Here is a 72,089-nt window from a genome sequence, read left to right as displayed (position 1 = left end):
GGTATGGTCATTATGAATACACTGTGATGCCGTTCGGTGTGTCTAATGCTCCAGGTGTGTTTATGGAATATATGAATCGTATATTTCATCCGTACCTTGATAATTTTGTTGTGGTGTTCATAGATGATATACTGATATATTCTAAGACGGAAGAAGAGCATGCAGGACATTTGAGAATTGCTTTGCAGGTGTTAAGAGAAAAGAAATTATATGCAAAGTTATCTAAATGTGAGTTCTGGTTGAAGGAAGTGAGTTTCCTTGGCCATGTGATTTCGAGTGGTGGGATTTCTGTTGATCCTGCTAAAGTTGTTGCCGTATTACAGTGGGAGACTCCGAAGTCTGCTACTGAGATACGCAGTTTTCTGGGGTTAGCTGGTTATTATCGCAGATTTATTGAGGGCTTCTCTAAGTTGGCATTGCCATTGACGCAGTTGACTAAGAAGGGTCAAGTGTATGTGTGGGATACAGCTTGTGAAGCGAGTTTTGTGGAGTTGAAGAGGCGGTTGACCAGTGCTCCAGTGTTGATCTTGCCTAATCCTGGTGAGTCCTTCGTTGTCTATTGTGATGCTTCTTTGATGGGTCTTGGTGGTGTTTTGATGCAGAATGGTAAAGTTGTAGCTTATGCTTCTAGACAGTTGAAAGTTCATGAGAGGAATTATCCTACGCATGATCTAGAACTTGCAGCTGTTGTATTTGTGTTGAAAATGTGGAGGCATTATCTGTATGGTTCCAGATTCGAAGTGTTCAGTGATCACAAGAGTCTGAAGTATCTGTTTGATCAGAAGGAGTTAAATATGAGGCAGAGAAGGTGGTTAGAATTACTGAAGGATTTTGACTTTGAATTGAGTTATCATCCCGGTAAGGCTAATGTAGTTGCAGATGCGCTGAGTAGAAAGTCTCTACATATGTCTATGATGATGGTTCGGGAGCTTGAGTTAATTGAACAGTTCCGTGATATGAGTTTGGGTTGTGAAGTTTCCGCTGATAGTGTAAAGTTGGGTATGCTGAAGTTGACTAGTGGAATTCTGGAAGATATTCGGAATGGTCAGCAAGTTGATGTCGCTCTAGTTGATCATATTACTATGGTTAACCAGGGTAATGGTGGTAATTTTGAGATTGATGAGAATGACATCCTGCGATTTAAAGGTAGAGTTTGTGTTCCTGAGGTGTCTGAATTGAAAAAGAGTATTCTTGAAGAGGGCCACAGGAGTGGATTGAGTATCCATCCAGGTGCAACTAAAATGTATCAAGATTTGAAGAAGTTGTTTTGGTGGGCTGGTATGAAAAGAGATGTTGCTAAGTTTGTGTATGCCTGTTTGACTTGTCAGAAGTCAAAGATTGAACATCAGAAACCGGCAGGTATGATGCAACCTTTGAAGATTCCTGAATGGAAGTGGGATAGCATTTCCATGGATTTTGTGACGGGATTGCCGAGGACGGTGAAAGGTAATGATTCTATTTGGGTGATTGTGGATCGGTTGACTAAGTCGGCGCATTTCTTGCCGATGAAGATTAATCACTCTTTAGAGAAGTTGGCAGAGTTGTATATCGAGGAGATAGTGAGGCTGCATGGTATTCCATCCAGTATTGTGTCTGATAGAGATCCCAGATTTACTTCTAGATTTTGGGAAAGTTTGCAGAAAGCGTTGGGAACTAAGTTGAGGTTGAGTTCAGCTTATCATCCTCAGACTGATGGTCAGACTGAAAGAACTATCCAATCCTTGGAGGATTTGTTGAGAGCTTATGTGTTGGAGCAGAGTGGTTCTTGGGATAGTTATTTGCCGTTGGTGGAGTTTACTTATAATAATAGTTTTCATGCTAGTATCGGTATGGCTCCATATGAAGCATTGTATGGTAGGAGGTGTAGAACTCCATTGTGTTGGTATGAATCAGGTGAGAGTGTTGTACTCGGACCTGAGATTGTGCAGCAGACGACTGAAAGGGTTAAGATGATTCAGGAGAAAATGAAGATTTCTCAGAGTCGTCAGAAGAGTTATCATGATAATAGGAGAAAGGCACTTGAGTTCCAAGAGGGAGATCATGTGTTCTTGAGAGTTACTCCGACGACAGGTGTGGGTAGAGCTTTAAAGTCTAAAAAGCTTACTCCGAGGTTTGTGGGTCCGTATCAGATTTTGAAGAGGGTTGGGGAAGTGGCGTATCGGATAGCTTTACCGCCGTCGCTTTCTAATCTGCATGATATGTTTCATGTATCTCAGTTGAGAAAATATATTGCGGATCCTTCGCATGTTGTTCAGTTGGATGATATCCAGGTGAGGGATAATTTGACCGTTGAGGTGTTGCCAATTCGGATAGATGACCGAGAAGAGAAGACCCTGAGAGGTAAGAAGATTGCTCTAGTGAAAGTTGTTTGGGGAGGTCCAGCTGGTGAGAGCTTGACTTGGGAGCGTGAAGATCAGATGAAGGAGTCGTATCCGGCTCTATTTACTTGAGGTATGTTTTCGAGGACGAAAACTCTTTTAGTGGGGGAGAGTTGTAACACCCCGATTAAAATAAGAGAATTATTTAATTGAGTTAATATTATTTTATTAATTTAATTAAATAAAGTTGAATTATTGGATTATTTTTATTATTATTATAGATGTTATTTATTTAATAATAATTAAATAAATAAAATAAATGGAATATGAAGAGTGGAAGGGTAAAAGTGGAAATTGGATAAAAGAGGCCAAAGTGAGGACTCAGGTTGTTTTCACGTGTTTTGCCTCAGAGTCAGAGAAAGGGGGGAGAAACGCTGAAGAGAAAGAGAAGGAAGAGGAAAAGGCCAAAGATTGCTCAGAGCTTCCTTCAATCCAAAGAGGTAAGGGGTCTGAACCTTATTAAACAATAATCTGCTGAAAATGGTGAAATATTGGATGAACGAAATTGGGATTTTAATCGAAGGAATTCGTAGAAATTATATGCAATGATGTTAGGATTTGTGAAATCGAATAGGGGACTATTTGTATTAGATGATATGAGTGATTTTGTGTGAAATTTGGACTGTGGAAGGATAAATTTGGATAGATCTCGTAGCAGAGAAAGCCATTGCAGATCTGGAATTCTGGTTTCTGGTCATACGCGTATGGCACTAGGCAATACGCGTATGAGATTGCTGGTACGCGTATGGCACTAGGCAATACGCGTATGGATGAGGAAGATGATGTTTTGAACGTGTTTTGGTCTCTGTTGGTACGCGTATGGGAATGTGATACGCGTAGCATACGCGTATGGACATGGGCAATACGCGTATGGAGTGGTCAGGCGTGGGTAATACGCGTATGGGCATAGGCAATACGCGTATGGGCAGACTTGTGGTCTTTCCTGGGCTGTTGTTGTGCAGTTTTGGTTGTTTAGGCTGAGCGAGGTAACTTAGCTGATGCATGGTATATGAGGGATCATTTCCCGTTGCTTTGAGTGGTATAGATATTAGTAGGGTGTGATAATACTGTGTTTGATTATGTGGCATGATGTGATATGCTTTTGTGATAGAATGTGTTAATGATGATGATAACATGACTATATGATGCTGTTGTTGCTATGTTGATTATGATGCATGCTTGGTGTGCATGCATTCATGAAAGGCCGATGCCTAGTGATGAACGGACTGAGTTCCAATGATGTTGTTGACTCCGGGCTGTTGAGAGGCTTGGTTCCTTGCGGGGAACTCGGATTCTATGGTGATGAATCTGGGAGTGGTGATCCTGTAGTTGGTCACAAAATGGGTATACCGAGTCGTGTTGAGTCATGCATGGGTGTGTGCATTGCATTTGATATGTTGTTTTGTTGATGTTCGTGAATATGTTGATTATGATGATTATGATGAACTGTGTTGGCATATGTGAAATATATTTATGTTTATATTTCTGTCGTTATATTATTATTTAATAATGTAATTCTCACCCCTTCTGCATGTGTTTATGTTCATCTATGATGAGCAATGTGCAGATAAAGAGGAGTAGCTATTGTTGAGGTTTGAAGAATAAGTGTAGAGTTATTCTACAGAGTCGAGTCAAATGCTCTGGTCATGTGACACCGGGGTTATGGGATTCGATAGATAATTGATTATTATTTACGTTGTTTATGATGACTAACATGTTGAGATGTTTTGTTGAGATAATGTTGAACCATTATTATGAATTGTTATATGATGAATGATAATATTAATGTTGTTGTCCGCTGCGAAGTTTTAATAAAATAAATAATATGTTTTATGTTGTGATGCGATAATTGTTATGTTGTAAGAAATGTAAACTCTTCTACATGTTATACTCTGATAATCTATTTAAATATGTCGTTTGGGTAGAAGGGTGTTACAGTTACCTCGTCTGTGAAACTGGGATATGACTTCTTTTTCAATCAGGTAAAATGAGTTTTTTAGTGATAATAATAGTTGAAGTGATGATTATTGATCGATACTTGATGTAATGATTAAATATTTATACTATTCATACTATTCATAATTTATACTTTATATTTGAGTTTATTTTTGTAGTGATAATATTTATGATTTATGCTATTTATTTGTATTACATAAAATTTAAAAATATGTTTGATGAATAATCTATAAATATTTTTGTAAACCGTCTTTAGATTTTGAGATTTGTCATAATTCTATTGAACATGAAATCTAACTCATCTAAATTTTGAATAAATGAAAGGATAAAAAAACTTAAACTCTACACTTAAAATCACTAATAGGAATAAAGTTTAGTAAAATTTTTAGAATTGAAGTGGAAGAAAATTTAATACTTTCTCCGTTTCTTTTTAAGTGTTATTTTTTAATTTTTTACACATACCATAAAAGCAAATCATTATGGTTACTTTTCAAACAATAATTCTTCTTTTACCTATAATACCGTTAATTATTTATTATATTTATTTTACTTTTTCTCTCTCTATAATAATTATGTAGGGGTAATTTTGGCAAAAATGCAATTAATATTATCTTAAACTTTATAAGTGACAATTAAAAAGAAACAAATTATTTTAAAAAAAGTGACACTCAACAAAGGAACGGAGGGGGTATAATCAATATTTTTCTTAAAATATTAATAATTTTATAAATCCATTAAAAAGCGGTTAAAATTTTCATAACCAAATTTGATGGTTTAATGTGTATACCATCAAGTAATTGACGTACCTCAATCAAACCCAATCTCATAACTATATAGCTTCACCCTTTCCAAAATTCTCCCCTTAATATTCTTTCCCCCACTTATCTTCATTTGCATATAATTCACCATCATTATATTCGTACTTATAGGGAATACGTATCTTTAAGAAAGTGGGCCCCTGTAGGCCCACATCAATGCCTTGTTATAACGGGTCCATCATGTCTGCTAACCCGTTACCAGCTGGATATGGCCCACTTTCTTCCATCTATTCTAACCAATCATTGCTATCACCGCTTACCACGTGGCAACTTTTTACTCCAACTTTCACCTTCTCAAATCACACGCCCCGGTCATCTTAACATTCTTCTATAGTCTTTTCGCGTCCAAAAGCCGTTATTCCCGCCACCTTACGCTTCTTACGTTTCAACTGCAACTTTGAGGTTAAATCAATTTTCATTATATTACTTATTTAATTTTCACTTTTTTTTTGTTGATAATATTCTAGAATTATTTAATTACTTATTTTCAGACAAAAAAAAATTGAACTAAATATAAGAAAGAGCCAAAATTGTAACTTTAGAAAATTAATTATTATTTTTCTTTAAAAAAATGATCAATTTAAGAAAAGGAAAGGAGTGGGAGAAAGGTCACCTTCCTATGTTTTGCTTCAAAATTCCACATTCACACATGCATGTTTATCTACAAATTCTCAATAAATCCATTTTAAATTCCCATTATACCCTCATCATTTCACCTATATTCCATTACCTACCACAAACAAGTCTTGTTCCACACCTCACATGTACATGTGTGTATATATACAAATGATGCATATATGCATTGACTCATATTTTTCTTCATGGAAATTCTCAACATAACATAAACAACCTTTTAAATATTGGTTTTTGTTCTTCCCAGAATACTAAAGGTAATAACATCTCATTTCATTTAATGTCTTGTTTTTGTTATTAATATTATGTTTTGGTTTCAGTTTCAGTCACACCCTTATGTGTTTGTTGAATGTTCTCAATGAGTTTCTTTTCTTACTCATGCATTTTTTATTCAATCAAATTCTGTCTTCATTGTTTTTTTTTCTTTCAACGAGTTTGATCATTGTTTTAAATTGTGGTTGGTAGTATAAACGATGTTAAAGTCTATGCAAGATATGATAATTGCAATTTCGACCGTGTCGGTTGCAGTCTTCTGCAGTATAATTGTTAGCAGCAATCCCGGCCATGATTTAAAACTATGAGTTTGATCACTGACTACAGTTGAATGTCAGAAGAAAAGTTTTTGTGTTATGTTGTTTTATTGATGTGTTGTAAGAGGAAAGAGAATCTATGAAGAAGCAATGCTAAGCAATCAAACCAGGTGGAATATTTTTAGTTGCTTTTTTTTTTTGGTTGCTGTGATGAGTTATAAAGTTTGATTCATTTCTCTTTTACTTTTTGTTATCTTTTATGTTTCTTCTTATAGAATTTTAAGCTTTTTTATTTTTATTTTTATTGAATTGAAATTAAATTTTCATAACACCATTAAAGTTATGAATGGTTTGACTTTGGTGTTTGAGGCCTGTTTTTGTAGAGTGAAAAATTGGCTCTTGATTTTGTTATTGGAAATTGAGACCCCAAAAAAATATTGATAGACTGTTTGAGAGAGTTTATGAAAACAACTCATAATATGTCCATAAGCCACTTTCAGCTTATTTCAATAAGTTCTTCAAGGTATAGCTTATGAATCAAACTTATAGTTTATAAGAAAATAGTTTAATTTTATTGAATATTTTTTTATAGAAATAGTTTATACATAAACGCTTATGTTGTAAGTATTTAATTAATTTTTTTTATATAAACAGGTCTTAAATGTATAGAGTATTCTGATTCTTTTCTTCTATGTTTGGTACTTGGTTTCCACTTTAGAAGAATTTCTTTGTGAAAATTGGCTCTGGATATTGTTACTGAAAGTTGAGACCTTAATCAAACATTAAATGTCTAGTGTATTATGATTTTTTTTTTCTGTTCTTGCCATTTCAATTGACTTTTTGAACTTATCTACTGAAATAAGAAATTGCAAAACTGTTTCAGAGAGCTTATAGAAACAGGTTATGATCACATTCATAAGTTGTTTTTGACACATTCTCATTAAGTCTCCAAGATAACTTACTTCTAGAATATATGAAAATTTGTTATAGAAATTCCAAACAAGGCCTTGGATGAATTTCAAACTTGTTTTTCTGATTATTTCTTTGATAAATTTTAGGTGATTATAGTGTTGTACTCAATACCTGCAACGGCTATTGAAGATATAAACATGAATAATGCAACAGAAGAAGCTAGTGAAAGTTACACACCTCATAAGGATACCTATACTCAACAAGCATCACCAAGGAGTACACTAAGTCCAAGAAGTACTCAAAGCGATTCAATTGATTTAGCTATTGATGGTGTTGTGGATACTTCAATTGAACAATTGTATACCAATGTTTACGAAATGAGAAGCTCTGATCAATCACCTTCAAGGGCTAGTTTTTACTCATATGGCGAAGAGTCGAGGATTGATTCCGAGTTGGGTCATCTTGTCGGAGATGCTGTTGACTTGGAGATTACGAAAGAGGTTGTAACAGAAAACAAAGAGGATTCCCTTTCCAATGTCAATGCTATTGAGAAAGTTATTGTTTCATCAAGCACAGGGATCGGTGAAGGATCGGCTAAGGCATCTGCGAAAAGTCGAAGTTTGCATAATAGGAATGAGAAGGGGACTAGAAAAGGAAATGGATTTTACAATATGATGAGGAAGCATAGGAGGCTTGGTTTGAAAGACGGTGTTGTTGACGAGTTAGATAATCCAGATCTCGGACCGTTCTTATTGAAGATAACGAGAGATATGATATCTTCGGGTGAGAATCCAAACAAGGCTCTTGGTTTTGCTCATAGAGCTCTGAAATCATTTGAGATATGTAATTCAGATGGTAAACCAAGTTTGGAAATGGTGATGTGTCTTCATGTTTTGGCAACAATTTATTGTAATTTAGGACAATACAACGAGGCTATACCGATTCTCGAGCGTTCGATTGATGTTCCTGTTTTAGAGGATGGTCAAGATCATGCACTTGCTAAATTTGCAGGGTGTATGCAGTTAGGTGATACTTATGCAATGATGGGAAATATTGAGAATTCTCTACTGTTTTATACAGCAGGACTTGAAATTCAAGGGCAGGTCCTAGGGGAAACCGATCCTCGATTCGGTGAGACGTGTCGGTATGTAGCTGAAGCACATGTTCAAGCACTGCAATTTGATGAGGCTAGGAAGCTATGTCAAATGGCTCTTGATATTCACAAGGGAAACGGTTTGCCTGCTTCGTTTGAAGAAGCAGCCGATCGGAGACTAATGGGACTAATCTGTGACTCAAAAGGTGATTATGAAAGTGCTCTAGAGCATTATGTTTTGGCAAGTATGGTCATGGCGGAAAATCGCCAGGAACTAGATGTTGCGTCTGTTGATTGCAGCATAGGCGATGCTTATTTGTCATTGGCACGATATGATGAAGCGGTTTTTTCTTATCAGAAAGCGCTAACTGTTTTCAAATCAACCAAAGGAGAGAATCACCCAACAGTTGCCTCTGTTTTTGTAAGGTTAGCGGATTTATACAACAAAATAGGAAAGTTCAAGGAATCTAAAACTTATTGCGAAAACGCACTTCGAATTTTCGGGAAGAAAAATCCAGGAATTCCTCTAGAAGAGATTGCTAATGGTTTGATAGATGTTGCTGCAATTTATCAATCTATGAATGATTTGGAAAAAGGATTGAAGTTACTCAAAAAAGCATTGAAAATATATAACAATGTTCCTGGTCAACAAAGTACTACTGCTGGAATTGAGGCACAAATGGGAGTTATGTATTACATGTTAGGGAATTATTCTGATTCTTATAACATTTTTAAAAGTTCGGTTACGAAATTTCGCGCAAGCGGGGAGAAAAAATCTGCATTGTTTGGAATTGCATTGAATCAAATGGGTCTTGCTTGTGTCCAAAGGTATGCTATAAATGAAGCTGCAGATTTGTTTGAAGAGGCTAGAACTATATTGGAAAAAGAGTATGGCCCTTATCATCAAGATACATTAGGAGTCTATAGCAATCTTGCAGGCACCTATGATGCAATGGGAAGGTAACATGTTCATTGACCCTTAAACATTCAGGTTTATGAAGTACTATAATTTTTAGGTTTTAGTTGCTAATATTTCTTGTTAACTTTAATGATTTGCAGAGTGGATGATGCCATTGAAATGCTGGAATATGTAGTTGGCATGAGAGAAGAGAAGCTTGGAACAGCAAACCCTGATGTCGACGATGAGAAACGTAGGTTGGCCGAGTTGTTAAAAGAAGCAGGAAGAGCAAGAAACCGAAGGTCGAAAAGATCACTGGAAACACTTCTTGATTCAAACTCTCAGGTTATGAAAAACAATGGCATTAAGGTCCTATGAAGTTGAGGCTGTATATAAAAAAAACAATAACAAAGTGTGAATTGTTTCCACTTTCAATAATTTTTCCTTGTTTAAGATTGTTCACAAAAGTTACTTTCTATGTCTATTTACTCTATAGTGTACATGAAATTTCTATATATATATATATATTCATACTATTCTTTGTATAATTGAATGTATAAAAAATGGTTGAAATACATTTACAATTTTCTAAGTAAATATATGAATGTTATAACATCACTTTCTCTGCTAGTGCTTAGAAAATTCAGTTGCTTCTAACTACATTTGAGATGTAAGCATTTTGTTATATAGTTAGGGATGTTATAAACATGACAAGCATGAATATGACACTTAATCTCTTTCTCTTTCTATGCTTACATTGTAATGCAAGATTAAAAGTGAAAAGTTATTAAGAAGTACTAATCACCAAAACATAGATATATCCTTTTCCTTATCCATGTCTTCTACTTTTTTCCTTTTCCATGCAAACTAGTACATCTAGTAGTTGTATTGTAGAAAAAGAGGATCCAATGTTGAGGAAGATCAAAGCACTTCAATAAAAAGGGGGCACCCCCTCCAACCATTCTGATCATCTCATTCACCTTGCCTTATGGAAAAAAAAAACTTTGCTTTACCATTTGGTTATTACTATTCTTTTAATTGCTATTTTACTTTTATTCTTCTGTAAATTTTCAGAAGCTAATAAGTTGTGAATTTGGTGAGGTTTACAAGGTAAGAAGTTTACATAGAAATTATACCAATTGTTGTATATTATTTCTATATTCATATTCTTCTTTGAATAATTGAATATATAAATGGTTGAAATACAATTTTCTAAGTAAATAAAGATATGTTGAAACTTCACTTTCTCTGTTTGGTGCTTGGAAAGTTCTGTTGATTCTAAACACTTTGAGATGTAACCATTTGTTTATGAAGATGACAAGCAAGAATATGACAATTAATAACTCTCCTTTTTTTATGCTTACATTGTATGGCTAAATAAAAAGTAAACATCTTGCGAACAAATCAAGGAGTTTTTTTAAATTTTTATTTATTTATTATAGTACGCATCTTGACTAGCCTTTGGATTTAGATAATTATGATTATGATATCATTATCAAATTAAAGTTAAATGTTAGGAGTATAACAGAACACATATGAATTTAATTTTCGGCATCAACTAGCTCCCTCGGGAAAAGGAGTTTATGGTATAGTTTTAAATTATAGATGTAATTATAATCGTTAGAAGTTGTAATTCATTATTGCCTAGAAAGTGTAGAAAGTTATTATTCAATTCTGTCGAAATAGTTAGTCGAAATAGTAGAAATTAGTTGTATTTTAAATAGTCGAATGCATCACATAGTTGTTGTGTCAGCTAAAATATAACTTTGTATATTTTGGGTTTAGGTTGTATGTCTTAGGCCTTGGTTGTCTATATATAGGCATATCTTTGTAGTTTTCATATAAGAACTTCATTTCGTAAACATTTATGTTTTACTTAATAATATTCTCTCTTTTTTCTCTTCTTCTCCTTCTTCTTAAACCTTAATTGTTCCATCAGTTCCAACAAAGTGGTATCAACGAGTTCGGTTGCGATTCAGAGAGACTCTGTAATGACAAACAGAAACACAACATCAACACAATTTCCAGCGAATCTACCAGTTTTCAAAGGGGAGAACTACGAGAGGTGGGTTGCGCAGATGAAAGCCATCTTCAGATTTCAAGATATGGCTAAAATCGTGAAAGATGGAGTACCTAAATAACGAAGAAAGAAAGATGGAAACGCTATGTTATTAATCCATCAATGTGTGGATCCTAATGTGTTTGAGAAGATCATTGAAGAAGAAACATCAAAATGAGTGTGGGAGAAGTTAAAGAACTTGTACGGTGGAGATGAAAAGTTGAAGAGGGGAAGTTACAAACGCTAAGAAAGCAATTTGAAATGACTCAAATGAAAGAAGATGAGTCAGTTTCAGAATTATTTACGTGTATAGTATTGACAATAAACCAGATGAAGGCGAATGGTGAACAAATCAGTGATTTGTAAAAGATTGAAAAAGTGTTGAGATCTCTGACTGAAAACTTTGATTACATTATCGTGTCCATTGAAGAGTGCAAGAACCTAGCTGAGATGAAACTGGAAGAATTTCAAGCTTCATTGGAGGCTCATAAGATGAGTCTGAAGTAGAGGAACTAAGAGAGGGAGAAAATGGATGAACAGACAATGCAAGCAAGGTTCACCAAGAAATCTAGAAAGAAAAGGCAAAGCCGAGAAAGAATCTTGCTAATGATGAGAAGTCGAGCAAGAACTCAAAGAATCACTCTGATTCAATCAAGAAAGTCATGGACAACAAGTATTGGGGGAGAAAGTTGACATGAAGGAGGTGCAGTGTTACAACTGTTAAGGATTTTGTCATTATGCTCGAGATTGTAGAAGAAAGAAAGAATTTAGAGCAAAAGACGATGACAAAGTGCAATATGCACATGCTGGAGAAAACAACTTTGATGATATGCTACTCATGGCAAATACTCAGTCAAATAATGAACAAACCAGTATGTGGTATTTGGATTTCAGATACATTAACCACATGACTGGAAATAAAAACTGGTTTACCAAGTTAGATGAATCAGTCAAGAAGGTGATCAATTTTGTAGATAGAAGGCATGTTACACCAGAGTGAAAAGGAAACATAGATGTGATGAGAAGGAATGGTCGAAGAGCCAACATTAATGATGTATTGTATTTACCTTTAATGACAAGTAACTTGGTAAGTATATGTCAATTACTTGACAAAGGATATAACATGAAGTTGGAAGAAAATCTGATGAAGGTGTACAATGGTGAATGAAGGATGATCCTGAAGGCACCATTGGCAGATAACAAAACATTCAAGATTAAGATCAACATGGTTGATCATCAGTGTCTTGCTTCAACTATTGTCAAAGGCAAGAACTGACTATGGCATCACATGTATGTACACCTAAACTTCAGAGGTCTAGGTATGCTTAACCAGAAGAAGATGGTGTACGGCTTACCTCAAGGGAAAAAACCAAGTTAAGTACGTGACAAATGCTGCAAAGCAAAGCATGCTAGGAAGGAATTCAAGCATGACTTGCCTATGAAGTTGAGAGAAAAGCTAGAGCTTGTTCACTCTAACGTGTGTGAGCCTTTTGATGTAAGGTCGAATGGAGGTAACTATTATTTCCTAACCTTCATAGATGAATTCACTAGATATATATGAATTTACTTTATTGAAAGAAATAATGGGATATTCACACAGTTCAAGAAGTTAAGTTTCATGCCGAGAAACAAAGTAGATGCAAGTTAAAGAATCTGAGAACTGATGGCTGTGGTGAATACACCTCTAGAGAGTTTGCAAGATTTTGCATTGATAGAGGTATAAAGCATGAGGTCATTGCACCATATACACCTCAACATAATGGTATAGCTGAGAGAAGAAATAGAAGTATACTAAACATGACTATCAGCATGTTGAAAGCTAAATAAGTGCCAAAGAGATTTTAGGGTGAAGTAGCTTTGACAACAGTAAACATTCTAAACAAATGTAGAACAAGAAGATAGTAGAGAAGACACTTTATGAGGCTTGGACAAGACAAAATCCAAATGTTAGTCATCTTAGAGTCTTTAGATCAATATGCTTCAAGCATGTACCTGAACAATTGAGGAAGAAACTAAGTTATCAAAGTCAGGCTATGGTACTCATAGGTTATCATTTGACTGGTGCATACAAAGTATATTCACCAAATGATGATAAACTAGTGATTAGTCAAGATGTTCTAGTGGATGAAAGAAAATGGTGAGATTGAAGTCAAGGGTCGGTTCGACAGGAGCAAGAAACAGTCACAATTATGCTTGATAAAGACCAATAGACTGAAGTCACAACCAATCGAAACGAAGAACCACCTGAGCAGAATGTTAAGAGATCGACTAGAGAAAGAAATGAGTCGACAAGGCTAACTGGATATGAGAGATTTCGAGATCAAGCAGTCAATGCAGATGGTAACTTAATAGAAGAAGTAATGATGATGGTTGAATCAGAACCAATCAATTTGGACCAAGTCATGAATGATTTGAATTGGTTAGCATCCATGCAATAAGAACTCGGGGCAATCGAGAATAACAAAACATGAGAAATTGTTGAAAAAGCAATCAAGAAGCCAATTTATGTGAGTGAGTATAAGGCCAAAGGGTGAGATTGCTAAGCACAAAGCAAGAATGGTGGCAAAAGGCTTTCTACAAAAACCTGGTATTGATTTCGATAAAGTTTATGCACCTATGGCAAGTATGGAAACCTATAAGAATTATTGTGTCAACTACATCATACAAAGGATGGAAGTTGCATTAACTAAATGTAAATTCAGTATTTTTGAATGGACCTTTGGAAGAAGAAGTCTATGTTAGTCAACCACCAGATGCCGTGGCGTAAAAAATACTCGAGCGTAACAAACGCCTGAAATAAAAATACAGTCACCATCAAAGTTTATTTATTCCAAAAGGAAATGAAAATTATTAATAAAACCCTAAAAAAAAAGAAAATGGTCGTCGCAACCAAATTCGGGTTCGGGAGTCGGTTATGCGAGGGGAAGCTATTAACACCTCTCACATATGTTGTACTCAACATTAACCACTTAGTTAGTTTTGAGAATAAGTATTAGCGTATGTTATTTTTTTTTCTAGTTATTAAAAGTTTGAGAGGAAAAAGAAAAAGACTAAAAATAATTTTTTTATTAGGGTGCTTGACAATATTGTGAGTCTTGCTCCTACGTATCCTCAGGGGCGATGAGAAATTCAAAGCTACATAGTTTTTTACAAGAAAAATATATTTTTGGATTTTTTATTATAGTGTTTGACGAGACGTTGAATCTCGCTCCTACATATCCTCTGGTGCGATGAGGAATTCAAAGTTACATAGTTCTTGGCAAGAAAAGATTGTTCATTAGTTGATTTTAATGAACTATGTTTAGGTCATATTCTAGCGGTTAAACATTGCTTGTATGCTCGCGTATATGAGGCTTAAGCATTTATTTGTATCGTGGTAGAATGGGTCATGTTTGATCACATTTTAGTGGTTAAAAGTTGCTTGTATGCTCGTGCACGAGAGACTTAGGCATTTTTTTATATTGCGTTAGAATGGATAAAACATAGTTCGTTTGTGAAAGGTTTGCAGGTTGCGCTAGGGCGGAAAATATAAGTTTGATTGGTTGCATTATTTTTAGGTGGAAGACAAATACTTGAGCGGGAAAGCTAATTACGGCTTGTACCCAAGTATTTGAGACTAGGATTGGATATTACGTCCAACTAATCCTTTTTAATCCATTTTTGATTGTGAAAGGTTTGAAACACGTTCAATGGATTTTAAGCGGAAAAGAGATACTCGAGCGGGCAAGCTATTACGGCTTGTATCCAAGTATTTGAGACTATGATTGAATATTACGTCCAATTAATCCTTTTTAACCCAAGTTAATTGCAAAAAAGACTTAAAGCGCTTTTGATTAAGTTTAAGCGGAAGACAAATACTCGAGCGGACAAGCTATTATGACTTGTACCCAAATATTCGAGACTAGGATTGAATATTACGTTCAACTAGTCCTTTTTAATTCATTTTATTATGAAAAATATTTGAAGTTAATTAAGTTAAAAATGGTTTTTGTTCGACTGAAAAGGACATGGAGTTGATCAAATGTTTGATTTGGGTTGGTTTGAAATTAATTTGATTATGAAATGGTTTTGAATATGATGAAGGAGCGATGAAATGTTTTTTGATTTAATTGTGAAAGGATTTCGAAAATTAACATGATGTTGATCAAGTGTTTTAGATTTTGAAAGATTGATTTTATTGGCCTTTTATTTTTACTTTGATTTTTGGCAAACTAAATAATTAATAAAAATGAAAATAAATAAAATAAATAAATAAATAACAAAGAAAAATATAAGGGGTGCATGTTGAAATGAGGGAGTTCGTAAAAAAACAAACACATCGGTTTAAGGCCCATGGACTAAAAATAATAAAAGAAAAAAATGCAAGTAAGGGGGTATAAGCAACTAAAGCGTGGTGTATAAAAAAGTAGAATGGGTTGAAGGTCAAAAAAGAAAAATCAGAGGAGGGGTGTGTGATGGAAGCCAATGTGATAAGTGGAAAGGGCCCGACCCAAGTTTTTCACTAAAATAAAACCATAAATGGAAACAAGAGATGAGGGGAGAGGCGCCGATTTTGAAGATTCTTCTCCCCTCTCATTTTCGTCTTCCATGTTTCTCCTAACCATGGTCATTCCTCTCTTTCTTCAATCCCCTACAACAAACTAAATCTACACATCCTATCTCCCTCATTCTCAGTTTGACCCTCATAACAACAACATACATCCCAAATCTCTCTCAGTTCTAAGTTTTCAAACCAAAAACAAAAATGATTCAATTCAGAGTATGTTTGCCTAAGGATTAAATTAGCTTTCTCAAATTCTTTGTTTCTTCCCACATCAAGTGAAGCTTTTTGAACAACTTAGGAACACATAAAAAAACCCTAAAAACTAACGTGATATTGTTTGAGTGAATTGGAATAAATTAGTCAATATAAATATGGGGAAACATCATAGTCACGTGCAGAAGAGTAAGTCGAGTGAGAAAATCATGAAAAGCGGCAAGAAATGTACCAAAATGAAATCTGGAATTTCCAGATTCCGGTAAGTTTCCGATAGGTGTATGAACTTTCCGGCAGACACAACAACTTTCCAGCGACGTCAAGCCTATGGTTTGAAGGGTTAGATTGCTACATATCTCTTATATTTATACATTTTCAAAGTAAGATATATTACACTATCTCAATTAACATTCTAATTAAGGGCAGACGTACCCATATCAAGGTCGACTAGGGAATTGCCTAAACAAATCCTTGTGTATGTGAGTCCATCTTCTGTTAAATTCTGTTATGAGTGTTTTGTATGATGTCAAAACTAGGATTATTTAGCATTTATGTACATTGGATGATATTATCATATTCTCTATGTGCATTTCAACATTAGGAAGCATACAAGTCTTTGGAAACATCTTTGAAAAGGTCTCATGCATTAAACATGCATGAAAAATCAAGTTTCATAAAAATATTGCAGGACAGGTCGACACATACCAAGACAGTTCGACCTATAGTGAAAGTTTTCAGACTATAGGTCGACGCATCTGTGCCATAGGTCGGCACATATATTGCAGTATTAAAGCTTGTAGCTTCTGTTTCATGTGTTGACTCCACAGGTCGACACGTAGGAGGCACATGACATTGATAGGTCGACACATGAACTTCAACAAGTTGACCTATGCCTTGTACAAGCCATCACATAACTTCAACAAGTCGACCTATACAATGATTCTTTTACATATTTTCATATTTTCTCAAAGTTCATTGCATTCCTTTTTGCTCTTATTCACCCATGCATATATATACTTCATACATGCATCCTTCTCTAGCAAGATTTCTAGAGTGAGTAAAACCTACATGAAACCAGGATTTCAAAGCATATCATCATTGTCAATTCAATATATGCATACACACAATTAAACTACACATAATCAATTTTTGATTGGGTGTCATCTAAATTAGGATTAATAACATCCAATTAGGTCTACTGTACCGAGAATATTGGGTTGAGATCTTTGAAGGATTCAAATCAGAAAACTGAGGTGGGGTTTTCCTTCAATATCTTTATGGTTTGAAGGTTTTGTACAAGATTGTGAAATTCGGATCCGGTTGAGTGAACGCCTTGGGACTAGGTGTGTCGTGCAAGGGACTAACGTGAAACGGTGGATCGTGTTGACAAATCTTGGGTTCAACAAGTGTGCGCTAGATATTAATTCAGTCGGGTGAAAGCCTTGAGACATAAAGGTCATGCAAGGAAGTAGCAACAACAGGTGAATTGAAGCGGCATTGTTGGTGTCTTGATCAATCTTTGATCAAGGTTTTTGGAGGTGTTAGACTCAAGAACAAACTTAGGGCTTGTGGAATTTTTAGGACAGACGTACCCATAGCGAAGTCGATTGGGTAACTACCTAAACAAATCCTTGTGTGCTCTCTCTCTCTCTCTCTCTCTCTCTCTTTCTCTCTCTCTCTAAAATTCTGGTGTAGTCAGAATTCAGATGTTCTACTCCACGTCATGACATCTGATCTAACATTGTAACTAATACAGCAAGATAGTTATTAACCACTGTACTAATATGCACAAGTTCACAGATGTCACAACATCTCATTCTATGTCACCCTAGAATGTATGAACAACTGGTTCTGTGCATCAGGAAGAAAGACTCAAACAGAAATCAAACCTAGCACTCACTTCTGTTGTTTTCTTCCACAGTTACCAGCATGATGTCTTACTGTTGTTTGAGGACATCATCTGTTACATTGTTCCAGTGTGTATATCTTTTACTTGTATTTCCTGAATTAAAGGTTGAACACGGTAATCTAATTTCCACTTATTAGATTGCTAACAACTAGGCTATTTGTTAGGTTCATTAATTGTAGGTTGGTAGTTGGTTTCCTGGTTTTTCTCTAAGCTATTGAATCCCTGAAGAATAGCCTGAGAAAAATACTGAACCAGAAAAACCAATCATCCTACACTTTAGCACCTGCTGTTGGGAGTGAATGTCACAACATTCAGTTCGACATCCAGAACATATGCTGAGTCTGTTATGTTCCTGGACACGTGTTGTGCTAAGTTTGCAATACTGTAAAAGACCAACTAGTCTCTACTTCAGTGTCAGCCTTCAGTATCAACTGTCAGAACATCCAGTTTGACAGTTTCACTAGGATCCTTCAGCCAGGTCTGTTATCCTTAAAGAGAACATACTTAAATAAATACTGAACTAAAGTTAACTTACTTATCATTCAGTATGCACTGTCCCTGATGAATGTTACAGCTTTCTGATTGACATTCAAACAGAAGGCTATATGCCAGGTCAGTTATCATCTTGATAAGCTGACTGGAATACCTGCTGAGTTATGGCAGTAATAAACACATGCAGAAGGAAAACAAACACAGGAAATTGTTAACCCAGTTCAGTCCAACATGACCTACATCTGGGGGCTACCAAGCCAGGAAGAAGATCCACTATTAGCAGTATTAATTCAGAGTTAAACTCACCCGTTTACAACTTTTCACTTAATCCCTACCCAATGCAATCTATACCTAGGAACTCCTAGATAGAAACCTCCAGTTTCCATTCCTATCACTACAAGTACAATGTAATGTTAACACACCTTGAATTTGCTTCACAGCTTCATTCAAGAAATAAATCACTCTAGCCTACAGGCTTTGAGTTACAAAACTCTCAGCTTTTACCACTGAGAAACATATGGTAACCTTCCCACAGATTGGGAGGTTTACTTCACACACACCCCTAAATTTTCATTCTAGGAGGCTTACAAATACTAGGTTACAATCAGCTATTTATAACCTAATCACCCAACTGGATTTGGGCCTTGAGAAATCGCAGCAGACTTGTTCTTTGCTGTTACAACTTCAGCAGAAAAATTCTGCTACAAACAAGGTCTTCAATCCTAGAATCTCTCCATATATATCTCCATATTTTGAGCCTATATATCTTCTGATTGAGTCTTCAAGACCTCCACATGGGAGTTAGGATATTCACCAGATATCCTTGCTGATCCCAGAATATATACTGAATTAATTAATTCAGTTTTCTACACATGTGCGATGTCACAGACCTAATGTCGTGACATCGTACATGACATGTTGGTCCAGATGTTGAATTTCTTCAACCCAACATATTAAAACAACATAGATGATTACATTATTTGTTTTCTAAAATTAATGCCAATCCTAAGGAATCAACACTCTCTCTCTCTCTCTCTCTCTCTCTCTCTCTCTCTCTCTCTCTCTCTCTCTCTCTCTCTCTCTCTCTCTCTATATATATATATATATATATATATATATATATATATATATATATATATATATATATATATATATATATATATATATATATATATATATATATATACATATTTGTTTTTTTGATTCGCAAATTATCGATTGCTTTGATCACCCGATCAACATAGTTTAGATCATAATTTTGATTATATTTTGAATCTTGTGTTTGTTGTATTGATCACTAACCATTTTTTTCTTATTGGATTTCTTAGAACAACAAACACCATATAAAATTCAAAACTTTGTTTTTCGCACACCAAGTGTTCGACAAATTGTTTGACTTAGTTTTTTGTGTGTGGATATATTGGAGATAGACTTTTTACTATTGTAGAGTATTCAATTAGTTGTGCTTAATTATTGTTGATTGACTTGTGGATTATTATCATAACATTGACATCTTTATGCATATTTGAGATATTCAATAGTAGGTTCGGTTAGACGATTTTTGATCCGGGAAATATTTGAAACTTGCTTCCTTGCCATAAATTTTTCTAAGTCAAATTTTTGGATAAATTTATAACTTTGGATATATCCCCCCAGTTAGATCTAGGCCTATCGCCTAAAAAGTGGTATCACGAGCTCCGGTTGTTTTCGGTCTTAATAGTTGCTTATTAGATAATTGCTATCGAACCTAAATGAGTGTATGATAGAGCACCTATTTTTACCGGGAAAATTATGGCTATTGGAAAGATTGTATGCGTATCCATGTCAACCCTGTTGACAAAGGTGTATGGGATGCAATCATTAATGGTCCAAATTAAATTACTATGACCAATGATGAAGGTGTCACCATATCAAAACCGAAAAGTCAATGGAATGATAATGATAGGAAGTTGTGGTATCATGATTGGAAAACACAAAATATTCCCATATCCGCATTAGGTGTTGATGAGTATTATCATGTTTCTCATTATGAAACCGCCAAAGCTACGTGGGACGCATTAGAAGTTGCCAATGGGGGAACTAATGAGGTCAAACAAGCTAGAATCAACACATTAAACCAAGAGTTTGAACTCTTTCGTATGAAGCACGGTGAAACCATTTCCGACATGCAAAAGAGATTTACACATATTATTAATAGATCGAATGCTCTAGGTAATCTTGTATCCAATGTTATTGCTACTAACAAGGTCTTAAGATGTCTTAATAGGGAATGACAACCAAAGGTCACCGTGATTAAAAAGGTAAATGATCTTAAAGCACTTGATCTCACTACCTTGTTTTGAAAATTGGAAGAACATGAGCAAAAACTAACTTGTTTGGAGAAACATGAAGAAAGAGAAAGGTAAAGCCAAGGAAGAGGTGAAAAATTCCATTTCTCTAAAGACTTCTAGTTTCAAGTCCTCAAAGAATGAGCCTAGTGAGTGTGAAGAAATGGATGACAAGAACTTTGATGATGATGTTGGGCTATTTGTCAATAGATACCAAAGGTATATTCGGAAGAATAAAGTCAAACACTCTGAAGGAAACTTAGCCAAATTTAGAAGGGATTCCAAGTCCTCAGAAGATGGTGAAAATAGAAAAGTTAAATTTAGAAGCTCTTGTTATAATTGTGGTGAAATAAAGTTGGAAGCAATTAAGCTATCCATGCTAGATGTTCAAAAGGACAATATTGAGGATGAAAAGTTTTTCCTAGAATAGGTTGTGATTCTTGTCATTATTGGCAAGAAGAAATAAATGCTCTTCGAGTCAAATTAGACAATACTTTACAACCTAATAGTGCATTTGCTATTGATCCTTCTAAGTATTAAAGGTCTTTGAATCATTCATACAAAAATCATAAAATCTCAAAAAGTATTTGAATGGTAAAAGCATATATCATCGTAATCTATCTTGTCATTATTGTTGCAAAAAGGGCCATACAATTGAAAAGTGTAAATTTAGGAGGATGATAGTTCCTAAATGAGTCTCTCAATGGTTGCCTAAATGCAACCTTGATTTCACTCACTTCCAAGGACCCAATTAATATTGGGTACCTATTTCCTTTGTTTAATTCTACAGGTTGAATGTCTTCAATCTACCAAAAAGATGTGGTATCTTGATAGTGGATGTTCAAGGCATATGATGGGTGACATATCACTTTTCATTGACTTCGTGCCAAAGAAAAAGGGTTTCGTAACTTATGGAGATAACAACATAAGAGATATTCTTGGGAAAGATAGTGTAGGTAATTCCTCATCTACTACTGTCTCTGATGTAATGCTTGTTGATGGCCTTAAACACAACCTTCTTAGCATTAGCCAACTTTTGACAAAGGTTTTAAAGTCACTTTCACTAATACTTGTTGTTTATTTGAGCATAATGAGAAAAAGGAATGTTCGCTTAAGGGATTGAGATTCAATAATACTTATATGCTAAATTTAGATGATGTATCCTTAGTTGGTACTAAGTACCTTGCTACCATGAGTGAAAACTCTTGGTTGTGGCATAGGTGCTTAGCTCATATTAACTTTGACTTACTAAAAAAATTAACCTCAAAGGATCTAGTAATTGGTCTTCCTAAAATGAAGTTCACAAAAGACCACCTATGTGAATCATGTCAAATGGGGAAGCAAACGAAAGCCTCTTTTAAATTGAAAAATGTAGTTTCAACATCTAGACCTTTTGAACTTCTTCATATGGACCTTTTTGGTCTTTCTAGAACCAAAAGCTTAGGTGGAAACTATTATGGCTTTGTTATAGTTGATGATTAATCTAGATTTTTTTGGGTTATGTTTTTGTCTAGTAAGAATGAGACCTACTCGACTTTCAAACAATTTGCTAGATTGTTCCAAAATAAAATGAACTTAAAAATTGTTTCCATCCGAAGTGATCACGAAAGAGAGTTTGAAAATCTACTCTTTGAAAAGTATTATGAAAACATGGTATTGAGCATAACTTCTCAGCTCTTAGAACTTCACCACAAAATGGGGTTGTGGAGCGTAAAAATTGAGTTTTAGAGGAGTTAGCAAGGGCGATGCTTAATGAAGGTAATTTACAAAAGTACTTCTAGGCCGATGCTATTGGAATGACGTGTTATGTTTTGAATAGGATTTTGATATGTCCCATTCTAAACAAAACCCCCTATGAATTACTTAGAGGTATAAAAACTAATGTCTTTCACCTTCATGTCTTTGGATGTAAATGCTTTATTTTAAACAATGGAAAGGACAATCTAGGTAAATTTGATGCTAAAGCCGATGAGGGTGTCTTTCTCGAATAGTCACAATATAGTAAGGCATATATGGTCTATAACAAGAGGCTACTTATTGTTGAGGAGTCCGTTCATGTATCTTTTGATGATTCTTTTCCAAAAAAAGTTGGGAAAGGTATGTATTTTCATGATATAGGTGTGTCTCTGCACAACATTCTCAAGAAAGCCGAAAAGGGATTGATCAACCTCAAACGGATAAAAATGAGAAAGTAGAAGATGATGATCAAGAGGAAATGGAGGAGAGTCTGACTGCAGTGGATAACCTTCCTTTGACTTGGAGAACATCCAAAGATCACCCAATTGATAATATTCTTGGAGATATCACGAGAGGCATGACAACACGCTCTAAGATAAGTAACTTTTGTTATCACTTTACTTTTGTGTCACAGGTTGAGCCTAAAAATGCTAAAGATGCATTACTTGATGAGCATTGGCTCATGGAAATGCAAGATGAGCTAAATCAATTTAAAAGGAATGATGTTTGGGACCTTGTACCGCGTCCAAAACATCACCAAGTAATAGGAACAAGATGCATTTTTAGAAACAAGCTTGACGAAGATGGAGTGATAATTCGAAATAAGGCCCGAGTTTTCTAATATTATGTAGGGAGAGTTTGAAATGAGCCTCATGGGAGAGTTAAATTACTTCCTAGGTCTTCAAATCAAACAACTTAATAAAGGCACATTTGTTTTTCAAACCAAGTATTGCAAGGACTTGCTAAAGATATTTGGCATGGTTGATGCAAAGTCAATTGACACTCCGATCTCTACAAACGGTAACTTGGAAAGAAACGAAAATGGTAACGATGTGGAAGTAAAGAAATATAGAGGTATGATCGATTCTCCTCTATATCTCATTGCATCCAGGTCAGATATAATGTTTAGTGTCTGTGTGTGTGTGTCTGATATCAATCGGCTCATAAGGAATCCCATCTACAAGCCTTGAAACGTATTTTTAGGTACCTTCGTGGTACTTCAAATTATGGGCTCTGGTATTCCAAGGGAAGTGATTTTTGATTGGTTGGTTACACCAATTCCAATTTTACCGGTTGCAAATTGGATAGGAAAAGTACTAGTGGAACTTGTCACATATTCTCAAATCCCTTAGTTAGTTGGCATAACAAGAAACATGTTTTGGCTGCGTTGTCAGCCGCCAAGGCGGAATATGTAGCGACCGGTAGTTGTTGTTCTCCAATTTTGTGGCTTAAACAACAATTACTTAATTTTTATATAAAAATAAGTCGTATTCCAATTATGTATGAAAACACTAGTGCCATTAACCTAACTAAGAACGAAGTGCTACATTCTCGTACTAAGCATGTTGAGATTCTTCATCATTTCCTACACGGTCATGTTGAGAAAGGTGACGCCATTTTTAAGCATGTTGATAGTAAAAATCAACTTCCTGATATTTTTACAAAACCACTTGCGATGGACCTTTCTTTAACATTCGACGGGAATTAGGTATTATTGACATCTCAACACTTGCCTAAATGTTATGTTAATGTACTTTGAATATACCTTGTCCATCTTACCTTCCTTAAAAGGCATACTTCATAAGAGTGCATTCCTCATAATTTCACAAGCAAGGTACTATCATTTCATTTTCCATTTTTTTTATGTAAGATTTTCCTTTCGCATGTTATTTATGGTCCATATAATTATGTTCTTGACGTATTAGATACTTCATGTATGTTCACTTCCAAAATTTCCAATTGATGCATGTCAATTTATATGCATATAGTGACTTTAGACTATCTTCATTTTCCGTAAAATAAAGTGACTGGTGCGTTGGTTTGTTATCTATTTCTCTCATGAATTGTGATTAAATATGTTAGATCTTTAGCAATATTCTTGATTGTGTGTCATTGTTATGTTTTTGTCCCTATTTTTGGTTCGTGTGGTGGTACTTTGTTTATCGCCTTGCTTGAGCACATGCATGTGCAACATTTCAGGAGTACCAAAGGCACATGTCACGTAATCGTGTCGCTTTTGTAGCATGTCAAGTATTTTGTGATCACTTTCTATCCTTCATTATTCATGCTTGTGTTTTGTTTATTTTTAAGCACTTGATGTAGCAATTATATTCTATTCTTGCCTTCTTTGCTTTTATTTATGTTTAGGCATTCTTATTCAATATGAAAATCATTCTCTATGAATGCTATCATATTGTTTCTCTTATCTTTGCATTTATCCTCTGTGTGTTTTATATTCGTTTATGCGTGCTTTAACATTTGCTTCATTTCTTTTTGATGTTGTCAAAAGGGGAGAAGAAGCAAGATGAAGTTTAGTAATGCATATATTAAGGGTGAGAAGTTATTCATTACTTACGCGTCGTCTCAAGTTTTTCCATCATCAAAAATGGGGAATATGTGAATGCATCTTCCGTTAAGTTCTGTTAGGAGTGTTTTGTATGATGTCAAAACTAGGATTCTTTAGCGTTTATATATATTGGACGATATTCTCCTATTCTCTATGTGCATTTCAGCATTAGAAAACATACAAGTCTTTGGAAACATATTTGAAAAGGTCCCATGCATTAAACATGCATGAAAAATATTGCAGGATAGGTCGACAATTCCAAGACAGGTCGATCTATAGTGAAAGTTTTCAGACTATAGATCCACACGTTCGTGCCATAGGTCGGCACATATACTGCAGTATTAAAGCTTGTAGCTTCTGTTTCATGTGCTGATTTCACATGTCGACACATAGAAGGCACATGACATTGATAGGTCGACACATGACCTTCAACAGGTTGACCTATGCCTCGTTCAGGTTGACACATCACTTCAACAGGTTGATATACAATGATGCTTTGCATATTTTCATATTTTCTCAAAGTTCATTGCATTCCTTTTTCTCTCATTCACCCATGTGTATATATACTTCATACATGCATCATTCTCTAGCAAGGTTTCTAGAGTGAGTAAAACCTACATGAATCCAAGATTTCAAAGCATCTCATCATATTCAATTCAATCTATGCATACACACAATCAAACTACACATAATCATTTTTTGATTGGGTGCCATCTAGATTAGGATTGATAACATCCAATTAGGTTTATTGTACCGAGAATATTGGGTTGAGATCTTTTTGGGATTCAAGTCAAAAAATTGAAGTGGGGTTTTCCTTCAAGATATTTAGGGTTTGAAGGTTTTCGACAAGATTGTGAAATTTGGATTCGATTGAGTGAAAACCTTGGGACTAGGCGTGTCGTTCAAGGGAGTAACGTGAAATGGTGGATCATGTTGACAAATCTTGGGTTCAACAAGTGTGCACTTGGGATTAATTCAGCCGGGTGAAAGCCTTGAGACAAGGAGGTCGTGCAAGGAAGTAGCAACAAACAAATCTTGGGTTCAACAAGTGTGTGCTTGAGATTAATTCAGCCGGGTGAAAGCCTTAAGACAAGGAGGTTGTGCAAGGAAGTAGCAACAACAGGTGAATTGAAGCGACATTGTTGGTGTCTTGATCAATCTTTGATCAAGGATTTTGGAGGTGTTAGAGTCAAGAAAAAACTTAGGGTTTGTGAGATTTGATCTCTCATCTCTTGTATACATACATTTACAAAGTAAGATTTATTATAATAATATCTCAATTTGAATTCGAATTGAGGGCAAACGTACCCATAACAAGGTCGATTGGGAAGCTGCCTAAACAAATCCTTATGTACTCTCTCTATCTCTTTTATTTTTTTCGATTCTCAAATTGTTGATTGCTTTGATCATTGAATCAACATAGTTTGGATCATAATTTTGATTACATTTTGAATCTTGTGTTTATTATATTGATCACTAACCATTTGGTTGTGATTGGATTTCTTAGAACAACAAACACCATATAAAATTCCAATCTTTATTTTTCACACACCAAATGTTCGACAAAGTGTTTGACTTAGTTTTGTGTGTGTGGATATCATTGGAGATAGACTTTTACTATTGTAGAGTATTCAATTAGTTGTGCTTAATTGTTGTTGATTGACTCGTGGATTATTGTCATAACATTGACACCTTTATGCATATCCGGACTATTCAATAGTAGGTTCGGTTAGACGATTTTTGATCCGGGAAATATTTGAAACTTGCTTTCGCGCCATAAACAACACAAGGGAATTATTAACTCAGTTCAGTGCAACATCACCTGCATCTAGGGGCTTCCAACCCAAGAAAGGAAATCTATACTCAATAGTATTAGTACAATTAGTCTTAAATGAACAAATCTTGTTCAATACCTATTTCCTAATACTACATATGTCTTTCTATTTAGGACTCCCCTTAAATATTAAAATCCCTCTCACTTTCTTTCAATCACTACCCTAGTGATTAATGCTTTCAAAACATTACAGAAGTTAAATTACAACCCAACTAAATAATCCACCTCTATGATATTCAATTTAGGCTTCTTTAGAGGTTTACAACAAATAACAATAAAAAGACTCAAAGAGAAATAACCCTAGCACACTAGATCTTCAATGCTTGTGTTAAATATATTCAAAGGTAATGATGAGTCTCTTTAAATAGCAATCCATCTTCTGGGATTTTTCCAATGAGCATTAGATTTGAGAACAACCAAATTTGATTTTCTTTAAAAGCATCCCCCAAAAGATTTGATTTGATCTTAGTTCAATATTAAATCTTCATTTAAATTGATTTTGTCTTAATAAATATTTTAGTGAATCTTACTAAATAACATATTTCTAAAAGATACAACACATAGATGAAAAATGTCCTTGGAACCAAATTAAAAACACGCTGGCAAATTTACTCACTGAATTTGTCTTCTAGGCTGAGGACAAATGTTGCACACATGTTGGAACATCTTGTATTACATGTTGCACCTTCACCAAAAATACATCTTGCACTACCCACTTGTTTACCAAATGCAGACAATCACAAGGAACAACAAGGTATGGATGAATTATTTCATGTTTCTAATTTTAAGACAGCAAAAGAAATTTGGGATACTTTGGAAGTGACTCATGAAGGAACGATAGAAGTAAAGGGATCTAAAAATAAACACTTTATCACAAGAATACGATATGTTTAGAACGCACACCAGAGAATAATTTTTTATTTTCAAAAGAGATTTTCACATTTGACAAATTATTTGATGACTCTTGGAAAAACATTTAGGAATGTTGACTTGAATCTCAACGTCCTTAGACCATTGACAAGGGAAATGGAAACCAAAGGTGACAATAATGTTTGAAAAAGAAAAGTATCTCCAAAATATCTTTTGCAGCTTTGTTCAATAAACTTCAAGAATATGAAATACAACTTGAAAGTCTAGAAAAACATGAAATCTAGAAAAGAAACCCAAAAGTCTTGCATTAAAAACTAGAGTAAAAGACCATGATATTGAACAAGAGAATGAATCTCAATCCATTAGTGATGAAGATGATGCATTAATCAAGAAATTAGAGAGAGAAAAATTGAGAAAGGAAATTAGTCAAAGAGAATCACCATTTTCAAAAATAAAGGTCACTTGTTTTAAATATGGAATAAGAGGACATATCAAAAGTGAATTCTCTACACTTCTAAAGAAGAGCAAAGTCAATAGAAATAAGGACAAAAAGGCAAAGAAAACATATATGGCATGGGATGAAAATGTGATAAGTTCATCTTCAAATGAAGAATAAGAAAACATGAAACTAATTGCTTCACACCATTATGATGATAGAGAATGAGGTTGGTGATTCCGAAATTAATGATATGTCTTCATACGATTAATTACAAAATGCTTTCCATGAATTAAATGAGGAAGGTTTTAATATTTCTAGAAAATGTTCAAAGAAAAATAAAATCATTTTATCTCTAGAAATTAAGGCTATTGACTTGAAAGTTGAATTAGACCAAGTCAGAACTTCAACATATAATAAATGTCAAGAAGATGAATCCATAATTGTTTAACTAAACCAAGTTATAAACAAATATGAAAAAGGTCAAATTGGTTTAGAATATGTGCTAAGTAGTCAAATATATATAAATGATAATTATGGTCTTGGCCTTTCTAATTTTAATAAACCAAACATAAGTAAAACCATATGCTAATATTGTCAAATTAAGATTGATTTTTTCAAGATACAAGACCATGTGGTATGGTAGGATTAAAGTTTCATTTAATTAAAGATGATTTGAAGAACATCAACATTGATATCAAATCATTATTAAGAAGATAATTACTTTTATATATGTTATATCATAATCTTATATTATCTTTCTTTGGATTTTACTCTTTTTTCTTTTTGATAATGTCAAAAAGGGGGAGAAGAGATAGTTGTTTTTGTTACTTTTTAGGATACCCAAGATAAAATATAAATTGAAAAATAAAGGGGGAGATATACAAGATAGGTGGAACAATCAAGTGTCAAGCAAAAATTTCCCGTTAATATATTTTGTCATAATAAAAAAGGGGGAGATTTTGAAAAAAATGTTCGTCATTCATCTTCGCTTAGTTTTTATAAAGATAAAATCTTAACAAGTAATAAAAATCAAAGAAGAAAAAAGAATCAAGAATGCACAATCTTAGAATATTTGGAAGTAAATGAAATTGATCTTGATGCTAAGGTACTTAATTATAATTTATTATGTATAAACTTTAGATGCTCAGAAAAAGTCTCATCCATTCATCTAAAAAGTTTATAAAAATCACCATGCATCAAAATGCTCAAGCTTTACCCTTAAAAGGTTGATTTTTCCATTTTTTTTGTTCATTATGTTTTATGTAAGTTATGGCATCCGAAAATCGCCATAATCACACTTTTCTTAACCACTGTAATTTACTTTTTATAGAACAAGCTTTAAAAAACTTAATTTTTTTACCATAGTTTTGTGGCAGTCGATTACCACATATTGGTAATCAATTAACAACTTTCAATGTTCACAAATTAGATTTGTTGGATATTGGTAATCGATTACCCCTTTTGCTAATCGATTGCCATGTGCAAATCTTCATATGTTTCATCTAGCAATGATACCTTTTAAGATGGGAAAGCTTCATGGAACATATCCATTCTTATATATCTATTCGTAGGGATTTCATAATATGTATTTAAGGTTTTCTACATTAGAAGTCAAATTAACCTCTTTCATTAATAATTTTCACATCAATTAAAATAATTTCAAGTGTTTGGACAAATTATAACAATAAAACTTTATGCAGAACTTTTATATCATTCAAAGATTTTTATTTAAATATTTTGAGAAATTAAGGTCTATATGATTGATTGTAGTATATAGACAGAGAAGATCAACTTTCATTTTGGAATTACTTCAAGAATTATTCTTATTCAATTTGTTCAAAGTGTATTGCTATTTAATCACCAAGGTGTGTGGTGATAAGTTTGTGTAAATAGAAAGTGGTATACTTTTTATTTGTGTTGTGAAAAGGTCCTTTGATATGGATTAATTCAAAGTGTGTGTGTGTGTTATAAGATTATAGGAGGATCTTGGTGTGAGGTTGTACAAAGATCTAACATAGTGAAATCCTTCACGGGGTGTGAAGGGACTAGTCGTACCCTTGGTTGATAAGGGGAACTAGTATAATTTCTTTTATCTATTTTAATTTTTGCACTTTCATTTTTCTGCATTATTATTCTAATTTCTTCATCATAATTCCAGAAAAATAAAAGAATAAGAACATTTTCAAAATAATGAGAAAAATCCATAAAACCTAATTCACATGCTCCTCTTTTGTTGCTCTCTGTACTTATATGTTCTTCATGCTCATAAACATTCAAAACTGCGCACATAGCCAGGCGATATGCCCTTTCAAGAATTACAAGTAGTGTAACTATAATAATATTTAAAACGAATATAGTTCAAAGCAATGGGCATGAGTTGTCCATATAAATCTTGCAACTTGTATTCTCCGTGTGGAAGCTTCTGGATTACGAGGTATGATCCCTCTCAGTTGGGTTGTAACTTTCCCTATTGTGCATGCAGAACCACTTGTCTTTCAACCAGTTCTCTTTCTCGCATTTATCTCATCAAGACCTTGTAATTGTATATTTTAGTGTCTTTATTCTTGGAGGAGAATTGTCGGATGTGGGTGACATCTCTCAACCGATCGATCATATTTGTGATGCACTTTAGTCCTGCTTTTTTCAGCTCCTGGATTAACTATGAGTGCCTCCATGAGGTCTGTCAATCTCACGGGTAGCATAATATATTCCCCATATACCATGTTGAAGGGAGTCTCCTTGGTAGTTGAGTGGGGTGTGGTATGATTTAACCAAGGTATCTCATGGAGTAATTAGGCCCACAAACCTTTGGTGTCATCAAGCTTCTTCTTGAGTCCCCTCAGGATCACCTTATTCACTGACTCTTCTTGTCCATTGGCCATCAGGTGGACAACAGAGACAAATTTCTTTTGAACTCCCAACTCACGAAAAAAGTCAGTAACAATAGTTCTAGTGAATTGGGTCCTATTATCGGATATGATGACGTCGCGAAACCCGAATCCACATATGATCTTCTCCCAATAGAAATGATGAACCTTTTCTACTATGATTTTGGCTACAACTTTTGTCTCTATCCATTTTTTGAAGTAATCGACACCTATAATTAGGAACTTTAGTCGCCCATGTGCCAAGGGGAATGGCCTAGGATGTCCACCACCCATTGGTAAAAAGGCCAGTAAAATGTCATGGAATGAAGAATTTCAACTAAAGTGTGATAAAGGTCAGTGTGTCTCTAACATTGATTGCACCTCTTGACAAAGGACACATTATCCTTTAGCAAGGTAGGCTAATACTATATCACCCTAAGTAGCTTGTGGGTGAGGCCTCTACCACCAATATTACAACCACATGACCCTTTATGGACCTCGACATGGAATATAGAAGTTTCATGTTCCCTTAGACATTGTACCATTGGGGAGGCTCTTCCCATCTTATACAGTTTTCCATCAAGAAGGGTGTATTTTATGGTTTGCTTCCAAACCCTTTTTTCTTCCCCTCCATATTGTAGTAGTTCATTCTCTATGATAACATAATATACATGACATTCAACTAGACCCTGGGGTGACTTCTAAGGAGTAGATTTTTCTTGCCTCAACGCTAGGGGCGACGGGAGTATCTTAAATTACTTTCCGAGTAAACCCTGCCATCTTCGAACTGGAGAGCTTAGACATGAGATCTTTTCTAAAGTTATGCTCCATAAGAATGTGTTATACTTTAAAAGATGTAAGTCGTATTAATAAGCTTTGTACCTTATGGAGACATTTTATCAATTGTGGTTCTTCGGTATGGTACTTTCCTGTGACATGGTTGCCGACTAACTGTGAGTCACTTTTGTCCATCAACCTAGAGACACCCATCTCTAAGGAAAGAACCATGTCGACGATGAGAATTTCATACTTCACCTTATTGTTTTTGACTTTGAATTCAAATGTCAGTACTTGCTCAATTAGTATGTCAGCATGCCCTTCTAAGACTGTTCCATTGTTGCTCCCTTTCATGTTCGAGGCACCATCGACCATTAGCGTCCACTATGAGGGTGTCTCCCCGTCCACTAGCGAGCTAAATTCTACCAAAACGTCTGCCAAATCTTGGGACTTGATGCTTCCTCTCGGGATATATTGGATATCATATTCTAAGAGTTCCACCACCTAATACACAATTCTTTCCTCCAGATCATGTTTCTACAGGACTTGTCGGACAAGATTGCTGGTTTTTACAAGGACCTTATGACCCTGAAAATAGGGCCAAAGCTTTCTCGTTGCTACAATGATGACCAACATTATCTTCTCAAAATTCTGATAAGGTATTGCAGCACCTTTGAACACTTTTCTTACGAAATACATAAGACTTTTTGCCTTATCTGTCTCTTGGACGAGTGGTGATCCTTCTCTCGGGCAAGTGAAAATGAGCGGAGGATTGAAAAAGGTTTTTATTTTCAAGACAACCTCCTTGCATTCTCTGGTCCATTCAAACCTCTCCTTCTTATTCAGGTGGGTGAAGAATAGGAAAGCCTTGTCGCTCACACAAGAAAGGAAGCGGGGTAGGACGACAAGGTGACCTATAAGCTGTTGCACTTCCTTGATGTTGGGATGACGTCTAATGTTGATGAAATCCTGACATTTGTTTAGATTTGCTTTAATGCCTCTATTTGTCAGCATGAACCCAAGGAACTTTATACCGTGTATCTCGAAAGAGCACTTGGCGGGATTCAAGTGCATGTTATACTTCTTGAATGATTGCAATATATCCTCCAAGTTCGTCCCATGGCTACACCCTTCAGTGTTTTTCATGATCATTTCTTCAACATACACCTCTAGGTTCCACTATATCTGGTGTGAGAACACAATGTCCATGATTCACTGGTAGGTGGCGCCAACATTCATGAGGTAGAAGGCCATGTTATTGTAGTAGTAATTCCCATGATACGACATGAACACCACCTTGGGAGAATCCAGGTGATACATTCTGATATAGTTGTACCTCGATTAGGAATCCATAAATTAGGCGATAAATATCAAGTAGGGATATGGCTACTTAGGGAAGGCTATATTATGGTCGGTGAAGTCCACGCACATGTGCCACATGTTTGATGCTTTCCTTATCTCCGTGATGAACCACACACTTGATAGCATGCCTACTTCTTCGTTAATGTCGAGTATCTTCTCCCTTCCAACTTTCCACTTCCTTTGCACCACTAGCTTGAAATAAGGGTTGATAGTGTGATAATGACACACCACTCTAGTGGATATTCCTTGCATGTCAGTAGGAGCCTAGGATAACATGTTGACATTTCTAGTGAGTTGGTCGACTAGCTCACATTCTTCTTCCTTGGTAAGCGAGGTGCTTGACTTCATCACCTAGTGGGTAGAAGGGACTATCCTGACTTCTTTTAGGTCCTCCGTGGGAGTGAGCTTCTCATTGTCCATGCACATCCTAGGATCCCAACTATCAACGTCTGCATCTGGCGTCTCGAGGAAGAGGGTGCCCCAAGGTCGAGCTCTTCCATTCCCATTGTCATACTTCTCTAGTAACATTCTTTGATGCTTTATTGGTCTCATCGAACTGTCCTGACTTGCCCTCTAGGTAGCAGGTATTTGAGAACCAGGTACTGGGAAGAAATGATCGCCCTTACTAAATTGATGGTGGGTCTTCCCAAGATGATGTTATTGGGAGAAAAGGCGTCCACTAAGTAGTAGTTAAGTTCAATATCCTTGGAGTCTGATCCCAGGTTGCAAGTTGTATTTAGGGTTATGTGGACCCTCACTTAGACATGCTTTCCTAATAATCCTATCAATGAACCCTAGAACACTTTGACAATGCAAGGATCAAGCTGGAGTTTCTGGAAAGTGATCTAGAATATGACGTCAGATGAGGTTATGGGATCTATCAAGACTTGCTTAATATCCTAGCTTCATTGTTGTAAAATGGTGACCATATGGTCGTCGTCAGGGAGGATTCATATAAAATCAATGTTACAAAAGGCGATGTTGGCCCCTATATCTCCCTGATCGACTTTGAGGAATCTAGGGGATATTACATTTGCGGTCAACACAAGCCTGTCATATTTCCTGCGGGTGGAGTTGCAACTTCCTCCGCTAGTAAAACCTCTAGCTATGGTGTTAACCACAAAGTATGGAGCTTTAGTGGACATCTTCAGGTGAATGTGGTGAGAATGACGATGATGAAGGTGCAACATAAGTTATTTTACCAATACCCCACGGTGCCCGCCACTCTACTTGTCAAAAAGTAAAGGATGTGTGGTATGTCTATATGGGTATGGGATAACAAGATGCCTTAATATTTTCTGGTGGTTTAAGGCCTGATCACAGTGGTGAATAATCATGTTAGGTGCGTTTATATGTTATGTTGTGTATGTTATGATATTTCCTCATAGGCCATATGGTTGAGGTATTTGTCGAGTCTTATTGTCCTAGGGTTTCCTTGGGAATGATAACCGCCCACTCGGTCAGTGGTGGACGTTGAATCTCTTGTTGACCCTAACTTCTCTTTAACTGAGGAACATCTTTTTCTCATATTTCCCATGGTTGGACGAGTAGGGAGCACTTATAGAGAGATAGTCCCTAAGAGCAGGCGATATACAATCGTCACCCCTCCTGTGGGCTACAATGTCTCATGCCCTTAGGAATAGTAAACTTCCTTCTATGACAACATATATTGGAGTTGTTGAATATCTAAATCCAGATTTAACTAAACTGTAAGAAAGGAATAGTAAACTTAGTAACAAATTATATAAACATAAGTTGTTGGAATATTAATATTTTTTTTAATTAGTATTTGAATTTTAGTCAGTTAATAAAATTCCTATTCAAAAGGAGTATCTAGATTAAGTCTTATTCTTTAGCATAGAGGGCTGAAAAATAGCATTTTCAGTTTTATGTAAGGCTACTTATACAACCTCAATTTTATGTTTTTCTCATCGAGTAAAGTTTGCAATATCAATAATGTTTGAGTTTATTGTATTCTTAACTTGATCAACCGTTGGTATCAGAGCCTCATCAAAGAGGCCTGATCAGAGAAAGATAGAGAGTTCAGAGAAAATCTTGAGAATGTCAGATAGTAGTAGTAGCAACAAATTTGTGCAACCAATAATTCCCAAATTTGACGGCTTCTATGAGCATTGAACGAAGCTGATGGATAACTTCCTACGATCTAAAGAGATGTGGAACTTGGTCGAGGATGGAGTGGTTGTTGATCCACAAAATCGAGATCCAACTGATGAAGAGGCAAAAAGAATTGCAGAGCAGAAGCTGAAGGACAAAAAGGTGAAGAATTATCTCTATCAAGCCATTAATAAAGAAATCTTGGAGCCAATACTAAATGATGACACCTCAAAGCAGATATGGGACTCAATGAAGTAAAAGTTCAAAGGTTCAACTAGAGTGAAGAGAGTTCAACTCCAAAGTTTGAAGACTGAGTTCGAGATACTGAAGATGAAAGAGGGAGAATCTGTCAATGCATACTTTGGACGAGCTCTTTCCATAGCAAAGCGGATGAAAGCCTGCGGAGAGACTGTGAAAGAAAATGATATTACGAAAAAAATTATGAGGTCTCTTCTGATAAAATTCAACTACATTGTATGCTCTATTGAGGAGTCTAACAATGTAGAAATTGTAACAGTTGATGAACTCCAAAGCAGTCTCCTTATCCATGAGCGAAGAATGAAGGGTTCAAATGAGGAGGACCAGGCACTGAAGGTGACACATGAGGAGCGCTATGAAAGAGGCAGATCCAGAGGCATAATAGGAGGTCGAGGAAGAGGTAGAGGAAGACCATTTACGAGTAGGGCTGCTATGGAATGCTACAAATGTCAAAATTTGGGACACTATCAGTATGAGTGCCAAACATGGGAGAAAAGAGCAAATTATGCTGAGTTTAACGAAGAAGAAGATATGTTGTTGATGGCACAAGTAGATTCTCATCTAAACAAGAAAGAGGGAGTATGGTTTCTTGATTCTGGATGCTCAAATCATATGTCCAGAAACAAGGAATGGTTCATACAGCTGGATGAAAGCCCTAGGCACTCAATCAAGCTTGGAAATAACTCAAAGCTAGAAGTAATAGGAAAAGGAAATATCAGATTGGAGTTCAGAGGAAGCACTCAAACTGTAAGCGACATATTTTTTATTCCTGAATTATTCAATAACTTACTGAGTATTGGGCAACTCCAAAATCAAGGCATCACAATTGTAATTAAGCATGAAGTTTGCAAGCTATATCATACGAACCGAGGTTGCATAATGGAAAGCATAATGACCATCAACGGAATGTTCCTTGTGATAACAAACATTCTTATATCAATGCCTACATGCTTCAAAGCAAGTGTTGATAACCTTGGTGAAATATGGCATAAAAGGTTTGGTCACTTGAGCTATAAGAATTTGGCGTTGTTGCATAACAAGAATTTGATTCGAGGGCTTCCAAAATTGAATGCTTCGTCAAAAATTTGTATAAGTTGCATGGTCGGAAAACAACACATAGAAACCATTCCTAAGAAAAGAATATGGAGAGCCAAACAATAACTGCAACTTATTCACTCGGATATATGTAGTCCAATCTCTACTGAATCACACGGAAACAAAAGGTACATATTGACATTCATTGATGATTTCAGTCGAAAACTTTGGGTTTAATTTCTAAATGAGAAATATGAAGCCTTCACTATTTTAAATGAATTTAAAACCATGGCAGAGAAGGAAACTAGTTTGGCATTGTGTTGTTTAAGAACATATAGAGGAGGAGAATTCAATTCAAATGAATTTTCAAACTTCTGTAAAGCTCAAGGAATTAAGTGACAACTGACAACAACTTATACACCTCAACAAAACGGAGTAGCTAAGCGCAAGAATTACACAATTATGAATATGGTACGCTGCATATTGAAAGAGAGGAAATTGCACAAGATGTTTTGGCTAGAAGCCGCAAAACGGGTCTGCCATGTGCTCAACAGAAGCCCCACATTTGTTGTAAAAGACAAGACGCCAGAAGAGTTTGGAGTGGTTTCAAGCCTAGTGTCGAACACTTTAAAGTGTTCAGATGTGTAGGAAATGTTCATGTACCAGAAGGTAGAAAACTCAAACTTGATGCTAGAAGCCATAAGCAGGTATTCATTGGATACAACGAGAAATCAAAAGGATATAAAATGATAAATCCTTTAACTATGAAGGTAACAATCAGTCAAGATGTAATATTTGAGGAAGATGGTTGCTGGAATTAGGGGAGGACAAATGCAAAATCAAAAAATGATGTATTGGATTGGGGCGAAGCCTGTGTGGAAGTACTTGAGGAATTAGATGAACATGAAGATGAAAATACCATGAGTGAATCCGAAGAAGAAAACTTAGAAACTGAGGATTCCTCTTGAAATGAAGCAGTAACTCCACCAACCTTAGCGAAAAGAATAAGAAAAACTCCAATCTACCTTCAAGACTATACAAGTGGAGGAGAATTATCAGAAGATGAGGTACAAAATTTTCTTATGTTTTGATCCAATTTATTATGAAGAATCAGTGAAAGAGAAAAATTGGAGAGATTCCATAGACATGGAAATAGCAGCAATAAGAAAGAACCAAACCTGGGATCTAGTTCAAGCTCCACCAGAAGCAAAAATAATAGGTGTAAAATGGATCTATAGAACAAAGTTGAATGAAAACGGTGAAGCTACCAAGTGCAAAGCTTGCTTGGTGTCCAAGGGTTATGCACAGGATAAATGAGTAGACTACGATGAGGTTTTTGCCCCAGTTGCAAGATGGCATACCATCCGAATGGTGATAGCTCTAGCAGCAAGAAATGGGTGGAAACTCTATCAATTGGATGTCAAAAGTTCATTTTTGCATAGAGAGTTGTATGAGAATGTATATGTATCACAACCACAAGGATATGAAGTAAAAGGGGGAAAGCAAAGTTTACAAACTGGAAAGAGCACTTTATGGGTTGAAGCAGGCTCCAAGAGCATGGTTCAGCAAGATCGAAAGCTACTTCATCAATGAAGGTTTCGAAAGGAGCTGTTATGAACACACTTTATTTATAAAAAGGGAGAAAGAGAAAATATTAATTGTAAATATTTATGTTGATGATCTTATTTTTTTTGGTAATGATTTGATCTTGATGCAAGGGTTCAAAATTCTATGAAAAGAGAATCCGAGATGACTGATCTAGGTGAAATGAAGTACTTTCTAGGAGTTGAAGTGCGTCAAAATGCAAGAGGAATACACATAAGCCAGAAGAAATATGCAAAATAAGTTATCGAGAAATTTGACATGGGAAACTGTAATGGAGTAAAAAATCCCATAGCCCCTGGAAGTATTAAGCTGTCAAAAGAAGAGGAAGGAAAACAAGTTGACATAGCTCTTTTCAAGCAGATGGTGGGGAGTCTAATGTATATGACAGTAACCAGACCTGACTTTAATGTATTGTGTGTGTCTTATTAGCCATTCATGTCAAATCCAAAGGAAGTACATATGCTTGCAGCGAAAAGAGTCTTAAGGTATATTAAGTCAACAATTGATCCTGACATCTTCTACTGGAAAAGGGTGCAAGGACGAGTTAATAGCTTACACAGACATCGATTATGCTGGTGATATAGATGGCCGAAAAAGTACCTTAAGTTATGTATTCATGTTAAGTGATGGAGTTGTTGCATAGGTATCCAAGAAGCAGCTGGTGGTTACTCTTTCTACAACTGAGGCCGAATACGTAGCAGCTGCATCCTGTGTTTGCCAGTGTATTTGGATGCAACACATTCTAAAACAAATTAAAGGTACTAAATCTGATTGTGTTACAATGTTCTGCGACAATTCTTCTACCATTAAGTTTGCCAAGAATCCAGTTTTTCATGGGAGAAGTAAACACATAGACGTGAGATTTCATTTTATGAGAAATCTAACTAAGGATGGAGCTGCTGATATGGAGTACTGTGGAACAAATGATCAGCTTGCATATATCATGACCAAGCCATTGAAGTTGGACCAATTTTAGAAAATTCGGAAGCAATTTAGGGTACGAGCAGCAGAAGATTAAACTAAAATGCAGTATCCATGCTTAGTTTAGAGGAGGAATTGTTGGAATATTAATATTTGCTTTAATTAGCATTTGAATTTTAGTCGGTTAATAAAATTCCTAGTTAAAATGAGTATCTAGATTAAGTCTATGCTTTAGCATAGAGGGCTGAAAAATAGCAATTTCAATTTTATGCAAGTTTTATGTAAGACTACTTTTACCGCCTCAATTTTTTAGTTTTTTCATCGAATAAAGTTTGTAATATCAATGAAGTTTTAGTTTATTGTATTCGATTTATATGTTTTGTATACTCCTCTTGGATTACTAAAATAATGAAACCATCGTATTCATGTACTTCCTTTTCAAGTGCATGCATCTTCACTTTATCACTTGTTCCGCCAATGATAAACTAAAAATAAGTTAATCAAAACTGAATCAGAAATTAACCGGTATGTTTGAGGGTTCAAGGTAGGTTTAAAGATTAAACCGGCGTTCCATTAGAGTTGGATTGGAAATCCCTCTCTCTCTATATCTATCTATCTATCTATCTCTCTATCTAGATTTAATTTCACATCATTAAAGATTTAAATCCTAATGAAAATGATATGCCAACATATATAAAATTAAATATCATCAAAAAAAAAGTAATCTAAAAAATATACTCCCTCCTTTTCTTTTTAAGTGTCATTTTTTGACATTTTACACATACCAAGAAATCTAATGATTATTGTTACTTTTTAAACAATAATTATTCTTTTACCTATAATGTCCTTAATTATTTATTAGATTCATTTTACTTTTTTTCTCTCTATATAATAATTACTTTATGTGTAATTTTGACAAAGTTGTAATTAATATTATCTTGAACTTTGTTGAACTTTGTAAGTGACAATTAAAAAGAAACAATTTTTTTTAAGAAAGTAACACTTAAAAAGAAACGGAAAAAATATATAATAAAAAATGTTTCATTATATATAAATATATTTGAACAAATTGTTCATACTTATAAGATTAGCTTTATGATATCAAAAATAGCCTAATTCCAAGGTTTTATTATCACTAGTTATTTCTTTACATTTAATCATTTGGATGGTATCTCAAATTAGTTAGAAACCTATAACTGTGTTTACTTTTGATCAATTCATATAAACAAGTTAACAGTCTCATGAATAACGGATTTGCAGCTTATGGTAGAAACGTAATATTGCAGCCTATAGAAGATGGCGCACAATGGATCATGTTTTAATTAATGCTGCCAGATAAAAAGAAAAGCTTTATCTCAAAGAAACATTGATAAAGAAAAAATTGTGCAAGAAACATCTCTACTTCAGAAGAAACAATCCTTCCCAATTGGAACGGGTGGGTCAGAGAACGATCCATCCATGATTTTTTCTGAAACCAACTTGTTCGCTCTTTCCAAATAGTGTATGCCATCCCATATGATATGCTTAGAAGAATTCTTACACAAATTATCGTTCGAAACTCCATTTATCATTTCTTTAGCCCCGCAAGTTATGTGGTAACTGCCCGGATAACTACCGCAACAGAATTCCCTTACACTCACAAATCCTGCCCAAAGTTCAAACACACATTAATTGCTATATGCATTTAATATATATGAAAAGAAAATGAGTGATTCATTGATGTATCTATCACCTTGGCTCGTTGCATTGTTGATTATTTCATATTTTGCTTTAAAAATATCAACATAAGTAAATTTTCCTAGTGGAAGTTTACTCCTTAGTTCAAATACTTGAAGGGCAAACATCCGATTGGACCTGTGTTGTGTATCCAGAATACTCTTGCACCTTGAGCGTATAGTTTCTAAAATATAACATCACAAGCATTAGTTTTGTTAGAATTGCGGGAATAGTACCTAACACAACATTATTCTTTTTTTACCTTCACTGCTTGGGAGAGTTTGGTCAAGATCTCAGGAATTGACCTTTGAACTTGTTTCTCTGAAGTTTGTTGAAAACCATAGGCAAGATCATTTTGTCCAATATCAATTGTGTAAATTGCATTGGAAAAATCTTCGTGCAGGCCACTTTTGATGCGAGATTTGAATAGTACAAACTGAGAGACTTGAAGACTTAGGTGAAATGGGGTATAACCTTGTCCGGGACGAATCGATGCGCCTCCGACCGCAAAGTTTGCACCATGACTATAATTTGACCCAATTGAGTTCAAATATGAACTCAGGTATGGTAAATTCAATTCTTCACCTGCATACATTAAACATAAAGAATAAGGTCAGAACATTTCCAATAAAAATGAGTGAAAGACATATTTCATTGATAAAAACGATTTCTCCTTACTAATGAAATCAACGATGACACGCCCATCGGAAAATCTTCCCGGAATGTTTTTGAATAACTTCATGCCGTTAGGAGGGTTTGCAGCGTAAAATGCTGCATATCCAGCTCCCGTATCGGAATTTGAGTCGCCGAAATTGTAAATTGCAGGATACACACATTTCTTTGAGCTATAATTATTGTTGCCAAAGACTTGAAACAATGAACACCCCAGAAACAGAATAAAACACAAAAATACATGAATTAGACTCTTATGATTCATGATTAGAACCATATAAAATTTACAAACACACAGTTTTTCAAAGAGGGAGAGGAAGTTCATGCAATACCACACTCTTTTATTCAAAACACTTGGATATAAAATGATAATAAACATACCTTTATATAGGCTAATGTTTATGTTTCAATGCAAGCAAACTACTATACAACATTAACATGTTGTTTCCTTATTTTCCATCTATAATCAATGAAAGCAAACTACTATAACACGTTTTTTCCTTATTTTCCATCTATAACAATGAAAACAACTGCTATATCAAACAAATTCTGAATTCGTATAATGTTTCAATGCAAGCAAATTACATCTATAATCAATGAAAGCAAACTACAATACAATATTAACACGTGAAATTTCTCTTAAGTTGCACCCATATACTTCTAGAGAAATATATGTTTTTGCCTTTGTTTCCATTTTTAGATTACTTTTGACAACTTTCTTTTTGCAACGCGTTTTAAAATGTAGCAAGTCAAGTCTATTCACACGTTGCTTTCATGGCTATTAATTTTTCAATCACAATTTGTACATAGGTGAAGCTTCATTGAATCGATCTTTTCCATCTAAGTAACTTTTATTTCCAATGCATTCATTTTTAATTTATTTATAACTATTATTACACATTAATTCATGAAGGCCCTTGTGAGTCTTCCACATGCTTAACATTAAAGAATATTTCATTGATCTGAACTTGAATATCTTCAGTTAAGCTCTCTGTATGCTTGGTTCTAACTAGTAGCCTAGTCACATCCATCTTCGTTTTTTATCTCTTATTGTCATCCGCGCAAAGATACTCACCCTATGAGAAACTAAAGCTTCAAAAAAATTAGGGTTCTAAGCTTGGCAAGAACTGCCATAACATCAAATCCAAGTGACCCTAACATCATCCACATCATTTGGATTTCTATTAGAAGTAATTCATTTTCAGGATTAGTATTTTTTGTTTGTTAAGGTTAACCTATATAGTGTAGGTTAACATGTTACCTAAATGACATTATTATTTGTGTATATATATTAATGTAGTTGTCAACAGTAGTGTGAGTGTAGCGTATGTGCAACCATTTTGATGTAATTGTTTTAGTAGAGTAGTAGAAGTTTGTTATTCTCCTTTCTCTCTCTTCTTTATCTTCATCTTCTTCATTGAGAAGGACAATGAGAAGCTACCTGACTACATCTCTGTAGTGATTCTGATCACAAATGAGATGAAGTTGTATGGAGAAAATCTCTCTGAAGAAAGTATCATTGAGAAGGTACTTAGCTCTCTTACTCCTCAGTTTGATTACATTGTTATAGCAATTTAACATTCTAAGGATCTTAGTACCATGAGAATAGAAGAGCTACAAAGAAGTCTAGAGGCACAATTGTTATGTCTAACTGAGAGAAATTCTGAAATGAAGGTAGAGCACCAGGCTCTGAAAGCAGCTTCTGGTAAGTATCAGAAGCAGTCTTTGTCAGAAGCCAAATAGAGATTTGGTGGTGTTCAGAAGTCAGAAACCTCAACTTCTGAAAGGCAGAAAAATACTCAAAAGGGGAAGGAGAAGTATGACAAGAGAAAGATCCAATGCTACTACTGTAAGAAGTTTGGTCACTTCGCTGTTGATTGTTAATCAGACAAGGAAAGGAAGTTAGAAGAAGCAAACATAGCCAGAATAGATTTTGATGATGAATATATGTTATTGATGGCTTATGAATCTGATGATGCATATTTAGTAGACTAGTGGTATATGGACATTGGTTGCTCAAATCATCTTCCTGAAAATAAGAAATGGGTGGTTGACTTTGACTCTAGAAAGAGGACAAAGATCAGCTGTGCTGATGATAAATACCTCAATGATGAAGATATGGGAAATGTCAGAGTAGTTCTGAATAATGGTAAAACAACATTGATTCAGAATTTATGGTATGTTCCTAGCATGAAAAACAATCTGATGAATGTAAGTCAATTAATTGAGAAAGGTTTTTCAGTTATCATGAAAGACAATCTTTTAAAGTTGTATGACTGTAATTAGAAGTTGATTATGAAGTCAGAACATGGAAGGAATAGAACACTCAAAGTGAATGTTAAAATTGTAGACTCTTAATGCCTTAGTGCAACAAGTGTTGTGAAGGAAAGTGAGTTGTGGCACAAAATATTTGATCATCTGAACTTCAGAAGCTTAGGGCATCTGAATTCAAAGAAGTTGGCACATGGATTTCCTGCAATTAAGAAGCCAGAGAAGTTATGCAAGGTGTTCATGAGAGGGAAGCAACCAAGACTGTCATTTACATCTGAAATACCTCCAAGAGCAAAGCATGCTCAGGGTGTGGTGCATTCTGATGTGTGTGGACCATTTCCAGTACCTTCACTTGAAGGGAATAAATATTTTGTTTCATTTGTTGATGAGTTCATAAGGATGACATGGATATCCCTTATAAAGTTCAAACATAAGGTGTTTGCTGAATTTAAGAAATTCATAATTAAGGTTGAGAATCAGAGTGCTCAGACTTTGAAGATTCTCAGAACTGATGGTGTAGGTAAGTATAACTCCACATAGTTCAAGAAGTGTTGTGAGAAGAATGAAATTTAGCATGAGTTGACTACTTTGTAAACTCCTCAACACAATGATCTCGCTGAAAGAAGAAACTGGAGTTTGCTTGATATAACAATGAGCATGCTGAAGGAGAAAAAGCTCCCTCACACCTTGTGGGGAGAAGTTGTTACCGATGCAACATATGTGTTCAATAGGTATCCAATAAAGAAGTTGAAGGAAATTGTTCCTTTAGAAAAGTGGACTGGAGATAAGCAAAGTGTGAGCCATCTGAAGGTGTTTAGTTATGTTTGCTACAAACAGGATCCATATGCTAAGAGAAAGAAGTTGGATGACAGAAGCAAAGTCATATTGCTTGTAGGGTACCATAGTGTCATAATCCAAAACTTACCCTCCTTTTCCCCCTATTTTGCATAAATGATTTGCACACATACAAAGCATATCATACATGACCATTGCATTTGGTCATTGGATCACAAGCATGACCATATTGTTTTTATGTACCTTAACATTAGGGTTTTCACTTCTTTTTCTTGTCAACTAACCCTAACCCCAATAATAGATGATGCTTGTTGGTTCTTGTTGCTCATGTAGGTGATCAATTTCCAAATCAAGGCAAGACAAAGGTCTTTTGTTCAAAAGAGATGCAAGTTCGCTCCACTTGATTCAAAGGTGGTTTATGTGCTTATGTACATGCCACATCACTCAATCCTCAAGGATATCCTAAAGGTCACTCAATCCCTAATAAATTTTTCATCAAGGGATGCTTATTCTATCATCAATGTGGCTTGAAATGCAAGAAAACATCAAATTAGCACAAAGGGGCACAAATGTGGTTGACCTAATTTATAAGCATGTCATGCCTTTGGTACAAACTTCATAACTTCCTCAATTTTTATCCAATTGCCAAGTTTATTTGAGAAAAATATGCCTTTTGAGTTCCTCTACAAAAAAAATTCAAGGGTCAAACCCTAATTCAATCATTTAGGACCTCATTTGTGCATAGGACCAAGTTGCCAAAATGGGCCAAAACCTTGCCATGACCACTACTTTCCACTCATGTCATTTTCAGCTCAAGCATCATTTTGATCCCATTCCGTTTGCATCTTGTTAAGCTCATAACAAATATCATTTGTCCCAAATTTGGCTCAAAATGCACAGCGGAATTGAAAGTAATGATGTCATGAAGTTGGAGTCCCAAAATGCCCAAAAACATGACTAGTCTCGAGGGCATGTCATGGCATCCACTTCCCACACCTGACATTTCCAATTCAAGCATTATTTCAAGCCCATTCTAATTGAGTTACATAAAAAACATGGCAAGGTTTTAACAGTAACCAATTTTGGCCCAAATGAGTGAGAATTCACCAAGTACACAAGCTGCAAAGTCATGCACGTGCACATCAAATTAGTAAAATCTGCAAATGGCAACTGGGTTCAAAAGCTCAAAGGGTATCACAAAGGCATGTGAAGATGATTCCACTAATGCATGGGAGTGAAAATGTGTTGCAATGACATGTGCTACCTCACCAGGTCACGCATTTCATCACCAAAATTGCACACTCGGATCAGTCACGATTTCCACTTTGAATCCACATGAATCTCACTTTCCTCACACGTTTGAGCTTATTTCCTCCTTTCCTATAAATAGACAGTCATTCTCCCCTCATTTTCAAGCTTGGATAGCCACTAAAACCCAGCTGAAACTTCACTCTAATAGAGCAAAAAATTAGCTAACGGTCCCGTTGAATTAAACTTTTACCTTCAAGTTTCTTTGCCCAGAAAGCTTCTCCACACTTCACTGAACCTTTTACAATTGAAATCAAGGCTTGAGAGTGTATGAATCGTGCTATCTGTTTTCATCGTCTTCAACCTTCGACCTCGATTTGGACAAGGTAGAACATGTAACTTTTCAAGGGTTCTTGATACGAGTTTGTGCGTGGTGATTCAGTGAAGCAAAGCCATAACCTCTAGTGCATTAATTTTTGAAGTCCATCATTTAATTTAACTTTTAGGTTTTGATTGCTCGTCTGGTTTTGGCTAAAATATTCCACACTCAGGGCCAAGCAATGACTCCTGAGCATGGAGTTAGCAACGATGAACAATGAAGTGTTAAAATGCATAAGCATTTGGACCTAAATCCATGAGTTGCAGAATGTCAACTTCGAATTGGCTAGAGGTTGAAGATGAAGTCTTACCTCGTTAATTTTTTAATTTTGGAAGGAAATTCAAATTGGACCAATGGCGTGCAGACTTGTGTTCTAATTTTGGTTTAAAAATCTGATTAAGCATTGTGTGCTTTGGTACTGGGGAGCGCGTTGTTAACTTTAAATTATGTCCCTCAATTTTTCTAACTTGACTAAGTATTCTTATCTAGTGGCCATGATCACGAGGTGAGCCTTTGAATCACGTGTGTTTGATCTGGATCAGAAGGTTATGATTTTCTGTTGGTCGACGCATGCTTTTTTGGTTCAGCCTTTGCCTTTGGGCTTTTTTGTTGCTTTGGGCCTATCTTTTCTCTCTTTTCCTCATCCAGATTCCACATGCACCCCCCCTTTATTATTTATTTTAAACATTTTATTTCTTTCCTTTTCTTTCTCATGTTATTTTTCACTTATTTTTAATCCATTTTATTCCAAATTTTCTGCATAAGGTTTCTAAAATTATTTAGCATCACATATATTTTTCTCACATTTTTTCAAACTGTTTTGCATTTTTTGTTATTTTATTTCATTTTTATTTTTATTTTACTTTAACAATTTATTTTAAAATCTTTTTCAAACATTTTTGCATTTGTTGAGATTCATTAATGTGCAATTTTGGACTCCAGATCTCTTCAGCAGATCTCAGTCTCAAACATCTCAAAGCACCTGCTTCAACAACTTGTCAGTATATTAATTAGGCTTTCATGCCATGCGCCTTAAGTAATGGAAAATGATGAGAAGGAACATTTCCTACCCTTATCTAGAATACCTCTGTGCACATGATGTAGACCCTAGCTGCTCAGAGTATTTGTTTCTTTTCATAGACTTTAGTACAATTCCAATCAATTCATTATCAAGTTTGCAACCAGCCATGTGGCTCGTCTTTCATTCTCCTCTTGGTTTTGACACCATTATAATTTTCGGAACACACCTCTATGGTTAACCCCCATCTTTTTTAGGTTGACACCCTAGTGGTTATATACCTCCCTTTACAATTTTGGGACACACCTTCATAGGTTAACCCCTTTTCCTTCTTGGTTTTGACACCATTCTATACTTCCTCCTTGGTTTTGAGACCACAATTTTGGGTTGACAGCATCATGGTTATACACCCCCTTCCTTGGTTAACCATTGTTTATCAGTTAAAAGATAAATTATTTTCTTACCATGTTAGACCCGGTGTTTTGGTAAGATCCTTGTCATGTCAGTCCCAGTGTTTTGACACGTACACACACACATACTTGCACACACACACACATACACACACACAAAAAAACATATATATATATATATATATATATATATATATATATATATATATATATATATATATATATATATATATTCGTTAATCTTTTTCAAGTGGATGAAACCAAAGAATATACAAATCAATCTTCATCATTCTATATGCGTACATATAACAATTACACATAAAATATTTTGTTAGGTACCATCTAGATTCAGGTTTGATAAGGTCCAATTTAGGATTTGTAAAATGAATTGGATTGAGATTATTTTTGGAGTTTCATCGACAAAATCAATTGGGGTTTCCCCTCCAAGATCAATTGTGATTTGGGGGTTTTGGGCACAAGATTTTTCAATTAGGATTCAGCCGAGTGAAACTTTTGAAGAAAAGGATTTCTGTCAAATAAGTAGTGAAACCGAAGGACAAATTGAAAGTCTTGGGACACTTGATCTTGCTTAAGATCAAGACAAGATGAGAAGATAGAATCAACATCAAATTTAGGATTTGGGGGTTTGAATTTCTATTTCTATCTTGTATTCAACATTTTTCAAAGATTATTGAATATCTCAATTCCTTTTGAAATTGGGGGCAGACATATCCATAGTGAGAAAAGGATTTTTGTTTTTTTGACTAGAATAGACCTATTTAAGATATTAGGAAAAGTATTTGTTGATATTAGATAAGTATACTATAGTATTTTTGAAAAAGACTTTTGAATATTTTTAATTTTTTTTTACTTAATACGTAGTTGTTCAAACTATTACAAAGTTAGAATTCTAAAGCATATTTCCTTAAATATAAGAATTTATAGTCAACCTTAACTATTATACATTATAACTATTTGTTTTATATGGCATAAATACAAATAATATATTTGTTTACTATGTTTTAGAAAATGATGTTTTAAAACTTATAATGGTCGTGCAGAATTCGGAGTAGAAATGACGCCCGTTATTACTATTGTTTTTGTAAATATAATTGTCCCACCTAGAACAATGATAATACATTTTTCACTTTTTAAATATAAAGTTGTATTTAAATAAATCGAATAAGTTTGAAACAATTATATTAGGGATTAATTAGAAATTTTTACAAAAATAATTCATTTTTTTAAGGAAAATCCCAAAATACTCCTGGTTTCAAAAAAAATCACAAACTACCCCACTTTTAGGAAGAGTCGTCAATTGAATTGGCGTCTCCTCTTAAAAATTGAATGCATGCGCCAATTGGATTGGCTAGGGCAGGTGCCCTAGCCAATTGGATTGGCGCCCCTGTGTATACCTTGCGAGGAAGCGTCAATTGGATTGGCGCCTCAATGTAAAATGCAATTTTTGTGTTATAAATAGATGTTGATGCTGTTCTGGAACATCACTACGTTCAATCAACTGAAGAGAGAGCTAGTTCGTTGGTTAGATGGGAAAATACCAGAAGGGGAAAAAATTAGAAGTATTGAGAGACTCGACAATATCTTTGGTTGGATGCGAATGAAGACTGATAAGGATGTTAGGGAAATAATGTTCGATCGAGATGACATCAATTTGATTGTTGTAATCAGTTAGAAATATTTCTGTTTTCATATAGCTTATTTTGTACTGATGTTTGTTGTGAACCTCGTTGTAACAAAAACTTAATGATATATAATGATTGAAGGTTACAGAAATAGAATTTTTTTTTTAAATATCCAAAAATTTCAAAAATATCCAATTTTTCAAAATAATTACACAAATGGCCAAAATTGGCCATTTTTTACACTTAGGCGCCACCCTAGTTGGCGCCTACCCTTAATGGGTAGGGCAAGTCGCCACTAGGGGTGGCGCCTATGCCCAATCCATTTTTTTTTTTTTTTTTTTTAATTTTAATTTTTTTTTTTAATTTTTTTTTATTTATAAATTTATGTTTTTTATTAAGTATATTAATTTATGTTCACACATATATATAAATAAATGTTTTTTATTTATATATATATATATATATATATATATATATATATATATATATATATATATATATATATTAATTTATATATATATATTAATTTATATATATATATATATATATATTAATATAATTTATAAGTAATTAATATTATTTGTAAATTTTTGGAAAAAAAATTATTTTATATATGTATAAAGATATGATAGACAATATTTTTAAAGATAAAGATAAAGATATAAAGATAATAAACAGAAAATATTTTTATTTAAATAATAGACAAGGCAAATATTACAAAGATATGATTAATCACATATGATGCGGTCCCTTGTACGATCCGCACGGGGGAGGTCTAGTTACTCGCCTAGACGGTTCACGTGGTGGTGGTGCTTCCCTATTACCACCCCTTGCCCTAACACGCCCCCTTGCCGCTTGCCGTTGTGGTTCGGTCGAAGTCCCTTCAGTGCTGTAGGAAAGACGGGTCCCCTCTGCGCCCTCGAAGCTTTGTCTCGGTGGGACAAACTGACTACTGCTGGGTGCGCCCTCGAATTGTGGTCTTTGGTAGTTTAGGGTTGAATCGGGTTGGCCAAAGTGCAATGTTTGTTGTGGTGTGTAGTAGTCCTGTTGGTAGTCCTCTTGTATACCCGTGTCGGGGCTAGGTGGAGGACTGGAAGAGCTTGGGAAATTGTCGTGTTGGAAGTGTTGGGATTGGTGGAAGTAGGGGGATTGATATTGTGGTAGGTGTTGGGACTGTTGATGGTGGTGGGAATGTTGAGTTTGTTGTTGGTAGTCTTCATGGTATTGGGATTGAGTTTGTGGTATGTATTGTTGATTTGGTTGGGGGGTGGACATGTGTTGTGGTTGTTGTTGTTGGTAATATGGTGGTGGTGGTTGTTGTTGGTAATAAGGTGGTGGTGGTTGTTGTTGGTAAAATGGTTGTGGTGGTTGTTGTTGGTAATAAGGTGGTGGTTGTTGTTGTTGGGAATACTGTGGTGGTTGTTGTTGTTGGAAATATGGCTGTTGCATCCGGGGATCGTCCAAATAGAACGGGTCAGACACAATCATTTCTGGATTGGTATTTGCTCTATACCATTCCACATATTCCCTTGTCGGCTTCATTTCGTTGGGCGCCACCGGAAATTGTAGAACATAGTGGGCACGGTCTTTCCACATTTTTCGAAACTCCTTAGCAAATTCCTTCCAATTTTGGGCATACCACTGGTGGCTGACTTTTTTTAGATGCCAAGGTTCCATGGACATTGGGGGGCCTGGGATGTCTTGATGCATTCCGAATTGAAGCTTGACACGGTCACTTTGGTGCATCTCCACAGTGGTGAACCGCATTATGGCCGTTTTTGCTGTCCAAACAGCTGCATCTTCGGGGTTGGGTTGATGTTCCAATCCCAAATATGGCCTCCAAATAAACTGCAAAGAAAAAAGTAAATATGTTATTTATCGAGAATGCATGACATTAATAAATCAGTTAGAAGTTGAGTGATTTAGTGGTAATACATCCTGTGCTCGGAGACGATCCAACAGTTGACGGTAAAATATAATTTTATTTTTGGGGGTAAGACTGTAATCCAGTCCGGTTGTAATGAACCTAAACAAAAAAAGATAAATAATATTAGTTACAAATATTTATAGAATAAATATACAAAATGAAATAAGATCATAAATTTACCTAGTTGTGTAGGGGAAGGAGTAGTCATTAGGATTTTTTGGGGCTAGCCTCGGCAATCTCCACCACCCCCATGTTTGAAGCAAAAAAGCACATCCAGAAAATGTACAGTGCTCATTTTGTGCATTTTTACACAAAGAGCTATATAGGAATGCTAATACTGCAGAACCCCAACTATATGTGCTTATTCTATCAATGTCCCCGAGCAAACTCAAGTACATAAAATTTATGCTATTTCCCGTCCCTTCGGGAAATAGCAAGTTCCCAAACAATAACATAATGTAAACCCGGGTTTTTATGACTTTTTCTTGTTCGGAGGATTCCTCAGTCAAAGTTATGGAGTCGTGGTACAATTGTAGGCTAGATAATTTAATACCCTGACCCCTTGCTTTGGCAGACCCCTCACCCTCGACCAGATCTACCCCCAACATTTGAACACATATTTGGTTAGGCTGTTGAACATTTCCGGTCACAGGCTTACCATCTATTCTAAGACCTAAAAGCATGTACACGTCCTCTAATGTGACGGTACATTCACCAGTTGGTAGGTGAAAGGTGTGTGTCTCAGGTCTCCAACGTTCACACAGAGCCAAAATGAATTTGGCATCAATGGTGGCATTTACGACATGCATTACATGACCGAAACCCGCACGCTCTATGTAAGGTACGCACCATGGGTCTGGATAAGGCATTGGGTGTGAACGTTGACGAAATTTCTTGGGATCCTTTAAAAACAAACAATATAAAAAATCATTATATTGGACTTTTAAAAAACTAATTACAAACATACGAAAGAGGCAATGTTCAAGAAAAACTTACGAATGAGGCAATGTTTGCCCTAGTTCCTCTGTGTTCTTGGCCCATGGTAAGAAGCGACATGACTGCAATGTAGGAAGAAGCTTGGTGGATGAGAAGTTTCGCCTGAGTTCTCTGAATAAAAGTGTTAGTGGTTGATGAAAACTTGCAAGAATGACCCTCTATTTATACTCGTTTTCAAGTAGACTGAATATGCAAAAATGTGACAAGTGTAAGGCATGCGTGGTAGTGTTGGCATGCATTGGTGGAATCTGATGATGCAGAAACGTGACAAGTGTAAAGCATGCGTGGGAATCTTGCATGCATAGGTGCAGACTAGGTGGGAGTTGTCTTGTCTTGGGGAAGACTTGGTGGAATCTGATGATGCAAAGGTGTGACAAGTGTAAGGCATGCGTGGGAATCTTGCAGAATAGGTGCAGACTAGGTGGCAGTGTTGGCATGCATAGGTGCAGACTAGGTGGGAGTTGTCTTGTCTTGGGGAAGACTTGGTGGAATCTGATGATGCAAAGGTGTGACACGTGGAAGGCATGCATGGGAATCTTGCAGAATAGGTGCAGACTAGGTGGTAGTGTTGGCATGCATTGGTGCAGACTAGGTGGGAGTTGTCTTGTCTTGGGGAAGACTTGGTGGAATCTGATGATGCAAAGGTGTGACACGTGGAAGGCATGCATGGGAATCTTGCAGAATAGGTGCAGACTAGGTGGTAGTGTTGGCATGCATTGGTGCAGACTAGGTGGTTATGGGTAATCGATCTTAAAATTCACCAAAAGTTTATTTGATTGGAATGAAAAAAATAAAATAAAACAATAACTGATATCAATATTTTGGTGTCTAAATATATTTCTCGAACACATTTACATTAGCATAATTTGTTACTATGATGCATAATAGAACAAAGCCACAAGCAGAAGCTGTCCATAGCTGTAACTCTGGGATCCCTAAATCTCTTGCCACTCTTCCAGCCAACCCGAAAGTTCCATCAGCATGGAAGGATTCACATGACCCTGTGCTGGAAATGGTACGAATTGGTGGTGAAGACTTGATGGGGAACAGGCATGCATGGGAATCTCTGAGACTAGGTTCAGGCTATAGGTGGATAGGTTGGCATGCATTAGTACAGACTAGGTGGGAGTGTTGCATTCAAGGGTGTGACACGTGTAAGGCATGCGTGGGAATCTCTGAGACTTGGTGGTGAAGACTTGATGGGGAACAGGCATGCATGGGAATCTCTGAGACTAGGTTCAGGCTATAGGTGGATAGGTTGGCATGCATTAGTACAGACTAGGTGGGAGTGTTGCATTCAAGGGTGTGACACGTGTAAGGCATGCGTGGGAATCTCTGAGGTATTCACAATATCTTCACAGCAATCTTCACACACATATCTTCACAGCAATCTTCAGTAAGATTCTTGCAGTATAAATATTCACACACATTTTCAAAGGGATTCACAATATCTTCACAGCAATCTTCACAAAACCTTGACAATATCTTCACAAAACCTTCACAAAACCTTCACAAAACCTTCACAAAACCTTCACAAAACCTTCACAAAACCTTCACAAAACCTTCACAATGTCTTCACAAAACATGTCATCTTCTTCACAATACAAAGTCAAAGCTCACGTCAACGGTGAGACTTATGAATGTGATATGTCTGGCTTCCTATTTAGAAACACCGAATGCACTCGGTTTTGTCTAAATAGAGGAGCTGACTTCTCTTATCTGAAAAGGAAGATTGAGTCCAAACTAAGACAACCCGTGTCCCAAATTTTTTATCAACAACCTTTTTTTTCAGAAAACAACTCTGTCAAGTTTTATAAGTCATTGATTCAAAATGACATGGAGACACAATACATGCTTCGTAACCATGAGTACTCTGGTTACGACTACATAGTGTTGTACATTGTGTTGGAACAACCTCAACCAACTCAGAATATTCAATCACAGGTTATTGATCCTGTGATTGATGACGAACAAGATGTTGAGCACCACGTTGAAGACGATGTGGTTGATGATGCTGAAGACGTGGTTGATGACTTGGTGAACCGTCATTCTGAAGACGAAGACCAACCTCAAATACCTATAGCGCAACGCTACTCACCTCCTGCGCACTTCACAACACTTAACTTGGGCGAGGATGAGCCCTCATCAGATATGTTCTACAACCCATATATGAGGTCTGATGAGGACTTAAAAAGGGTGACCAATTTCGGACCAAGGAAGAGTGTCTGTTAGCAATAAAGAACTGGCACTTGAAAAATTGTGTTGACTACGATGTTATCAAATCAAATCCGGAAAGATACGTTATTGAATGCAAAAATCCGGAGTGTGGATATAGGTTGATGGCATCGTACAAGAAGAAGCATAATGCGTGGGTGATAGGGTCCATATCTCAAGCTCACATTTGCGTCAACACCAACATGGCACAGGATCATCGCAAACTTAGCCATGACATGATCTGCCATTCCATATTACCTCTAGTTGAGGCTGACCCGTCACTGAAGGTCAAAACAATTATCTCCCATTGTGTGGCTGTTTTCAAATATACACCGTCATACAGAAAGGCTTGGTTAGCGAAAACCAAGGCAATTGAACTGGTGTACGGTAACTGGGAGGAATCATACAAACAACTACCACGCTACCTGGTTGCACTACGATTGTATTCACCTGGGACGGTTACTATAATGGAGACCTTGCCTGCACAATCCCCTGACGGAACTCGTCTAGAAGGTAATGGAATTTTCCACAGACTTTTCTGGGCATTCCGTCCCTGCATCATCGGGTTCACATTCTGCAAACCACTTGTTCAAGTCGATGGAACTTGGCTGTATGGGAAATACAAAGGATCGTTACTGATGGCGGTCGCACAAGATGGCAATTCAAATATTTTCCCAATAGCCTTTGCATTGGTGGAAGGAGAAACGGCTGCTGCATGGAGTTTCTTCCTTAAGAATCTTCGAACGCACGTGACTCCACAAGCTGGCATCTGCGTGATTTCTGACAGGCACGCTTCAATAGACAGTGCATACAATAATCCAGCAAATGGTTGGCATGACCCCCCGTCTACCCATGTTTACTGCATCAGGCATATTGCCCAAAATTTTATGCGGGAGTTCAAGGATAACTTCTTGAAGCAACATTTGATAAACGCGGGGTATGCCTTAAACCAACCTGGATTCCAATACTATCGCCGGGAAATAGTGTTGGCAAATTCTGATGCAGGGAGGTGGATCGATAATATCGACCGAGCGAAGTGGACTAGATCATATGACGATGGGGTGAGGTGGGGCCACATGACAACAAATCTTGTGGAATCAATGAACGGCGTCTTTAAGGGGATACGTAACCTCCCGGTAACCGCATTGGTGAGTGCGACGTATTTTCGGATGGCAACGTTGTTCGTAACAAGAGGCAGGCGCTGGAATGAAGTGTTGCAGACGAGTCAGGTATATAGTGATGCCTGCATGAAGTTTATGAGGCAGGAATCTGCCAAAGCCAGCAGCCATCGGGTTACGGAATTCGACCGCCATGGCCACACTTTTAGTGTCAAGGAAACAATTGACCACAACCAAGGGCTGCCCAGACAAGAGTATAGGGTCCTAATACCAGACCGTTGGTGCGACTGTGGTCAATTTCAGGCCTATCGTATGCCTTGTTCCCATGTCATTGCAGCGTGTTCACACAGCCACTTCGATGCATTATCGCTAGTGTCTCCAATCTACAAAGTTGCAACATTGCTCAATGTATACGACAATCCCTTTCCGGTGGTAGCATTGGAGGCGTATTGGCCAGAGTATGACGGGGAAATTGTTTGGCACAACGAATCGATGCGGCGGAATAAAAGTGGTCGCCCAAATAGCAGGCGCATTAGAACTGAAATGGACGTCGCAGAGAAAATGCAGAGGAAGTGTAGCATATGTAGACAACTAGGGCATAATAAGAACAAATGTCCATATCGTGGATCTAGTTCCACAACTTAGTTTTCACTTTCATAAATCTGTGTACCAAAATCATTTTAAATTAAAGTTTACTTTTTATTCCAAATAGAAGATGACACTTGAACAACAAACACAAAAATCTAACATTACAACACCAATTACTAAAACAAAAACAAATACTGGAACAAAAACAAGTACTAAAACAAGAACAAGTACTAGAACAATAACAAATACAACAACAACATGACAAACAACCATTAAAATCTAAGAAATTACAACAGTTAACACTATGTCGTCTGATCCATGCATCATTTGGATGCAATCAATGTCGCTTTCAACTTCAACCCACCAACGTATCGTTTCTCCAGTTTCAAATGAGAACCTTGTTCTAAGCCTCTGAATCCTTCTGATGACTTCACCAGGTTGGTAATCTCCCTCTAACCAAGACATCAAGGACCTTTTTAGTTGGTCCAACGAACGGATGTTCCAAAATTTCATCTCCATTGGGGGTTTCAAAGGCGAGAAAATAACATGTCCATCCCTTTTTAAGATTACTGGTTCAGGATCCGGGCGCCTTGATGATGTTCGCTGCCATGACGACGGTCTTGGGGATGCCATGAACTCAACTTAATACAGAAGGTGGTAGGAAACAGTGGTGAAGAAAATGCAAGGAAATAACACTTTATTTATAGGAAAAGATCTGGGTTGTACACCAGTCTACCTAACCCTAATTAGTGTCGCACTTGATTAATTAGGGTTTCAATTAGGTCATAACTACCAAACTCGGATTATAACCGATCAATAAACCCTAATTATAATTGATACATTAACCTTAACATGAATAACCCTAATTCTCCCAAAAATTTATAAATAATATTATTTACTTATAAATTAAATTAATATATATATAAATTAATATATATATATATATATATATATATATATATATATATATATCTTGTAAATAAATATTTATATATATTAATTAAATGTGTATAATATTAATTGTTTATAAATTAAATTAATATATATATATATATATATATATATATATATATATATATATATAAATTAATATATATATATAAATTAATATATATATATCTTGTAATAATTTTATTTATATATAAGTGTTAATATAAATTAATATAATTTATAAAAAAAATATATTTATCAAATATCTAATATTTAAAAAAAAAATTAAAAAAAAAAAATTAATAAAACATTTAAAAAAAAAAAAAAAAAAAAAAGGGATTGGGCATAGGCGCCACTCCTAGTGGCGACTTGCCCTACCCATTAAGGGTAGGCGCCAACTAGGGTGGCGCCTATGTACACAATTAGGGCAAATTTTGCCCATTTGTGTAATTTTTTTGAAAAAATGGTTAATTTTGAAATTTTTTTTAAAATTTTGAATATTTAAAAAAAAAATTCACAGAAATACAATGTTACAAAAAGCTTAAAACCCAGATGATGCTCCTCGATTGGGACAATTGTTCTTGTTGTGTCCTGGTTGACGATAGATACTACATAATCTTATAATTTTATTGTGGAATCCATCTCTGTCCTGATACGTGTGTTGTTTGGCCTTCCTTTTCTTTCTACGCATCTCATCGTTGTGCCAAACTATATCACCTTCATATGGAGGTCAGTATTCCTCCATTGGTAGTATCGAGAAGCTTTGATTATATACATTCATGACGGTGACGGTCTTGTACACATCAGATAAATGGCTGTAAGCGTCTTGACAAGTATAAGTGCATGCTGCAATGACATGGGAGCAAGGAATGCGGAAGGCCTGGAATTTTCCATAATCGCACCAACTTCTGTTTAGTCTAACAGCATAGGCTAAATTGGGTATATTGAAGCGATCTCCCAAGAGTCATTTTTCTTTTTGTAAGACGCAGCCAAACGAAACTTACAAAGCATGTTACGACATTCGATAACATACCTTCTAGAATCAGTGTGTTTCACTGTAAAATCAGCAGAGTTGTTCATGTGGAATTTTTTGATAGCTAGAACACATTCTTCTTTGGTACGAAACATGTCTCCCACCTTTAATTCGCCTTCTGATCTCGGATACGGATTATAGAAAACATTGTTAGATGTTTCATCATCGTGCAGATCCATACTTGTCATATGTTGAGGCGGATTGTAGACATGACTAGGAGGTATTGGTGGTGGTTGATCATCATCTTCAATGTCGTTGTTCAGCATGTGATCAACCTGTATCTCGGTCTCCTCTTCTTCTTCATCAACGACGTCCACTTATGCTTTTGCTTCTGGGTTGACGTCATCTGACCACTGTGGATCAAATTCACCAGATTCATCCTGACTGGTTATTTGTGACTGCTGAGATGGTATACATGGTTGAAGAGTAATGTACAACCCAATACAGTTGCAGCCTGAATGTTCATGACTAACAAACATGTATTCAACATCTTCATCGTCTCGTACCTTTAGGGGAAAAAACTTGCATTGACTATTCTAAAAAAATATTGGATTTTGATATGTGATCTTTGACACAATACCCGATCCTATACAGGATTGTATTCTTTTTTTCAAATGCAAGAAGGTTGCATTTCTCTTGATCGTGAGTTTAATGGTATCAATGTTTCGAAAACAAAAGCCATACAACTCAAACTCGTATGTTTCACTGTTGCAGTGAACGTTGACAATGTATTTTGGTGAAGATGACATTGTGCAGATGAAAACTATTTTCTTGCTGCAGACGAATGTGAGTGAAGTGTCTTGGATGTTAATAGTAAGACACTTAAATAGAGGAGTGAAGTGTCTCACATGCTAGCTAGTTCGAAGTGACGTGTCGCACATGCAAGCTACTCCGAAGTGACGTGTCGCACATGCAAGCTACTCCGAAATGATGTGCCAACCATGCAAGCTACTAAGAAGTGACATGTTCAGCATGCAAGAGAGAGGACAGCCACGTGTCAGACATGCAGACACACACTCCAAATAAATTGGCGCCCCCATTCATTCCTTGCACATGGGCGTCAATCCATTTGGCGACACCTTGTCAAAGCATGCATTCAGACCTCGAAACCAAGCAATCAGACCTAGGTCTTGCATGCATGTCCCTATGGAGGCGCCAATTTGAATGGAGACCCCTCTTAAAGGTTGTACATGGTCGCCAATTCAAGTGGAGACACCATGCAAGCATAATTTTTCATGCTCCCATCCATTTGCCTATAAATACATTCACTCCATCAACACTTCTTCCACACCATGACTCTCACTACTTCTATAATACTTCTTCTACAATTTCATCTAGAACAACTTCTTGTAGTTTCATCTACATCAACCCCCCGACAAAATGTCTATCCTCACAATGGGCGAATCACATAGAGGAACGGTTGCAAACATCGCAACATATGTAATTTTTTTCTTTTGTTAACTTTTTATCTTTCATCTTCATCAACCCCCTTTTATTTTAACATACCAAATTAGTCAAGTTTTTTGTTCTTTATTTTATATGAAGTATCAAGGTTCCGGACTCGGGTCCACGAATATGTCCATATGGACCCGATGATTCAACCTTATGTTGAACTCACCGGTTTTGGTCATATAAGCAAGATTTTGTCTTGGTCCGTAGATAACAAATTCATTCTAGCTTTATGCGAAAGATGGAGACCAGAGACACACACATTTTGGTTCCCAACTAGTGAGTGTCCTGTGACGTTAGAATACGTCTACATGCTTTTGGGACTGCCCATTGAAGGTAAGGTTGTTAATGGTAAAACCAACTATGCAAATTCAATTTGCATGGATCTCTTGGAGACTGATTTGTTAGATGATAACGCAAGAGGTCAAGGTATACTACTTTCACGCCTTAAGTTGTACTATAATAGTTTATACTTAGATGAGAATTCTACCAAAGATGCTCGAATAATAAAAACTAGGTGTTACATTATGTTGTTAATTGGCTCGTTTTTATTTCCCGAAGGTAGTGGTTCTAGCGTGCATATTATGTATTTACCTTTACTTAGACATGTAGATAGAATAGGAAGTTACAGTTGGGGATTTGCTTGTCTAGCCTATCTCTATAGCTCCTTGTGCAAGAACTCACACAAAGATACATCTACATTTTCTGGATGTGCTGTTTTTCTACAAGCATGGGATTGGTCAAGACTACCATCCCTAGCACCAGTCAACAACAACCCTTTCACATTTCCGTATGCACAAAAGTAAGTTGTTTAAATTGCTATATCTTTAGTTACTTCTTTAAAGATTATTATCTCTAACTAATATTTTTTGACTTTTTCGTGTAGATGGTCTGCACGTGGTATGAGTTACAACAGATGTCCAAGACACTGTATTACTCAGTATCGCAACCTGTTGGATCACCTTCGACCGACAGACGTAAGGAAAATAACTTAATAATTTTGTTATATTTTGTTAACTTCTTCTACCTAGATTATAATCCTATCTTCTTTCACATTTTAGTTCATTTGGCGTCCATACCTTAATTTGGATTATGACCATCAGGTTAAAACTGAAGACGCGACTGTATGGACTGCATGCACACCGATAATACGGTTCACAACTGTGGAGATGCACAACAGTGATCGTGTGAAGTTGCAGTTCGGTATGCCCCAAAATATCTCAGATCCCCCAGCTAGCCTAGGAGAATGACATTTGCGCAAAGTTAACGACCAGTGGAACTTCAATCCATGACAAAGCTTCGCAAGATCGGAGTGTCGCAAATGGAAGCACCGTCATGACCATATGTTAAATGACGCAGTCATGCCAACTGAAGAAAAACCAAGTCGTACTTATATGGCTTGGTACAGATCGGTTGGTTTTTAGTTCATCGTCGAGGATATGTACTTGTACGACCCACGCCAGATGACTTACACACCTGACACCTCAACATCAAACCCCCAACAACAGTGTCAGACCGGATACACACAACCCCCTGTCCGTCAAACGTTCCGTTCAACCAACACACAAACATACAACCAAAACATACCATACACCCAACCCCAATACCAAAAGCATACCCCATACCACCACCAACAAATTGACCATCAACCTGAGACTCAACATCGCTTCGCACCCACCCCATCACCCTACCAAATTCGCCTAAGCCAGAACACCCAACGATCATTCAACACCAACCGCCCATCCTCCTACCATAGCCAAGAAGCCCAAACCTCACAAAACCAAAACATCCAACAACCCTATCTCTACCAAACACCCCAACAACCTTTCCAACATTTCCTCGACGCATCGTTCACACCCATGTCTCCCTTCAACCGTCCCGGTCGCCCATCAATGCGTCATCCACAACCCAACTTCTCTGGCATGGATCATGAGCTTAGCTACGGCGGTACACCGTCGATGCATACTGAAGACTATGCCGACTTGTATGACTACCTCAACAGGCCTTCTCCTGTAGTTAGAAGTGACGCTCCTGGCCCCTCAGATGCTCAAACACCGGTACCGAATCATCAACGTGGGTTAGGGTCACGGGTTAGGGTAGCTAGAGGATGTGGGACCAGAGGTCGGTTAGGTGATCCCGGTCATCACCATTAGGTTTCTTTGTGTAAACGACAAATTTTATTAATATCAATTGGTCATATATCAAATTTATCTATCACGTATACCATTTACCAAAAAAAATACATTTTACACTGAGACTCCAATTGAATTGGCGCCTCCTCTTAAGTCCTACACAGGGGTGTCAATCCAATTGGCTAGGGCACCTACCCTAGTCAATCCAATTGGAGCCTCCATTCAATTTTTAAGAGGAGTCTCCAATTCAATTGGCAACTCCTCCTAAAAGTGGGATAGTTTGGGATTTTTTTTAAACCAAGGGTATTTTGGGAATTTCCTTGAAAAGGTGGGTTATTTTTGTAAAAAACTCGATTAATTACTATGTACTGTCAGTATAAAAAGATTTACACTGTCGATTCATCATCATCATCCGTTTGTATTATTTTATAGATTTTTGAAATAAAAGTCAAACTTATTTCAATATCCAACATATAGGATTACCTGACTGTGTAAAATTCTTTTACACTGTCAGTGTATTTCAATTAAATCCATTATATTAATAAAATTTTACTGAAGATTTTCTAAAACTTATTGTGATTGAAAACATAAAAACAAAAAATCTTGAGTGGCTTTTATTTGTAAAATTTTGTTTAGAGTATAAAACTTCATGCTTTAAAAGAGAAAATTATATTTTTACTAAAGTACTCATTACATTTATTGAAAATGATGAAAGTAATATTAATTAAAGGGTAAATTTGAAAAATGTGTGTTTGAAATGGATCATTTATTTTGAGACACTTTTTTATTCTAAATAGATCACTCATTCTAGAATAGAGAGAGTAGTAAATTACTCTTAAATGATGTCATAGGGTATGGTACATGCTAAATTTGAGACTAATTGTCAAACCCTTTATTACTAACGCGTTGAAAAAACTATAAGAAAAATATAAAGATATTTATTTGGTTTGATTATTTTTTTTATTTAAATTAAATTAATCTTGGCTATGTTAGTTTTGTCAGGTATAATCAGTCTTAAATTCAAAAAAAAAAAATATTGTAGTAGACAGTCGACAACTAATTAAAATTTTATCAATCTCTAAGACATGGATCATATATAAAAAATGTGAATGCTAGATCGTTGTTCGTAAGCAATGTATTGTATGGCTCAAGTACAATGTCAAAAGAGCAAACGATGTTACATCGATGTCTGGATGTAGTGAAAAATAAGAAAGGGTTCCCATATTTTTTTAACGGATGTAGGTAAAGAAATTAGTTCATGAGAGTAGGATTCGTTTTGTATCATGGAATATAGGCTCACTTACTAGAAAGTATATGGAAATAGTAGATATTATGCATCGGAGGAAGATCGATTTCATGTGCCTACAAGAAATAAAGGGGACAGGTGAAAAGACGAAAGAATCAAACAACGAGAGAGTTAAACTTTGGTGCACCAGAAAAGTTAGATCCATAAATGGTGTAAGGAGATTTAATCATAACATTGAAATTTATAAAGGATCAAGACACCTTTAATGTTATTAGTTCTTATACACCTCAGATTGGTTTAGCAAAACACTTTAAGATAAAATTTTGGAAGGATTAAAAAGATTTACTTTGGAATATACCGACAGGGAGAGAACTTTTCTCTATGAGGGAATTTAAATGGACGTGTTAAGACCCACTACTACAAAAAAAAACACATTTAACCACAGACGCAGAGTTGATTTAACCTCGATTACAGATGTGAGGTAACAAAGGGCGTCATGAAAAACTGTCATTTTACCCTTCGGTTTTAAAATAACTTAGGGGATAGTTGAAATGATCATTGGTTCGATCCCCAACAATAGTTTTTCTATATTTTCAAAACTAGCGTCATATACCTCTCGGTTTATGAACAAAACCGAGAGGAAAAATATATTCATTTTTTTTTAATACTCATTACATAGTTTACACAGAATATTACATTGTTTACACAAAATATTAAATTTTGAATCTGATTCATCGTCATCATTGTCGGTGAAACATAAATGTTGGATATCATGGGGAAGAGAAAAAGTTAGGGATCCTCGTTTCATTGATCTTAAGGAAGAGCAAAATATTTTCTATAGACTTTGCATTCATTTGTTTCTGATATAAAACAAAAACATGTTAGATAAATAAAATAAATATTCAGTTATATGATTATTTAAGAACACAAGTCTTGAATCCAAATAATTTTCGACTCTTGCAACCCATCATAGCGAAATTTTCTCAAATAAAATAAACATTTTTTTAAGTTTTTAAGTTTTCATGTCAAATGTTTTATTATCAATATTTAATATTTAGAATCTTTTATTATGAGAATTTTAGGTTTCACGCGAATCACTAATGACAGTGCCTTGATAGTTGATACTCATTAAATGGACGACAAAAATTTGTTTAAGGACGGTGAAGGAACTCAATAAACACACTTATATTTTACATTGATTATTACTCAAAACCGAGGTAAAATGTGTTTCTTTTTAAATAAATAATATAATAAAATATGTTTCATCCCAAACGCCACACACCTCTCGGTTTCTGTAAAAAATAAAGGGGAAAAACTTTTATTTTTTAATTATATTGTTTACACAGAATATTAAAATAAATTGTTTAAACAAATCCAGATAACTTAAATTTTTTGATAAGTTATATGTTCCTACCAAGAGAATTTTTTTCCTGCACTTGCAATCCATCCTAGAGAGATTTCATTATCTCGAGCAAATATTTTCATGATAAATTCTTTCACATGAATGAGAATAAGATACATGTTCTTGCAATTTACAACATGTTTAGGAATAAATTTCTCAATATTGTCAACCGAGGAAAACAATAAATTAAAGAATATTTTCTTTATTGACAACATAGGAAGGTTATTCCAAAAATACAACAACAACATCAACACCATTATGTTGGGATGGATTGCAAGAGCAGAAAAAATGTTTTGTTCACGATAGAAGAACATTGAAGATTTTTTTTGTCTTGCAATCTATCCCAAAATATGATGCGTACAAGTTTAGAGAGACTACATATAAATTAGGCTTAGGGTAAAATCTGATTAAAGAGTGTTTTTATAGTAAAATCTGATTAAAGAGTGCTTTTATAGTAAAATCTAATAATATAATCCTTCGGTTTTTAAATATAACTGAAGAAATAGATCATTAATTTAAAAATAAAAATAAAATAAAAATAAAGACACAATTTTTAAAGAAATAAAAACATAAACAGTTGTTGATGGGATTCGAAGCATGTCATGAATTATTTTTTTCCTCTATTATATTTAGAAATCGAGGGAATATGTGGTATTTATTTTTAAAAAATAAAACATGGCGCGTCTTGGCATTATACCTCGATTTTTTGTTTGGTGAAGTGAAAGTTTTGTCATAAAATGTATTATTTGTAGTAGTGACTGTAGCAAGAGGTTATGAATGCATGCATTTGGTATGGTCTCATGGAGATAAATAGGGAGGTTAAATTCATCTTGGAATTTTCTTCAGCTTTTTACCTTAATATAGCTAATACATTGTTTAGTAAAATAAATAATCATCTTCTCACATATAAGAGTGGGCTAACATGTTCTCATATAGATTTATTTCTTCTTTAAAAGTCAGATATAAAGATTTGCTTGGACTATTAAGTTAATCCAATAAAGAACTTGACTCTCCAACATAGAGTATTGGTTTTGGATGTAATAATCAAAAGGAGAGAAAATAGAAGAAGTCACATGGGAGCGTCACATATCAATGATGGAATTTGAAGGGTGAAAACAAGGAACTTTCCAACACAATATCTTGGAGGGAAGGTTTTAAAAACCACAAGAAAATGCAACTAATATGTAGAATAAAATGACTTCAAAGATTAGAAAAGTAACTAAAAGGACGTTGAAGAATCAAGAGGTTTTGGACCTATATGTAACGAATTATGGTGGTGGAAGCAAAATGTTCAGAGTAAAAAGGACTATTTTAGAGAATCATCAAAGTCTAAAAATGTTGAAACTTGGAGAAAATATAAGAAAACTAAGAACGAGATCAAGAAGGAGGTGATTGAAGAAAAAAATGAATATTTTGATGGATTATACCAATCTTTATGAACCAATGAGGGAGAAAAATTTATATATAGGCTTGCTAAGGGAAGAGAAAGAAATACAAGAGATTTAGATCAAAGGAAGTGAGTTAAAGATAAGGAAGGAAAAGTCTTGGTTCGGGAAAAAGATATAAAGGATAGTTGCATGAGTTATTTATACAATTTATTTAATGATGAATATTATATTTCCCTAGATTCTATAAGATCGATATTAGATAATAGGATTGAAATTGTAATTACTACCGTATGATTTAGCAAAGAGATTGTACTAGACAACATACCTATTTAAGTGTGAAAAGTTCTTGGAGATAGAGACATTGAGTGGCTCACCAAACTCTTTAACTAAATTATGAGATCAAAGTGAATATCCGATGAATGGATACGAAGAACTTTAGTTCCAAACTATAAGAACATGGAGGATATACAAAATAGTGCAAATTATAGGGGAATCAAAGTAAATTCAAAATATTATTATAATCAAATCTCTATTACTCCCATTAAATTTAAAATGGGTGTAAATTTAGATGGATTGAAAAAAATTGTTAATCTTATAATTCAAAATATTAATCATAGTCATTAATTAAGTGATTAACGGGTGTAATTTTTATTAAGTGAATATTGTATAAAAGAAATAATATAAACACATTAACAAACCACAAACCACAAGTTTTCTATTCTTCCATCTCGAAATACTGGTTTCTCTCCCAAACCCATAATCTCCATCTCTCATCGCACAAAAACATCATCGCACATCGCACAACTCCATAAATATCAATGCATTTCGTATAACTACATTCTCTCATCGCACAACCTTACTCCATTCTCTCATCGCACAACCATTCTCACAAGGACATCCCACAGCTCGATGAAGGAGAACGACATGCACGACGAAGAAACCAGACAAATTGATTAGTCTTTTTTTTAATTAAGATTTAATATTTTAGGTATAACCGTAGGATTTAATCTTCACTATAAAAAATATGTGCCAAATTGAAGAGGTTATTTGTAGGTGATTTTTACAAACCCCCTCTAATTAATGTTAAAACGACATTCTTCGTGTTTGAGGAATATTTATTGCACTAATTTATGGGGTTTGAAATCACCTTAAACTTTAGTGTCATTTGTGATGAGATACCCCTTACTTAAAAATAGTAAACATTATTCTTCTCTAAAAGAAATTTGAATTGTGTCCTAAATGAAAAAAAAAACTTCAATAAAAAAATTAAAAACTAGACTAATAATAAAAAATAAAAATCTTAAATCATACTAAATTCTAATTATATAACTTCTCCAAACAAAACTTCCAACCAAAATTTACAATAAATTAATTTAATAAAAAAATTAATTAAAAAAACCCATTTATTTACTCACTTCCTATTACCCATTCACATTATTAATATATAAATAATAAAAGTTAACCCACGTATTTTGGCAAAAAAGTAGAAAACTAAAAATGTATAGGCATCCAAAAATTTATAATAAATAATAATCAATTAAATAAAAATATTAAAAATGCTAATAAAACTCAATAACTTCCCATTAAAAAAATAGCCATCATACCATTAACTTCTCATACATTTCATTAAAAAAAAATAACTATTTAACCCTTCAAAAATTTATAATAAATAATTATAATAAAAATTAATTATATAAAAAATTAAATAATTCGTATTAGAAACTTTTAATTTGAAAAAACCATCTCATCCCTCGTAATCAATAAAAAATTAACTCTCCAAATTTCTAAATGGCTAAAACATAGGAAGCTAAATATTTTTTTATAAATAATAATAATTAAATAAATTTATTCTTTCTAAAAATAACCACACATTTTCCATTAAATCCCCATTCATCCCATTAACTTCTCATACTCCTTGTATTACTTCCATTATATATGTCTTTGGATGCCATCCACACAATTTTTTTCAAGAAGTTGGATAGGAATATGGAGGATTAGAATATGAATTTGTTGATGTATACTAATTTTTAATAATTTTTTTTGTAGGTTCAAATTTGGAAGTATTATGAAATATATTTTTTTATAAATTTTTTATTAAAGAAGTTGGATTATGGAAGATAAAGAATTAGAAAAGAAATGATGTTATAATATTATTTATTTATTTATTTTTATTATTTATTATTATAATATGTTATATTATTCTAATTTTGTTGATGTTTGTTAATTATTGATTTTTTTTGTAGGTATCATTTATAACTAACATTTGTTTCAACAATTCAGATATTTACTTCGCATTTGTATCTCCAAGAATTACAGTGAATTCTTTGAATTTCTTGATCCACATAGGACACTAATTTTCACCCGACCGACCGAAGTTATTCAATGATATTGTTAGCAGAATAGCAGAAAGTGGAATTGAAAAATTTTGTATTCCATATTTCGTGTCTTTATAAGGATACAATTTTGAGATTTATACAATTCAGTATTAGCTTACTTAGGTATGTAAATCTCCTATAATAAAGCTATAATAAATCTATAATAAAACTGTAATCCCCTATAATTAATCTATATCAAATAATATCCCTATAATATCTCTTAACACCCTCCCTCAAACTCTATTTGGTATGGTGGATGCCTACTGGAGTTTGCTTAATAAATCTTTGAAGCGCATCGGATTATGAGTTTTGGTGAAGGTATCAGCCGGTTGGTCCACAGAAGGAATAGAAATCAACTGTATGGTGCCATTAGTAACATGATGACGTACAAGGTGACAATCAATTTCAATGTGTTTTGTGCGCTCATGAAAAACATCATTATGGGAAATCTGGATAGCACTTCTATTATCACAATGAAGCATAGTAGCAGAAGATTGTGTAACGCCCATATCGTTTAACAACCATCGTAACCAAAGTAACTCAGCAGTAGCATCAGCAAGAGCGCGATATTCAGATTCTGTGCTTGATCGGGCAACAACTGTTTGCTTTTTGCTACGCCAGGAAAGAAGAGAATTTCCTAAGAAGAAACAATACCCTGTTGTTGAGCGACGATCAGTAGGGTCACCTGCCCAATCTGCATCAGAGTATCCAGATAGGACCAAGGATGAATTAGCAGAGAAGCGTAAACCATGAAAAATAGTACCTTTAACATAGCGAATGATACGTAGAACTGCAGAGAGATGAGATGACCGAGGGGCAGCCATAAATTGACTGACTTTATGGACAGCATATGCAATATCAGGGCGAGTGACAGTTAGGTAAACAAGACTACCAACAAGTTGTCGATACAAGGTGGCATCTTCAAGAGGAGTGCCGTCAAGTGGTGTGAGTTTGGAGTTGACTTCCAATGGTGTCAATTCAGTCTTGTAGTCTGTGATTCCTGCTCGAGAAAGCAAGTCAGAAGCATATTTGGCCTGGTAAAGATAATAGCCTTCTGAGTCTTGGGAAACTTCAAGCCCCAAAAAATAACTAAGGGAACCAAGGTCTTTCATTTCGAAATGTTGACTGAGATATTGTTGTAAAGCTGAGATTCCAGTCTTGTCATCTCCGGTTATGATCATATCATCTACATAAAGAAGCAGAATTACAATACCAATATCACTTCTTCGAGTGAATAGAGCAGAGTCATGTGGACTAGAGAGAAAACCCAATTGTGTTAGAGTAGAACTGAACTTGGCAAACCAGACTCTAGGAGCTTGTTTCAACCCATATAAGGCTTTTTGAAGTTTACAGACCTTATGGGGAGAATGATATCCTGGAGGAGGGTGCATATATACTTCCTCTGTCAAATCACCGTGAAGGAAGGAATTTTTTACATCCATCTGAAAAAGCTTCCATTTACGAACTGCAACAATGGCCAAGAGGCTACGAACAGATGTTATTCGAGCTACCGGAGCAAATGTCTCTTCATAGTCTATACCATACTCTTGAGTGTACCCTTTGGCTACTAGGCGAGCTTTATAACGTTCTACAGTTCCATCAGAGCGAGTTTTAATTTTGTAGATCCATTTGCATCCAATAGGAATCTTATCTGCAAGAAGATCAACTAATTCCCAAGTATTTGTCTTTTCTAATGCTTGAATTTCTTCAGCCATAGCTTGCTGCCAAATGGGGTTAGTACTGGCCTCTCGATAAGAAGAAGGCTCATGAAGAGTTTTAATAGCAGAGTAACAATGGTAATCATTAAGACGAGTAGGTGGATTACTTACTCGGGTGGAATGGCGAGATGCAGGTACAATATCAACATCCGGAACAGGTTCAGTAGGAGCAGGTGAGGGCGGACGAGTATTGAGCTCAACATCTAGAACAAGTTCATTAGGAGCAGGTGAGGGAAGAGGAGTATTGAGGTCATTAGAGTTATCTTCATTAGAACTTGGAAACAACTCAACTGAGGGATCAGTGAAATAAAATGAGTCAGTGTCAAGGGAATGATGAAATGTAGAAAGAAAGGAGAACATTGTGTTTTCCCAAAAGGTAACATGACGTGAGATGCGTAATCTGTTAGAGATTGGATCCCAACAGCGATATCCTTTGTGTTCTGTGCCATAGCCAAGAAAGCAACACAAGCGAGCACGTGGTTGTAATTTTGTGTGCTCATGAGGCTGCAAGAGAACAAAACAGACACATCCAAAAGGTTTAAGAATGGAATATTCAGGAGATTTACCAAATAGTTTTTCAAAAGGAGATAAGTTTTGAAGATTTATGGTGGGAAGCCGATTAATTGTATAGACAACATTAAGAGTTGCTTCCCCCCAAAACTTTTCTGAACACGAGGCTGAGAGGAGAAGAGCACGAACTGAGTCAAGGATGTGACGGTGTTTTCGTTCAGCCCGACCATTTTGTTGGGAGGTGTGAGGGCATGAACGTTGAACCACGGTGCCTTGCTGACTGAGAAACTGAAGCAATGAAGATTCATGGTATTCCATCGCATTGTCTGTGCGAAGAATCTTAATAGCACAAGAAAATTGTGTTTTAACCATACGAGCAAAATAAATATAAGTTTGAGGTAATTCAGAGCGATTTTTCAAAAAATATATCCATGTAAACCGAGAAAAATCGTCAATAAACAATACAAAATAACGAAAACCATTTATTGAAGAAACAGGAGAAGGCCCCCAAATATCTGAATAAATTAAATCAAAAGGACTATCTGAAATAGAAACACTACGATTAAATGATAATGCAGGTTGTTTTGCAAGTTTACAATGTAAACAATCAAAAGACTCAAACTTTGTGGATCCTAATAACCCACGAGATATTAGAGGTTGAATTTTGCTTGCTGAGGCGTGACCAAGTCGAAGATGCCATTGATGAATTGGAGAATTCATAGTAGCAGCAGAGATATGATCTTTAGGAAGGTGAAGAGATTGTAGCTCAAATAACCGACCCACCCTGCGACCCGTCCCAATGATCTGCTTCGTTTGTGGATCCTGTACCTGAACACCAGAGGGGGAAAAATAAACATTCAGTCCTTATTCACACAATTGACCAATGGAAATAAGATTGAGTTTCAAGTTAGGAATGTAATATGTGTCAGGAAGGGTGAGATTTAAGGTGGATACATGACCGGTATGAGTTATGTTCATTGTATTGCCACTGGCTGTGTGGATTGGTGGTAGAGATGAAACAAGTGTCGCAGCAGGTAATAATTTAATATCAGTGGTCATATGATTACTACATGCAGAATCAAAAAACCAACGAGAATTACCGGAAGTAGCAGACATGGCAGTAGAGGTATTGGAAGACATAACCTGTTTGATTAAAGCTTCAATATCACTCATAGTATTGGTCGTCGAACCTTCAGTGGCAGCAGCAGAGATGGAGGAAGATCCAGACTTTGGAACATTCTTGGATTTGGTGAAGCCACGATTTTATTTTGGAGGTCGCGTGGGACAATGTTCAAGAATGTGACCGATACCATGGCAGTACCTACACTCTATAGTAGGACAGTTAGCAAATATATGACTGGTGCGATTGCAATTCTTACATGGATGATGATTCGATTTCTGATGTGAGAATCGAGTAGTTGCAAGAGCAGCATCTATTTAAGGAGTTTTGTCTAGGTTCAGACGTGTTTCTTCAAAAATGATTTCTTGAATAGCAGTGTCCAATGATGGAAGCGGATTTCGATGTAGCAGTGAGGCTCGTACGACTTCATATTCGGGACGAAGAGCCATAAGGACTTGAATGAGATGAAGGTGGTCTTCACTGATTTTGGCCAGAGATATTTGGTGCCAAATTGGTTGGATTTGAGCAAGAAATTCATTCACTAATTGACCAGGTTCTTGCTTGGTATTGTGAAGTGTGGTCCATAACTGATAATAATGTGCAAGTCCAGTTGTTTGATAGCGGTTTTTCAAGAATTCCCAAAT

General features: G+C 35.5%; 4 protein-coding genes and 1 pseudogene across 5 annotated transcripts in view; 2 read left to right on the top strand and 3 right to left on the bottom strand.

Annotated features, from left to right (window-relative positions):
• The first annotated feature begins 5,816 nt into the window (after window positions 1-5,816).
• LOC127119722 (protein KINESIN LIGHT CHAIN-RELATED 2) lies at window positions 5,817-9,766 on the top strand. 2 transcript variants are annotated; one of them, XM_051050028.1, is made up of 3 exons: window positions 5,817-6,042; window positions 7,374-9,280; window positions 9,380-9,766. In XM_051050028.1, the coding sequence occupies exons 2-3, from the start codon at window positions 7,425-7,427 to the stop codon at window positions 9,594-9,596; spliced, it is 2,073 nt and encodes a 690-aa protein (XP_050905985.1). In that variant the 5' UTR covers window positions 5,817-6,042; window positions 7,374-7,424; the 3' UTR covers window positions 9,597-9,766. The 2 variants fall into 2 exon arrangements, with proteins under 2 accessions (XP_050905985.1, XP_050905991.1); XM_051050034.1 differs by lacking the exon at window positions 5,817-6,042 and adding an exon at window positions 6,111-6,485.
• A 10,551-nt stretch (window positions 9,767-20,317) lies between these two features.
• On the top strand, window positions 20,318-20,707 carry LOC127094005 (uncharacterized). Its single transcript, XM_051032887.1, has one exon. It carries the CDS (start codon window positions 20,318-20,320, stop codon window positions 20,705-20,707), a length of 390 nt encoding a protein of 129 aa, XP_050888844.1.
• A 19,662-nt stretch (window positions 20,708-40,369) lies between these two features.
• LOC127119711 (GDSL esterase/lipase At3g27950-like) lies at window positions 40,370-41,899 on the bottom strand (annotated as a pseudogene).
• Window positions 41,900-49,973: 8,074 nt separating this feature from the next.
• Window positions 49,974-51,258, bottom strand: LOC127119702 (uncharacterized). The gene is made up of 2 exons (XM_051050006.1): window positions 51,235-51,258; window positions 49,974-51,147 (listed from the first exon to the last, which is right to left on the bottom strand). Exon 2 carries the CDS (start codon window positions 51,064-51,066, stop codon window positions 50,032-50,034), a length of 1,035 nt encoding a protein of 344 aa, XP_050905963.1. The 5' UTR covers window positions 51,067-51,147; window positions 51,235-51,258; the 3' UTR covers window positions 49,974-50,031.
• Window positions 51,259-71,762: 20,504 nt separating this feature from the next.
• LOC127093974 (uncharacterized) overlaps window positions 71,763-72,089 on the bottom strand; it is a 612-nt gene continuing 285 nt past the window's right edge. Inside the window, exon 1 of the mRNA XM_051032862.1 lies at window positions 71,763-72,089. This exon is cut by the window's right edge and continues 285 nt beyond it. Coding sequence (XP_050888819.1) covers window positions 71,763-72,089 — 327 coding nt within the window.

This window comes from Lathyrus oleraceus, chromosome 1, assembly GCF_024323335.1.
Source record: "Lathyrus oleraceus cultivar Zhongwan6 chromosome 1, CAAS_Psat_ZW6_1.0, whole genome shotgun sequence".
NCBI lineage: Eukaryota > Viridiplantae > Streptophyta > Magnoliopsida > Fabales > Fabaceae > Lathyrus > Lathyrus oleraceus.
The sequence above is the reverse complement of the archived record's forward strand: the minus strand, read 5'-3'. Positions and strand labels throughout refer to the sequence as shown.

Coding starts and splice junctions, on each gene's coding strand:
- LOC127119722 (XM_051050028.1), top strand. CDS start 7,425: ATGAATAATGCAACAGAAGAAGCTAGTGAAAGTTACACACCTCATAAG. Junction 9,281..9,379: donor ACCTATGATGCAATGGGAAG/GTAACATGTTCA, acceptor AATGATTTGCAG/AGTGGATGATGCCATTGAAA.
- LOC127094005 (XM_051032887.1), top strand. CDS start 20,318: ATGACCAATGATGAAGGTGTCACCATATCAAAACCGAAAAGTCAATGG.
- LOC127119702 (XM_051050006.1), bottom strand. CDS start 51,066: ATGCGGTTCACCACTGTGGAGATGCACCAAAGTGACCGTGTCAAGCTT.